Source organism: Schistocerca gregaria, chromosome 2 (genome assembly GCF_023897955.1).
Source record: "Schistocerca gregaria isolate iqSchGreg1 chromosome 2, iqSchGreg1.2, whole genome shotgun sequence".
NCBI lineage: Eukaryota > Metazoa > Arthropoda > Insecta > Orthoptera > Acrididae > Schistocerca > Schistocerca gregaria.
Window position 1 is genome coordinate 963,903,927 of NC_064921.1, and position 72,089 is coordinate 963,976,015.

Sequence of the window (72,089 nt, forward strand, 5' to 3'; positions counted from 1 at the left end):
ATTGAAGCAAAAACGGTTCAAACCCGTCTCCGCTTACCCTGATTTAGGTTTTCCGTGATTTCCCTGAGTTGTTTTAGGCAAATGCCGGGATGGTTCCTTTGAAAGAGCACGGCCGATTTCCTTCCCAATCCTTCCCTAAACCGAGCTCGTGCTCTGTCTCTAACGATCTCGTTGCCGACGGGACGTTAATCACTAATCCTCATGTGTTGCTTTGCTTCGAAGGTAGCAGAATTCCTTCATTTGCTCTACCTTCAGGGTCCCAAGGGTTGATGTTAAATTAATTGTTGTTCTCCTTTCTGCTAATCATTGCTACTTTCGTCTTTCTTTGGTTTGCTCTCAACCCATAGAATGTGTTCATTAGATAGTTCATCCTATGCAACAGATCCTGGAATTCTTCATCATTTTCACTGAGGATTGCAAATCTCATCAAACAATTTTTTCATTGATGTACTTTGTCCTGAATTGTAATCCTACTACTGAATTTTTCTTTCATTTGTGTCATTGCTTCTTTGGTGTATACATTGAACACCTCTGTCTTGAAACATTTCTAATCCGAGCATATAGCTCTTTGTTTCTCATACTTACGTTTCTTTCTTGCTTCTTGTATTTACTGTTTATTACACGTGATTCTCTGCAGAATTTCGAATATCTTACACAATTTTACATTCTCGATCACTTTTTATAGTCAAAAGTTCTGTGAACTTGTCATGATTTCTCTTGAGTTTTGCTTTCATTATCAAGCGCCAGGTCAGAACTGCCGCTCTGGTGCCTTCATCTCTCCTACAGCCAATCGTATTGTCCTGCAAAAGATTCTCAATATCCTTTTCCATTCTTTTGTATAGCATTCTTGTGAGCAACATGGGTACATATGTTGTTAGGCTGGAATTACTATAGTTGCCGCACTGATTAGGTCTTGCTATCTTCGGAATTGAGTGGATGACACTTTTTGGAAGGTCTGCTGATATGCCCCAGACTTGTAGGTTCTACAGACCAACGAGAATATTTGTTTACATGATATTTGTTTATAGTTGCAAATATAAACCACCAGCTGTATAAGGGAAAGACGACAACGAAAATGTTTGACCGGATTTCTCGCTTTACGCGAGCGGTCATCTTGACCGCTTTGGCCATCCGTGCACAACTCAGCCAAACCCAGATTTCCATACGTCGTCCCTGCGCCACAACCTGTACTCGTACACACATTATGTAACTCATGTACAAGAGAGAACATTTTCATTGAAAGCACTGCCTGATATCGGCGGTCAAGTACAATACTGCAGTGCCTGTGTTGTTGACGAGAACGATGTAAAATTCTTTCGGACATACACGCATGCATGCATGCATGTTAGAAGGAACTTTGCATTTTTGTACTTAAAAAATCATGAACTACGGTTAAGCATTGTAGAATTAGGTCGCAAGTGGAAAAAGGTGTAACATCTGCAACACAATGTTTACTTTCGGTATACTAGGGGGGGGGGGGGGTGAATACAGAGGAGGCAGCTCGATAGATTTGACCTGTGTGTGGAGCGAGTGATTTGGGAAAAATACGGCAAAGGATATTCTTGTTTCAACAAAGATCATTCTGGCATAAATGATTTTCCACATTAAGGAAGTCTCGACTACTGATGTAAGTGTTGGTTACCATTTAACCATCATGCGACATTTGAATTCGACAGACAAGGTTCAGAGGACTGGTGTAGGAGTACAGCATGCTCTAACTGAAACAACAAAAATGAACGGAGTGATTATTATTGCACTTTTGCTTGAACATCATCAGTTCGCTCATTGAGCGTTCATATGCAATACTGTTGCTGGTGACGAGTTATGATGCCTTTATCGTTAACTTCCTAAGATGAAATGAAAGGCTGAGCCCTACCAAAAGACATAAACTCGAGCAAAGAGTAGTTTGAACATAATATTTTTCTATTCGATAGCTAAAAATGTGTGTTTTGCACTACGAATTCTTCCCCAAGGGTGCGTCCATCACGGCTGGAATTAGTGGCCAACACCTTCGGTCGAGGTGTAAGAAAATCGACCGACAAACCTACATCACGTGTCCTATTGCATGATAACGCAACCCGCTGATTTGAGAAAACTGTCCAGGAGTTTGATAGGGAAGTCAACTATCAGGCACTTGTATGGACTTCATCTTTCAGGCACTTGTCCCTCTGATCGTATACTCGTAAAATTTTACCTTTTCCGCTCTTGATCGATCAACCGTCAAGTCAATTCATTTCTAGACGAAAATGCTCTTCAAACTACTCTGGTTTGATGACATCGTTAAATCCAGCAGGTTCCTACAAGGGTAGAATTTGTGAACTACTGTAGCAATGTCAGATTGTTTTAGATGCTGTGAAAGAATATACTGTTGATCTTTAATTTCTCTTTAATGATTACTGTCGTGTTCAATAAACTAATGGGAAACGCAATTACAACATTCACTGTACTAATATAATTAAATTCAACTTACTACAGAAACATCACGACGGTCCAATGGCGCCGCGAGTTGTTTATGTTGGCTGAGCGTAGACACTGCAGCAGAAGCTTCGCCATGAATAGAAAGAAATCACCTTGGCTCTGACTGCAATGAGCGGACATCACTGCCTGCATGTACTCATATTAATCAAAGTGAGACTCTACTTGTAACAACAACAACGACGCTGTACAATTGTACATATAAGTAAATTTTTTTCCGTCTGATTTTTCGATAAACTAGTGTAATTGATGTTCTGATTTCATTCGTTTTTTGTTTTATGCCATTGTGTTAAGAAAACTGTAAACAAGTTTCAATGTGAAGGTTAATGTTTATGTCAAACGTCAAGAATATTGTAATAGAATAGAAATGTAACAAATGTTGAAACTGTTGTAAGATGTTTAAAATTGTAACTGTGCGTCTGGTCCATACGTAGGCAATGTGTTAGGATATGTAGAATGCAAAACCTCGGGTGAATACCCGGTCTGTAAGGGAGCGGTAAAAGGTGGATGGCGGGCGAGCGAGGGGAAAAGGCACACGGGCACTGCACGGCACAACGGGCTCAGCAGCAGTAGTTGGAGTCTGGCACTGGTCTGAGCAACACCTTCTGGAGCGAGGAGGCTCTCCTGGAAGACGTAGCTTCACTGAGGCTCGGGTATGCCGTTCCAACGCCCACACAGCATGGCAAAAGTCCATAGGCACTAAATAGAAAAGTATTGCGACGCTAAGAAGAATTAAAGTGCCGATACTTCAAGAGCCATAGCTGTGGTTGTATGTGTGCTCTGTACCTCGCCTTCTCGCCGCTCGCCAACCGCCGCATCGATACAAGCAGGTTGAAGCTTTTAGTACTGTATTTGTGAACTGTTCAATAATAACCTAAATTTTACCAGAACTTTCCCCTCGTTTAATTATCCTCACAACTAACCTAGACAGGGTCATTTCCAAATATTGTGCAATCCGAGTGTCCCGAAATGAAAAATTAAATTTTGTGTTAATAGTAATTACTTGCAGACCTAGTTATGTTAGAATAGTGTTTAAAGAACTGTTTTGTTAATGAACTAGTAAATGAATAACAAAGGTCTAATGAAGTTGAAAGATAACTTTAATATTGATATAGTAATGAAGTTTAATTATTTCTAGACAGATATAAAGGTATTTAAATGAGAAGCAAATAAGATGAAAAGAGTAGTAATTCATATACTGGAAATATTGAACGCATGATAATTTCAGTAATAAGTTTTTTTAATATAGTGATCGTAACAGTTTCAGGGTCCCGCCCCCCTTTTTTTTTCACTTGAATTCTGGAGTGTTCCACATTGGTTTGACCAGCAAAAGTTAAAGTCAATATATAATTCAAAATTTATCAGTGTTTTATCTTTATCAAAATTGACATTTTTTGTGTGGCTCCAATGAACTATTCCTAGGGTAACCTATGCACGATTTTAATCAGATTAATAGTACGAAGTTTTATAGTATACATTATAGTGTAGTGTTATGTATTCATCGTTTTTCCATATCAGTACAGAACGTGAAACTATCAGTTCAATAGATTTTCTGGTTCTAAAATTATACTATATCACGCAGTGTTACTACGTGTTGTTTTGCATGAATATACACCAATTTGTACAGGGAACAAACTCAGTTAATGCCTAATTAGGCTGGCGACCGTATTATTATCAAATTGGTAGCATCTTCAGTTTTGCTTTTTGTCCATCTTGACGTGTAATTGCATTTTGAACTTGCTTGACGGATCATTGTTATTACAGAGTGGATGTAAGTCTGATTTGCCACCATTCAGGTACACGCGGTCGATATCTATACGAAAATCCTTTCTCATAAGATGAACCCCGCTCACTTACCATAGGACAGGTTTTAATGAGTATTGTGTGCCCCACGCTCACGTTACACACTGACAGTTGCCATGGAGCAAATGGAATGGGTATAACGTCATTAGTCATCAGAACATTAACCAGTGATGAAATGTCCACTCTATTTGAATCCCAAGATAATAGGAACCTTCTCACAAAGTAATGTGAGGTGATATCAAAATCTATCCAACACACAAAAATTAACTGCAGAGCTTTCATGCAAGCAGTAATAGCACACAAGGGAATATTATGTTTTGGAAGGATACACTTCATTTCCCGCTGTCACATCAACATCCTTGTTTCAGTATGAAGAGAGAAAATAAACACAAAAAACTAAAGTTTCTGACAAGCACTTAAGTCATTTTCTGTTCTCATATCATAGCTTTGTGTTTTAGTATGAAGTGGAAAAATAAACAGTTCAGGGTCCTGAAGCATAATATCACTTCAGATTCTTATCGTAGGCCCTATCGGAAAAGCAAAAAGCAGGGAGCTCTCCATTCTTTTGTCCGTCAGTCTGTCTCCTTCCATGCGCTACTACGGCTCACAGATTCTTATTTAAGGACTTGCGGGCATCAAGTTCTTCAGCAAAATGAGCCTTATGTTATTGTGTTAATGACGGTATGGAAAAAGCGCAACAAAGACGAGTTCCCCTAGAGCAGTGATGATATTTGCACATGTCTGTATTCAGCAATGACGCCAGATGCCACAACACTTTACAGAATTCATGCGCCAGGCACCACAACTGTGGGTGCACTTCAGACTTCATTCAGTAAGTCGTCAGGAGACGTACGGAAACGTCAAAGTAACGTCGCTTTCCGAGTCATATTAAATCCAGAATGAGGTGTTATTAAGGCAGTTGATTGTTCTAGCAATTACACTTCCATAATTTACATCTGACTATTCCGATAGCCGAAAGAACCCATTAGCGTGAAGCCGTTAGGAACTACATTAATATCAAACTGCAAGAACTCGAGACAATACGTGGACTCTTTCCTTCGCTGAGTAACCCCTTACTGTTATTTAGGATTCTCTCTGTCCTAGGCGTAGTGAAAATGGAACTTCACATTCTAGAGTCGCTTTCCTCTATTCTTGGCGGCGCGGTGTAGCCGGGCCGTCTTAGGCGTCTTGTCACGGTCCGCGAGGCTCCCCCTGCGGGCATGGATGTGTGTGTGGTCCATAGCTCAAGTTAGTTTAAGTTAGATTAAGTAGTGTGTAAGCCTAGGGACCGATGACCTAAGCAGTTTGGTCCCATAATTTTTTTCCCCTCTTCTTGACAAACATCAGCAACTTGTAATCACTGCATGTAACAACTGTGTGATGATAATCGTACAGGTTGTCAGTGGATGTGGTGGTGTTATGCTGTCAAACTGCTTACAGTAACTGAGCCGTGCACGGATCGTGTTTATGTCATTTATTGTTTGTCATTTTCTATTACGGTACTGTCGTCTCGTTTTCTTATTCCATTTACTGGCGCCACCAACTTCCTGCCTTACTTGCCCGTGAGTGGCAGCAGCAGTGCGGATCGATAAGTGTAGTGTTGTACCATCTCTGGAGCGACCTATAGTATTTCCCAGTCGTCCTGTGTCTGGAAGTCAGTACGGACGGACCAGCAGTGCAGTCGAAGGCGCAGCAGCGGCCGGCGACGAAGGAGCGTTCGGCAGCGAGCACCAGTGAGGTGCGGACAGCCAGTACTTGCTGACCCCTGGCGACACACTTGCACTGTCCGACTGAAGTGGACTGGAGTGGGAAAGACCGTTGGTTGGTCGTTCGGTCGGTCGTCCCATCAGACGACGTCTATTTGGTCCTCTGACCATTTCCGGGTGTAGGCAGTCGGTCGGTTGGGGCAGAGATACGCATACCGATCGTTATCTTCATAAGGATTCGAACCATCATCCCAGACAGAAGAGAGGTATTATCAAGACATTGGTGGACAGGGCTAATAAAATCTGTGAGCCAGCTTATTTGCAAGAGGAACTAAACCACTTGCGAACCGCTTTTCAGAAAAATGGCTACGCTGGCAAGGAGATAGATCGAGCACTCCATCCCAGAAGAAAAATGTCCGAAAACGTGCAACAACAACAACCATCGGTGGGGAAAGTTTTTCTTCCATTCATCCACAATAATACGGACCGTATCGGGAAAGTGCTGGCCAAGTTCAGAGGTGAAACAATGTTCAGACCCACCAAGAAGATTAGTGAATGCTTAAGATCGGCGAAAGATGCACGACACCCTTTAGCTACTCCTGGTGTGTATAAAATTCCGTGTCGTTGTGGGAAGGTTTACATGGGAACCACAAAAAGAAGTATCAATATTCACCTAACTGAACACAAAAGGAACTGTCGACTGGGACACACGGACAAATCGGCTGTAGCAGAACATGTTTTTGAAACGGGTGACCATGAAATAAAATTTAGTGAGACGAGCGTGCTAGCTAAGACATCCCATTATTATGCACGTATGTATAGAGAGGCTGTAGAGATTTTTAAACACCACAATAATGTTAACAGGAAAGAAGAAGGCTTGAAGTTAGATAAGATATGGCGATCGACTTTGTACCAAAGATGTGACAATCGATTACCTTCGATCGAGAGTAATGACGCCAGCCAGAGATAGTTTTACTGTTGACAACACTTGACGAGTGGTGGCACCCTCTACGCGCTCTATATAAACAGGACCTCCACGGCATAGCAGCCAGTCGTAGACTTACCTCAGATAATGTTGTCCGCAGCTGGCAACGAAACGTCAGGGAGAAGTATTTCTACTATTGGACCACGGCCTCTTAGCCCGGAAGTTTTAATTACTGAAGACGCCGGCCGTGAAAGCCTACACGCTATGACTACTGTCAAGCCTCAATTGCTATCACATCTCTTCATTTCATCCTGGTTGTCACTTTCTGGGAGATTCCTGTGAGCAACAACGTGTGTGTAGTGAAGTCGGCTAGAGTTGCAGCAATTTTCCTGTGTGGTGTTTAACTTAATTCATTCATTCATTAATGAAGTGTACCAGCGGTATCTTCTGCCTCGTGGCCGTTGGCGTTCCAGTTACCTGCCCTGGACGTTGACGTAATTTTCGGCAGTGTATTTTCCTCGTCGTGTTGATCCTGTCCAGCACGGCGTGTAGTTCGACAGCTGAGGTGTGTTGGTAGTTTTGGGCGTTTATTCTGACTTGGATGGATTGGACATCAGAACTTTGTGCTATTGGCATCTTGTTCTCGTTTTGCCGGTCAGGTGGAGCAGAATTGATCTTGTTGGTTGGTTCGTCAACTGGCTTTCGGTTGGGTTGCCTTCCCATTAAGAGGTTGTCAGTCTGGCTGCCTGTCTCTCCTAAACCTGCATTAGTGTTACCTCCCCAGGCCGATCCTTGGAATCTTCTGAGCGCCGCTTCTAGGGTTTTACACAGTGATTTCCTTTTTGTCTTAAGTATTCTGTGTGGCCTTCAGCCGAGTTTTAGCGTATTAAAATTGGAAGGCTTCTTCTTAGGCCTTAAGCGGTAAGAAAAAAAATCGTTTCTTGTTTGGTATGTGGCCTTCAGCCGAGTCTTCAGCCTTTTCAAATCAAAAGTTTGAAAAGTTTTGTCTAGGCCTTAAGCCGTAAGAAATATGTTCTAGTTGTATGTGGCCTTCAGCCCAGTTTTCCAGCTTAAATTAAAAATTGGTAATTTCTTTGTCTGGGCTTTAAGCCGTGAGATTCTCTGGGTTTCATATGTGGCCGAGTTTTATGTGAAGCATTTTAGGATAAAGTCTTTAGACTATTTTAGTTGATAATTAGAAGCTCTTCCCTTTAGGCCGTAACCCGTAAAATTGTTTTCTGCATGGTGTGTGGCCTTCAGCCGAGTTTTAACCTCTCTTAAATTAAAAATTCAAAATCCTTGACTTGACATTAAGTCATAAGATTGTTATTCCTAAGTATGAGGCCTTCAGCCAAGTCTAACACGAAATATTTTAAGATAAGGCCTTCAGCCTTTTCAAATTGAAAGCTCTTCTTTCTAGGCCTGAAGCCGTTAAAATGTTTTGTTGACATGCGGCCTTCAACCGAGATTTCAGCGTATTGAGATTAAACATTGAAAATCTTTGTCTCGGCTTTAAGCCGTAACACTGTTCTTTATTAATGTGGCCTTCAGCCGAGTTCCATGGGGAAAAATTTAAGGCTATTTATATTGAAGATATAAAAATGTTTTTTTCTAAAGAAGTGAAATCTCCAGAAGAACAACTGTACCTCAATTCCTTGCTTAGGCTTGTGCCTTGGATTTTCGATGTGACCTTCAGCCGATCTAAATTAAATCAAAGGAGGTCTTTCGTTGAAACCCTGAGAGCTTTTGATTCTTGCTTGTGTGATTGAGTGTTTTAACAAATAAAATTTATATGTTGAGTGCAACTAACAGTAACTTATTGTGGCCCCTTCCCACAAATATAACCTCATACGCTATGTCCTGCAAGCCCAAGGATTTCAGTAAAGTTTATGGTGGCGCACATAATATAGCGCTGACTACCTAAGTAAAGACAGTGTGGCGGCGTCCCCGATTCTCTTTGTTTGGTATCAGCTTGAGTAATCTGATTTAACGAACATTGTACTCCATTGAATGAAATGGAAATGATCCTATGTCACTGTTGACCGGGAGGTCCCATTTGGGGGTGTTCGACCGCCGTATTGGAAGTCATTTTTAGGTGACGCCACATCGACGACTTGAGAGTCAATGATGATGAAGGACACACAACACCCAGTCCTCTGCCGGGAATCGAACCCGGGCTCCCCTGCGTGATAGGCGGTAACTCTGCGGGTGCGCTACGCAGGCGGACAGTACTCCAATCACGAGCTGCTAATGATACAGTACGGCTACAGAGATCATCGTGCTGGTATTACATTAATTACGCAGTGTATTGCTTAACAAGTATTACCTTCAGCTATTAATCTGAAATGACTCACTACACAGGTAGTCTATGTTGCACTTGGTTAAGTGATCAAGTCGTTGCAGTCATGATTCTACTGTTCGTAAATCCTTGAATACTGACCATTCGTTATTTGACTAAACATGTGCTACAATCTGATTTGCATGTATATGACGTGGGTTAGCGCAATCAGAAAGCAATGACTAAGGAATGGATGCCATTGAAGTCTCGTTACATTGATGGCGAGACAAATGTTTGCAAATCACCTGTATTGCCTCAAAAACATTCGCATCTCAAATATCGAAGCACAGACGTCCCCAGTGTCACAGGGGACCTATCTACACACGCTCCTCGTCAGCTGCAAATTCCCATCTTCGTCGCATACCACATACGCGTTACCACCGCCCCCCCCTCCCTCTCCCCCCTTGCGCGACTATTATGCCACTCGCTCGCAGCTACACGGTATTACCACGGCGGTTTGGGCGATGGTGTGTGTCTAGTACTGGAAACTTTCGATGGCCCATCGAGAGCTAAGTAATTATATAGGAGGTTTCAGGAGGAATAGTAAATATTGTAAGAGGTGGTAGTATAGACAAATTGCACAAAAAGGCCTTATAACATGTGCACAAGTTTTACTGAGTGCATACAGCTGGGTTCAATCCATTTTCGTTTGTTGGTCCTTACAGGACCCCGTTGTCTACACTTTCCTGAAAATGAGCTTCCAGCCTTATTGGAAGAGGTTCCTTTGGCTGCAAGAATGCGTATATTCCTCTAGTATGACGGGGCCCCTGCACATTCTAGTCGGTAGGTGACACATCATCCAAACCTAACATTTCCCGTACATATGGGCACTTTTCTTGGGCACCAAGGTCCCCGGACGTCATCTCTTTGAATTTTTGGCTATGGGGATGGTTGAAAGGCGAAATCAAGAAAGAAAAATAGACCCAAGAGCCGATTTGATCGTTCGGGTTATGAATAGTGCAGCTCTCATAAAACAACGCAAACACGACCTCAGAAGAGCTGCTTGTGGTGTTATCAAGAGAAGTCAAAAGTGCATTGAAGTTGGTGGTGGAATTTTTCAAAACTTGGTACGTCCTCGCTTACTTTTGCTTTGAGTTTGTTACGGTTACGTACTAACAGCTGTATCCTTGTACTCAATAATATATGGACACATTTATATGGAATTTTTGTATCCAATTCATCTATCCTACCACATGCTAAAATATCTACTATTCCTTCTGAAACATCCTGTATTTGCATGTATAAAAGGTGTCTGTTCTTTCGGATATGTCGGAAAGAGAAGACACCGCGAATCCGGGTTCTAACCTGGTGAGGCACAAATTTTCATCTGTGGTAGCAACATCTGCCCTTCGATATTTGATTGATTAACAAGGGTGTCTGTTTCGATTTGTAGTGTCTGTTCTTTCTTTCGGACACGTCCGAAAGAACATACTATTCGGAATATGGTTGGCAACTCAGTGATAGTGACGGATTGGAGCTGCGTTAACCTATTCATTTCACAAGATATAGTTGTAATTATCTGAACAACTCATGCTTTACAAGTGACAGCGATTTGGAAAATTTACGTTCGCGAGATGGTTACTTTATGCATTAACTACAGTGTCTCTCGTCGATTGCCTTGTGGGAAACCTGCTTTTTCTGCGCTAGGGTTTACTACAGCAGTGAGTAAATGCTAACATTATTGATACCTCACTGGATGTGCTACTGCTACAGTAACCAAAGATTCAAGTCCCACTGGAAAACTATGTTTCAAGTCAAATGATTTTGTTCCTCCTCAAATGTCATTGAAAACGATCACAACGAAATTAAGTATAGGAATTCTACCAAACCATTGAGTTCATACATCGGTGCTGTGCAGATGAAAAAAGTAGTTTTTCACAATTGTCAGGTGACAGATGGAATTCATCAGATTCCACTAATTATGACTGCATTATTAATTGTTGGTTCACAGGCGCTCTTCTTCCGCTTATTGTAACTATTTTTGGAATGTTTGAGCCGGAAGAATAGAAACATCAGATTTTCGCCATATGGAATATTCGAATTCACCTTAAGTCTTCACATTTCGAGCAACGGCAGAATACCCGTTAGAAAAGCTGAGAACAAGAATCCAGCTCATGCCTGTCTTCTGGCAGGCGTGCCAATGATAGTGATCTCAATTACAATGTTGTATGGCAAAGATACGTTGCCAACTCAAACACTGGGGAAGCCCCTAAGTTGTGAATCGCGTGTGGTGATCACGCTTTAAAGGTTTCGCTCCGATTAAGACAGTAAAACACCAATAATTTATGACGCTTCGTTTGCACTCAGTGCATCGATGTACACTCCTGGAAATTGAAATAAGAACACCGTGAATTCATAGTCCCAGGAAGGGGAAACTTTATTGACGCATTCCTGTGGTCAGATACATCACATGATCACACTGATAGAACCACAGGCACATAGACACAGGCAACAGAGCATGTACAATGTCGGCCTAGTACAGTGTATATCCACCTTTCGCAGCAATGCAGGCTGCTATTCTCCCATGGAGACGATCGTAGAGATGCTGGATGTAGTCCTGTGGAACGGCTTGCCATGCCATTTCCACCTGGCGCCTCAGTTGGACCAGCGTTCGTGCTGGACGTGCAGACCGCGTGAGACGACGCTTAATCCAGTCCCAAACATGCTCAATGGGGGACAGATCCGGAGATCTTGCTGGCCAGGGTAGTTGACTTACACCTTCTAGAGCACGTTGGGTGGCACGGGATACATGCGGACGTGCATTGTCCTGTTGGAACAGCAAGTTCCCTTGCCGGTCTAGGAATGGTAGAACGATGGGTTCGATGACGGTTTGGATGTACCGTGCACTATTCAGTGTCCCCTCGACGATCACCAGAGGTGTACGGCCAGTGTAGGAGATCGCTCCCCACACTATGATGCCGGGTGTTGGCCCTGTGTGCCTCGGTCGTATGCAGTCCTGATTGTGGCGCTCACCTGCACGGAGCCAGACACGCATACGACCATCATTGGCACCAAGGCAGAAGCGACTCTCATCGCTGAAGACACGTCTCCATTCGTCCCTCCATTCACGCCTGTCGCGACACCACTGGAGGCGGGCTGCACGATGTTGGGGCGTGAGCGGAAGACGGCCTAACGGTGTGCGGGACCGTAGCACAGCTTCATGGAGACGGTTGCGAATGGTCCTCGCCGATACCCTAGGAGCAACAGTGTCCCTAATTTGCCAGGAAGTGGCGGTGTGTTCCCCTACGGCACTGCGTAGGATCCTACGATCTTGGCGTGCATCCGTGCGTCGCTGCGGTCCCGTCCCAGGTCGATGGGCACGTGCACCTTCCGCCGACCGCTGGCGGCAACATCGATGTACTGTGGAGACCTCACGCCCCACGTGTTGAGCAATTCGGCGGTACGTCCACCCGGCCTCCCGCATGCCCACTATACGCCGTCGCTCAAAGTCCGTCAACTGCACATACGGTTCACGTCCACCCTGTCGCGGCATGCTACCAGTGTTAAAGACTGCGATGGTCTTCCGTATGCCACGGCAAACTGGCTGACACTGACGGCGGCGGTGCACAAATGCTGCGCAGCTAGCGCCATTCGACGGCCAACACCGCGGTTCCTGGTGTGTCCGCTGTGCCGTGCGTGTGATCATTGCTTGTACAGTCCTCTCGCAGTGTCCGGAGCAAGTATGGTGGGTCTGACACACCGGTGTCAATGTGTTCTTTTTTCCATTTCCAGGAGTGTATTACACGTAAAACACTCTAGCCCCTAAACCTAGTTACAGAAATGTGAATACGATTCACGGATATACAGTGATGATATTCCGGCCCTTGCCATCCACAACTTTGAGACGAAGCTGTAGTCATTTCCGAGGACATTCAAAAAACACATCAGCTAGTACCCTTCCATGTAATATAACAGAAACTTGGCAGCAGCGCAGAATAAGTTTGGCTACTCTTTGATCGACGACATACTTCCTTGATGCCACAGAACTGTCCTGCTAAATTCACTTGATATTATCGTGTCATTTCAGTAGAATAATGTGACAGATTTTCTCTTGAGATCTGATGTAAAGATATCAGTTAATGTTTTTAGTCCACGAAAGTCGATAAGCAAGGCAAATACATGTACTCTTATTTCTTATGTTGTGATTTATCTGTTATAGCCGCTACTGGGAGAATAACTAAGACATATATGCCGCATTTCTTCGCTGTCTCCGAGGAGACATGCTTGCCTGTCAGGTACAAGCTGCTTTCATTCGCATTTCGAGACTCGCTGAAAGCCAGATTTTTAATTATTTTGTAACACAGCTACAGACAGGTAGATACAAACTCAATAAGGGAATCGTGAGACAACTCTCGAGCAAAATTCGTCTTGTTGCTTTTAGTGCCCCTTAGCATCAGAGCGAAAATTTTATGGTACTGCAAAATTCATAATGCCACTTTTGTTTTCTGCTGACATATTTTTTGTTGTTGTGAATACATAATTTTATTTATAAACTCCCCGTTTTCATAATAAATGAAGTAAATACAGACCTTTTCGAAGTCAAAAGTCGGTAATATCCAACTAATTCGTGTTAAAATAGGCACAATCGTCTTACAGACACTTAATGCTTTATTAAGGTAGACCGCCGTCGTGATGTTTCTGTTGTAAGTTGAATTTAATTTGTATTACTACAGTGAATGTTTTAAATTGGTTTTCCATTAGTTTATTGATCACAACAGTAATCATCAAAGAGAAATTAAAGAGCAATGGTATATTCTTTCACAATATCTAAAACAATCTGACAGTGCTAAAGTAGTTTACAAATTCTACTCCTGTAGAAAACTGCTGTATCTAACGATGTCATTACACCAGTGTAGTTTGAAGAGCTTTTTCGTCTAGAAATGAATTGCCTTGACGGTTGATCGATCATGAGCGGAAAATGTAAAATTTTACGAGTTTACGATCAGAGTGACATGTGGCTGAAGGATGACTTCCTTATGAATACAAGTTCCTGAGAGATGACTTCTCTATAAGTCTTCAGGATAGTTCTGTTTTCTCAAATCAACAGGTTGTGTTATCATGCAATAGCATACGTGATGTAGGTTTGTCACTCAATTTTCTTATACTTCGACCGAAAGGTGTCTCAACTGTTGGCAACAAATTCCAGCTGTGATTGACGCACCCTTGGGGAAGAATTCGTAGTGGAAAACGGAAACTTCCTTTTGGTTTGAACATTTCTTCGGCAGCATTCATTCGCGGGCTAAATTCCATATTACCTGATTTCTTAAAACGTCACATCATCTTATATGTGGATGATATTCCAATAGCAGAAGCCTCATGGGAACAACATTATCGCATCCTCAACAGTTTGTTACGTATTTTCGCAGAATCTGGAATTACAGTTAACTTGGAAAAGTCTGAATTCGGTAGGACAAAGGTGAAGTTTTTGGGACATATTATTTCTTCTGAAGGCATTCAGCCGGATCCTGAAAAGTTAGAAGCAATCAGAGCCATTCCAGTTCCATCCACAAAAAAACAAGTCCGCAGTTTTCTAGGCCTCGTAAATTTTTACCGTCGTTTTCTGAATATGCAAATTCTAGTTACACCAAAACTTTGTTCTCTCACTGGAAAAAATACTATTTGGAACTGGGACGAACAAGCACAGTTGAAATTCAATTCTTTGAAAGAATCGCTACTTAACGCTCCAAAACTAGCTCATCCAGATCTCTCACAAGAGTTTTGCCTTAGCACGGATTCTTCTAAAGTCGGTCTTGGTGCCGATTTATTTCAAGAAGCCACAGAAAATGACATTACTGTTCATAAAACCATTGCTTTTGCTAGCCGAGTGCTAACAAAATCTGAAAAAAATTATTCCGTTACGGAATTAGAAGCTTTAGCTATCGTTTGGGCATTTAACAAATTCCGATTCTTTCTTTTTGGTAAGCACGTAAAAGTATACAGTGATCATCGTGCATTACAATTTCTTATGTCTTCAAAATTAAATCATGACAGGTTAAAACGTTGGTCATTGTTTCTGCAAGAATTCCACTTCACAATAGTCTACATTCCCGGCAAGGAGAACTTTGTTGCGGACGCACTGTCACGCGCACTGGCTGGACTTGAGAAAAGTAACACAGAAGGCAATCTCGAGAAAAATTTCAGTATTCTTTACATTCAGAAAGTCGCCTTTGAAAACTTCATCACCACATCTTTAAAGGACATTGCTCACGAACAGGATAAAGATCGGATTTGGAAAGACATCAAAAGTAAATGGCATGAAAAGCCGCACACTCAGATTCGGCATTATTATCTGCTTAGAAACAACATACTCTTCAAACGCTGCACTGTTGATGACAAGCTATGGGTACTTTGCATTCCAGACGATTTTGTTAATAAGCTCATTTGGTACATTCATTTCAGCTACGCATATTTTGGTCCACGAAAATGTTATCATATTCTTCGAACGACTTGTTATTTTAACAATATGGAAAAGAGAATTCGAAGAGTCTTGTCTATTTGTAAACTTTGTCAAAAGGCGAAACCATCTACTAACTCACATCGTGCTCCGTTGTTTCCTATCATTCCTTCTAAATTAAAAGAATTTGCTGCTGTTGATCTCTTAGGACCCCTTGTCAGAACATCGAATGGATTTTCGTACGGTCTTGTCGCTGTTGAACTTCCTTCAAAATTTGTTTCTTTCACTCCATTACGTAAAGCCACTGGAAGGTCTGTATCCAATGCCTTTGTTAAAAATTTCTTACGTGAAGTTTGGCACGTTAGTAAAGTCATTTCAGACAACAGACCGCAATTCAGATCTGATGTTTGGTCACGCATGCTCCGGAACCATAAAATGAAACCTGTTTTTATTTCTTTGTACTCACCACATTGTAACCCGTCTGAACGGATTATGAAAGAAATCAATAAGCTTCCCAGACTTTATTGTCACAGAAAGCATCAGCATTGGGACAGATATTTACACTTATTTCAAAACGTGCTGAATGAAATGCCTCATGACTCCACTGCTTTACCACCTATTCTTGTACTGAAGAATAAAGAACCACCGAACAGAATCAGAGAGCTTGTACCTTTTCCGAATACAAGTAAACTTCAACACAAAGACATAATTGATTTGGCTATTAAAAATATAAATTCTGCGGCACACAAAAGGAGAAGACTACACGGTAAAGCAAATGCAAAGAAATTATATATTGGTCAGAAAGTTCTCATTAAAGCTCATTCATTGTCGCATAAGAAGAAACACTTGAGTCACAAATTCTTTCTGATTTACAATGGACCTTACAGAATCCGACGTATACCACATGATAATTGCGTTGAAGTTGAAACTCTGCGTACTAGGAAGAGTAAAGGTTTACACCACATTTCACATGTAAAACCGTTTATTGAAAGATAATCTGCTTTTTAACTTTGTCTTTGCCATATAACTTTTCACTTTACATTACTAGTATGCTTTGTCAGACTTAAGAAATTGTTAACATGCAACAATGTTTGAAGTTAAATATCCAGTCAAGAACCAAGAGAACGTATTTAAACATAAATTACGAATGCATTGTTATTGTGAACAGACGACACAGTGTCATTGTGTGTGTGTACATTCTTGCTTGTTAGTGGCACGATTACGTAACGACCATAAGGCTCGCATGCTTAGAACATTTACCAGTACTGCTAATGAGATTTTAATGCAACATTTTGGTTTACTTGAAAATACATTCTGGATTTTAAGTACTTCCTGTGAGATAACAGATGACACAAGGTTTAGTATACGTGACAGCTACACGATTATATTACGACGCTACTAATGAGTGACAATTTACAATGTTGCTTTTGCGGTGTATCTGTTTTATATCTGCACAGTTTTTCTGAATTATTCTGGAAAGTAAAACATGTTTTAGTAGTAACTTTTGTGGTATCGCTACAATGGGACAGCCTTTTCCATAGTACAACAATACGTTACACCACAGCACTTCCTTCATCACGGCAATAAGCGTAATAACTAAGATATCTATACGCAAAGCAATTCACTTCGTTTATTACAAGGGAAGTACATTGACTTCAGCAGAACTTTGCTTACAGAGGACGATAACTACGACACTTCCACAGAGATTATCTTACAACAAACGCACAGTTTAGCGCTACAGTACACGTATTTGAGTGATTAGTTTTGTACCTAAAACATTTATTTTTAAAGATATTTGAAGTACAATGATACAAAGGTTTTCCGTGATACATTTCACTCCATTGCTGTGATCTGTAACACCTGAGGAGATAATTACATTAATCCTCAGGGGGGTACACGCTTACTTTGTGTACCATGTGTGTGGCAAGCACAAGGAGCCCTAGCTAATATGGTATTTGCTTATACAACTTTACACATCGGTACCATATTTCTCTAACACACAAATTACATAGCTACCTCATAATTTAACTGAGAGACAAACATTTTTTTTTTACTACATCAGTGACACATGTTTTCACAATTACACAGTTGGATAACTTGACACTTATGAAACTGTATTTTGTCTGTACTGTGTGAATTGTTCATATTTTTTCGGAACCATTGTGATACTATAAGAGCTTTGAATGATCTATTTGGTGTGGGATCATGATTTTTAAAGTACGTTTGAGGTAGATGATAATATTTAAATGAGCAGAGAATTTTTTAGGTTTTGAAACTATTGCAGAAAGCTACGACGTTTTTGAGATTTGGCTGAGGTTTTATAATGTTATAACGACGATATGTATTACGCTGTTGCGGTATGATTATGATCAATAGGCTGATGCTATGTGAGGAATTTGATTATGCTATGTATTTATTATGATGAAATATTGAAGAAGTGTATACGAATATGTATATGTATAATAAGGTAAGGAATAATGAGTAGTGGTTAGGGACTCTGATTTGTGGAAAAGGTTGTTGGAAACCAAGAATCGTACTTTAAGAGTTAGGAACTGTATGTAAATGCGTGAATGTATTACAATGCCGACGAAAATATTTGGACACTCTTATATCAATAGGATTTTGTTTCTACAGATGTGTAACGCAAATTCTTGACCTGTGAAATACACTCCTGGAAATTGAAATAAGAACACCGTGAATTCTTGTCCCAGGAAGGGTAAACTTTATTGACACATTCCTGGGGTCAGATACATCACATGATCACACTGACAGAACCACAGGCACATAGACACAGGCAACAGAGCATGCACAATGTCGGCACTAGAACAGTGTATATCCACCTTTCGCAGCAATGCAGGCTGCTATTCTCCCATGGAGACGATCGTAGAGATGCTGGATGTAGTCCTGTGGAACGGCTTGCCATGCCATTTCCACCTGGCGCCTCAGTTGGACCAGCGTTCGTGCTGGACGTGCAGACCGCGTGAGACGACGCTTAATCCAGTCCCAAACATGCTCAATGGGGGACAGATCCGGAGATCTTGCTGGCCAGGGTAGTTGACTTACACCTTCTAGAGCACGTTGGGTGGCACGGGATACATGCGGACGTGCATTGTCCTGTTGGAACAGCAAGTTCCCTTGCCGGTCTAGGAATGGTAGAACGATGGGTTCGATGACGGTTTGGATGTACCGTGCACTATTCAGTGTCCCCTCGACGATCACCAGAGGTGTACGGCCAGTGTAGGAGATCGCTCCCCACACCATGATGCCGGGTGTTGGCCCTGTGTGCCTCGGTCGTATGCAGTCCTGATGGTGGCGCTCACCTTCACGGAGCCAAACACGCATACGGCCATCATTGGCACCAGGGCAGAAGCGACTCTCATCGCTGAAGACACGTCTCCATTCGTCCCTCCATTCACGCCTGTCGCGACACCACTGGAGGCGGGCTGCACGATGTTGGGGCGTGAGCGGAAGACGGCCTAACGGTGTGCGGGACCGTAGCCCAGCTTCATGGAGACGGTTGCGAATGGTCCTCGCCGATACCCCAGGAGCAACAGTGTCCCTAATTTGCTGGGAAGTGGCGGTGCGGTCCCCTACGGCACTGCGTAGGATCCTACGATCTTGGCGTGCATCTGTGCGTCGCTGCGGTCCGGTCCCAGGTCGATGGGCACGTGCACCTTCCGCCGACCACTGGCGACAACATCGATGTACTGTGGAGACCTCACTCCCCACGTGTTGAGCAATTCGGCGGTACGTCCACCCGGCCTCCTGCGTGCCCACTATACGCCGTCGCTCAAAGTCCGTCAACTGCACATACGGTTCACGTCCACCCTGTCGCGGCATGCTACCAGTGTTAAAGACTGCGATGGAGCTCCGTATGCCACGGCAAACTGGCTGACACTGACGGCGGCGGTGCACAAATGATGCGCAGCTAGCGCCATTCGAAGGCCAACACCGCGGTTCCTGGTGTGTCCGCTGTGCCGTGGGTGTGATCATTGCTTGTACAGCCCTCTCGCAGTGTACGGAGCAAGTATGGTGGGTCTGACACACCGGTGTCAATGTGTTCTTTTTTCCATTTCCAGGAGTGTATTTTTATATGAGACTGCCACTGTAGCGGAAACTGGTGTCGTAAAATTTTCGTTAAGAAAGTTAAGTGACCACGTGCACGTAATGCTTCGTGGGTACCCAGCTGCGCGACAGCCACCTGGAAACAAGACATTAGTGTGTGCCTTTCAGAGGCACAATGAAAAAAAAAAAGATGCCATTATCCTCGCTATTGACATTCCTTTGTAGAAAGGATCGCAAAAACGACACGCTCATTACTTGGAAAGATACATATTTACATCTGCATACCTGATAATGACAAGCGTATTTCTACGAGAGATGAGAGAATTTGTACTAACTTATGAAATGTCACACGACTATTGAATGATAATTTTATTCTTTGCCTTTCATAGTTGCTTATTTCATTTGATATCTGGTTTCCACCTGTGTTGCAGCATTGGTTTTATAAAATAAAATTAAATGCATTTACTAATGTGAACACTTTCTGTCAACAGATCTATTAAATAATCATTTTATGATCCACGTTCTTCGAAAAAGGAGCACTTCGAAAGGAAAGAACAATAAGAAGGGATTAATAACAGACACTACATACTTAATTTTCTTTTCAACTACTTGGTAATTTATTGTAGAATTAGCTTTTGTAGTGCACCACTTTAATGACACAGACATTAAGATGTGAATATACATTTCCCTTATCTGCATTGTTGTCTTTACTGTAATATTTTTTCTGTTTGAGCTTTGTCATATTTAGATAGAAGTTATTGCATTTCCTGCTGCTGTTTGCCAGGCATAGTGCTACGAAATTTCACTTTGTATTACTCTGTTAAGCTAGTTTTACTACTGATTTATTTTTCTTGTTTGCTGCTCATTGCCTTATATTAGTTGTAATATTGCTGCTTGCTTCGACAATTTCCATTTTTTTCATTGCTGTTTGTATTACATGTTTTGTGCTGCTGCATTGCGTCGTCCCTTAGTTTAGCATCTGAGCTCAGTAGGTTTAAGTTAGCTTAGGAGGGTGTAGACTATATAAGAAACTAACTATGATGAATTGGAAGAAAAGCATTGAGAAGCTATAAGAAAATGGTTTGGCCAAAAAAGTAGTTTACAGTGGAGAAAATCTATTTTTGAAAGAGGGTGTGAACAGAATACAGAAAGCATGCTTGGATAGGATTTGTTTTGGCTGCAGCAAATGTTGAAATAAGAGGGACAAGCTATGGAATGAAGTTTTCAAAAATGGTTCAAATGGCTCTGAGCACTATGGGACTCAACTGCTGTGGTCATCAGTCCCCTAGAACTTAGAACTACTTAAACCTAACTAACCTAAGGACATCACACACACACCCATGCCCGAGGCAGGATTCGAACCTGCGACCGTGGCAGTCGCACGGTTCCGGACTGCGCGCCTAGAACCGCGAGACCAATGAAGTTTTGGGTTGGACTGCAGTACCAAATGTTACCCTGAAAACAAACCCTGTCCTTTCCTTTTGTGTTATCCCACTAAGTGTTTGCGTACCCTTGTGTATTTGTTTTCTTCCTGCCCTGCCTCTGTGTACTATTTCATAGAATTTTTTCTCTTCTAATACTAAGCTACATTCACTATGATGAGGAATAATGTTATCCTCAAATATAATTTGCATTTAATAACATGTTATTTACTTGGTAAAGATGTTTACACATTATTTATTCTGTTTTTTTCTAATGCTCATGTGTGAAGTTGATGTTTCAAAAGTTATTCTGATCTTTTATGTATGTACTTATTGTGGTGTCACAGCCAGAAACCACACTTGCTAGGTGGTAGCCTTTAAATCGGCCCCGGTCCGGTAGTATAGGTCGGACCCGCGTGTCGCCACTATCAGTGATTACAGACTGAGCGCCGCCACACGGCAGGTCTAGAGACACTTCCTAGCACTCGTCCCAGTTGTACAGCCGACTGTGCTAGCGATGATTCACTGACAAATTACGCTCTCATTTGCCAAGACGATAGTTAGCATAGCCTTCAGCTACGTTATTTGCAACGCCCTAGCAAGGCGCCATGATCAGTTTCTATTGATATTGTAAATCATGTAATGTCAAGAGCGACGTTCGTCATTAATGGATTAAAGTTAAGTATTCCACCGGCTACGTCCGTTTTTCACAATTCTAATTCCCTTATTATGTTCCAGACCTCACACCAGCCTGCGTGAGCTGAGACGCGTGCATTTCGGCCTCCTTTAGTCATACGGTTGGCTCTCCTGCCAACCACAACACTTATGTCGTAATTTTTGTAACACTGATGTATTTGTTATTTCGATTCTTTTGTAAAGCCTGTATTACAGCAAATGTTGTCTGTACTATTATGTTCTTTAATGATATATTTTGTACCTTTGTAATTGTATTCTCATGTTATAAAATTGTAATCGACACCAGTTCATCAAATTAAGTAACTTGTAAAGTACATTTCACTGCACACATTTCTGTTGGTCATAGTATATGGACAATATGTGAGAAGTGGGGACTGATAGTGTTTGCACGTGTCTTAATAATTCAGCAAGGCACTGGATAACAGCATTGCTGGTTCCAAAGACATTTCAAACAAATTCTTTGTGAGTGGACAAATGGTGGTTCATGGACTTGCTATATTGTCAACAAGACTCTTCGATGGTGATTGTGCACCTGTACAGTCGCAACAGTTGGCTGCTAGCCATCTCTACATGGACTACAGTGGGTCTGCATCTTTGATGGCCCACCAATACCATTATTTCTACATTGGACTACAGTCGGTCTGCACCTCTGGTGGCCCACCAATACCATAATCTCTACCAGGACTACAAAGAGTCTGCTCTGTGATGACCTACCTACCAATATTCTTCAAAACTTCGACTGACTCTGCTGTAGGTTTGCTCTGTTGTGGCCCATTACCTGTCTGCATGTCAAGAGTTCCGTTGGAAGGACAACACTACTTCTTCAGGACTGTATGGAAATCCACTACTTCCGTGTGCATTCTCTTTTACTGCTCGGACTTTGAGAAAAACACTGCAATTTTACTGTGATGAGTGATCAGGACTGTCTTTATGGACTGTGAAAAACTTTTAGCTTTTGACCAACATTGTATCGATAAGTGTGTGCATTTCATTTCTTTGTTATTGTAATTATGAAAATTTTTTTCATCTGTATTGGTCAGTGCCCATAACAATTTGTAAAATTTTTTGTGGGGAGCGTGGGGGCTATGTAAGTAGGCTGTTTAGGTTTTCTTATTTGTAACACCAGCTCTGTATGAAAATCACTGGCTGTGCTGTGTGCAGTCTGTGGCTGGTTGGCATTGTTGTAATACTCACCATTGTAGCGTTGGGCAGTTGGCTGTTAGCGGAGCGTAGCGTTGCGCAGTTGGAGGTGAGCCGCCAGCAGTGGTGGACGTGGGGAGAGAGATGGCGGAGTTTTGAAATTTGTAAGACTGGATGTCATGAACTGCTATATACATCATGACTTTTGAACACTATTGAGGTAAATACATTGTTTGTTCTCTATCAATATCTTTTATTTGCTAACTATGCCTATCAGTAGTTAGTGCCTTCAGTAGTTTGCATCTTTTATTTAGCTGGCAATAGTGGCGCTCGCTGTACTGCAGTAGTTGGAGTAACCAAGATTTTTGTGAGGTAAGTGATTTGTGAAACGTATAGGTTAATGTTAGTCAGGGCCATCCTTTGTAGGGATTTTTGAAAGTCAGATTGCGTTGCGCTAAGATTATTGTGTGTCAGTTTGAGCACAGTCATGTATAATTGTTCAAAGAGGACGTTTCAATTCCTCCTTAGGAAGTTAACGATAAAGGCATCATAATTCGTCACCAGTAACAGTATTACATAGGAATGCGCAATGATTGACCTGATGATGTTCAAGCAAAAGTGCAATAATAGTAATTCCGTTGATTTTTGTTGTTTCTGTTAGAGCATGCGGTACTCCTACACCAGACTTCTGAACCTTGCCTCTCGAATGCAAATGTCGCATGATGATTAAATGGTAATTCATCACTTATATCAGTAGTCGCGACTTCCATAAGGTGGAAAATTATTTGTACCAGAAAGATCTTTGTTGAAACAAGAATATCTTTTTTTGGCGTATTTTTCCCAAAAGCACTGGCTGCAAACACAGATCAAATGTTTCGAGCTGCCTCCTCTACATTCATCCCACTGTTATACCAAAAGTAATTATTGCGTTGTAGATGTTACACTTTTTCCACTTGCGACCCAATTTTACATCTCTTAACCGATTTTCAGATATGCAAAATCCACTGCTTAACCGCAAGATGATAACTAGAACTCGAAATTGGAAAATGTTTTGAATGGGTGAGGGATCTGGGGAACGTGCTGCCCAGAGCAACAGTCCAACACCGTCTGTATCGAGTAAGATTATGCGTTATATTAATCAAAGATAATTTCACGGAGGCTTGATGATAGTTCAATGCCAGTGGACCAATTTGTTTTACCTATCGGTCTTGTGGCTGGTTGATGCGGCCTTCATCTCAGAGTAGTCTTCGCACACTTACTCCTTAATTATTTATTGATGTATTGCAATTTCTGTGTTCCCTTGCAGTTTACTCTTTACAGTCCCTTCTAGTATCACAGAGGTTATTCCATGGTGCCTTGACCCTTATGCTATTATCCTGTCCCCTCTTCTTGTCAGTATTTTCCGTATGTTCCTCTCTCTGAAGATTTTGCACAGAACTTCTGCATTCATTATCTTATCAGTCCACTTGATTTTCATCATTCTTCTGTAGCACCACATCTCAAATGTTTCGTTTTCTCATTGTGCGTGATTCGATATGATTGAATGCTATGTTCCAAATGTACATTCTCAGAAATTTCTTCCCCAAATGAAGGCCAATGTTGCACTTCTCTTGGCCAGGAACGCCCTTCTTACTTCGTCCGTTATGGGTAATTTTGCTTCTACGGTAGCAGACTACCTTAATACAAAATTGTTAAGGCTTTCGTGGTCACTTGTTGACAAACTGCCTATTGGCTTCTGTCTCGGGTTCTTCGGCCGACGTTCATCTAATGATTTTTCGCCAGCACGAGTGGCTGGCATTGTCAAAGCTTCACCACCGGCAATGGAGGGTGAAGCTTTGACAATGCGAGCCACTCGTGCTGGCGAAACGTCAGAAAAATCATTAGATGAACGTCGGCCGAAGAACCCGAGACAGAAGCCAATAGGCAGTTTGTCAGACTACCTTAACTTCGTCTACTTCGCGATCCCAATTCGCATTTCATTACACCTCATTACCTGTGAGGTTTACTCTCAACCCATATTTTGTGTTCATTATATTTTTCATTACACCCAACAGATCCTGTAGTACGTCTTCACATTCAATGTCGTCAGCAAATCTTTTCATTAATATCCTTACACCCTGTATTTTTATCCCTATGTTGAAGTTTTCCTTCGATGTATAGATTGAACAGCAGGGGCGAAAGACTGCATCCCTTCTTACTTTTATTCAGAGTACTTGTTTCTTGGTTCTCCAGTCTTATTGTTCCCTCTTTGTTTTTATTTATTTTATTTAACTGTCAAGTTCCGTAGGATCAAATTGAGGAGCAAATCTCCAAGGTCATGGAACATGTCAGTACATGAACTTACAACATAAAAAGTAATAACACATAAAAATAAATGTTCATGAACCGGAAAGAAAATCAGTCTATAAGTTTAAGCAAACGTTATCAGCAATACAATGAGAAGCATCTTAATTTTTCAAGGAACTCCTCGACAGAATTGAAGGAGTGACCCATGAGGAAACTCTTCAGTTTCAATTTGAAAGCAGGTGGATTACTGCTAAGATTTTTGAATTCGAGTGGCAGATTATTGAAAATGGATGCAGCAGTATACTGCACACCTTTTTGCACAAGAGTTAAGGAAGTCCGATCCAAATGGAGGTTTGATTTCTGCTGAGTATTAACCGAGTGAAAGCTGCATATTGTTGGAAATAAACTAATATTGGTAACAAGAAACGACATTAAGGAATATACATATTGAGAGGCCAATGTCAAAATACCCAGACCCGTGAAAAGAGGTCGACAAGAGGTTCGTGAACTCACACCACTTGTTGCCCGAACCGCCCGTTCCTGGACCAAAAATATTCTTCTAGAATGGGAAGAGTTACCCCAAAACATAACACCATACGACATAAGTGAATGAAAATAAGCAAAGTAGACTAATTTATGTGTCGAAATATCACTAACTTTCGATACCGTTCGAATAGTGAAAATGGCAGTATTAAGTCTTTGAACAAGATCCTGAACGTGGGCTTTCCACGACAGCTTACTATCTATCTGAACACCTAGGAATTTGGACTCTTCAGTTTCACTAATCATATGCCCGTTCTATGAGATTAAAACGTCAGGCTTTGTTGAATTGTGTGTTAGGAACTGTAAAAACTGAGTCTTACTGTGATTTAACGTTAGTTTATTTTCTACAAGCCATGAACTGAGGTCATGTGCTGCTCTACTTGAAACCGAGTCAATGTGGCACACATCATCCTTTACTACCAAGCTAGTGTCATCAGCAAACAGAAATATTTTAGAGTTACCCATAATACTAGAGGGCATATCATTTATATAAATAAGGAACAGGAGCGGCCCCAGCACTGATCCCTGGGGCACCCCCCACTTGACAGTACCCCACTCTGATCCCACATCACAGCAGTTATCAACAGTGTGAATAATGACCTTTTGCTGCCTGTTGCTAAAGTAAGAGGTGAACCAATTGTGTGCTACTCCCCTTATTCCGTAATAGTCCAACTTCTGGAGCAATATTGTGTGATCAACAAAGTCAAATGCCTTTGTTAAGTCAAAAAATACGCCAAGCGTTTGAAACTTTTTGTTTAGCCCATCTGGTACCTCACAGAGAAAAGAGAATATAGCGTTTTCAATTGTCAAACGACTTCTAAAGCCGAACTGTACATTTGATAGCAAATCGTGTGATATAAAATGATCAATTAACCTTACATACACAGCCTTTTCGATGACTTTTGCAAACACTGTTGGCATAGAAATAGGTCTAAAATTATCTACATTATCCCTTTCTCCCTTTTTATAAAGTGGCTTTACTACTGAGTACTTTAATCGCTCAGGAAACTGACCATTCCTAAAGGAAAAATTACAAATATGGCTAAATACAGGGCTAACATGTGCAGCACAGTACTTTAATATTCTACTAGACACTCCATAATAGCCATGAGACTCCTTAGTCTTCAGTGAATTGATTATTGTCTCAGTCTCCCTCTTGTCTGTATCACAGAGGAGTATTTCAGACGTCAGTCTCATAAAGGCATTTGCTTAGAAATTTATATGATTTCCTGTAGATACCAAATTTTTATTTAATTCACCAGCAATGCCCAGAAAATGGTTGTTAAATACTGTACATATATCTCGTTTATCAGTAACAGAAATATTATTACTGCAAACTGACTTTATATCGTCAACCTTGTGCTGCTACCCAGACACTTCCTTAACAACTGACCATATGGCTTTAATTTTATCCTGTGAATTAGCTATTCTATTTGCATAGCACATACTTTTTGCCTTGCTAATAACATTTTTAAGCACCTTACAATGCTGTTTGTAATGGGCTACTGTAGCTTGCTTGTGACTACTTCTAACATTTTGATATAATTCCCGCTTTGTTCTACATGATATCTTTATCCTACTAGTCAGCCAACCGGGCTGTCCATTACTGCTAGTACCCTGTTTAGAATGTTCTAATGGAAAGCAACTCTCAAAGAGCATGAGAAACGTGTTATGGAAAGCATTGTACTTATCATCTATATTATCGGCACTATAAACATCTTGAGTTGCTGTTGGGGTAACTTTCCTACGTAGTTTGTAATTAAATATGACATTGGTTTGAGTACAAAAACATTTTAGTGTTAAAATTTCTGCATCATGGTCTGAAAGGCCATTGTTCTTGTAGACATTTTGCCTATAATTTCTTCCTCTTTTCCTTAGAATTTCTAACATCTTGCACGATTTTACGTTATTGAATGCTACCTCTATGTCACATATCCAATGAAAGTGTCTTGAATTTTCTTCATACTTGCTTCCAGATGAAGCAAAGCAAGCGCTGTATCATGTATAAGATACAGAGGCGAGCGAGTGCACGGGACTTACCCTAGTTCACTGCTAGTAGCGTCACGTCATCGTAACGCGCCTGCATATAGCATTGCACCACATTTAACATAAAAGTAAAAATTAAGATTTGTGTGTAAAACTTTGTTAAAGTATAGTTCTATGTAATAATGTTTCAGGTAACAAATCTTAATGTTATAAAATTAGTAGTTTACGTAAAATTCACGTTTTGAAAGAAAAATAGGAGGCGCTAAATAATGACGCTAGGAAGCCAAAATTTGGTGAGAAGGTGCAGTAAGAAGTCATTAATGAGTGGTGCTGGTTTCCAAAACCATAAAACTAAAATTGACTCCAGAATCCGCGTTTTTCGGAAAAATCAGAGGCGCGAAATAATAGAGCTACAATATTGAAAATTGGTAGGATGCTTCAGTTCACCCTAATAATAATAATGGAAATACCACAATCAGTTACCTCTTCTAGTTTCTTAGTAATTTAGTAAAAACTACTTTTGTGAGTAAAATGTACATAAGCATTATAGATTAAGTACTTTAAATTTTAATGATAAAACAAATTCTTTAAGACCAATGATCAGATAGGACAATTAACAAAGCTACACCAAGTTTTAGTCTTGTAGCATAATTAACAGCTGATACAAGTCTTGATAAAGCTATGGTTCAGAGGTAACAATCTACCGTTAGTTCCATTGTAAAAATTCTAGAGAGTAAAGTTTTAATTTTAGCGGGCTGAGATTTTCTACGTGCTTCTGTACTGCTCAGATGTATGTATACAAAAATTGAGAAGTTTGTAAAGCTATTATTAAATGTGATATGTAAGATTATGTGCCTGAGATAGCGATCATTTGGAGGCTGCAGGCATCTGCATAGGAACGGAAAGAACAGATGCTCTCTTGGCGGTACGCGCCGGAGCTATATAAAAAGAGCGGCAGAGGCAGTAGGAAGCTCACTCCGCATTAGACCAACGCCTAGTCCACGCGAGCTTAACGTCCGATCGCGCCTCGCCTCGGGTGACGTCATAGCGGGCTGTGACATGCGCGTACTTAGCAATGTAAACGGACATTGAAAATCGCGAGGACTGTACACCGTCCTGGATCGTTTAGACTTCGGTAACAAACTGTTATTGTGCCGTCCGTGTGAAGTATAATTCCGCGTGGCAAGTGGTGACTAACTCCACTTTTAAGGCGAGCATTAATCTTTTTTTTTTAACATTATTGCGAACTATTAATAGAGCACCGTTAGTTAGAGTAATGAACTATTCGGGAGGAACTTGCTGTAGAAGTCGCCTCTGAACTATTAAACGATTGGCTGAATTAACAATATTTAATGTCTTTAGCATTTTCAGAAGTTTCGAGTAATTTGTGTGAGCCTTTAAGATAATAAAATCTTGTTTGGAACTTTAAATTTTATTGAAGCAGCCCTAATCCCGTGAAGAACTATGGATATTTTTCGTTTAGCTGGGCTGTACAGGAATGTGGCCGTGCAGACTGGGAACTAAGGTCAGTAAGTTTCCCTTCGCTTTCTGACTGGCCACCAAATTAGTTGCCAGGCTCGCGTGATTTAAGGTGGCAATGTTCAACTTTCATTCAACATTAAACAACGACTTCTTCGCCGTCCCACATATGTTGCATCGGCAATAGTCTGTTACGTGAAATGAACATTCAAACAACTCATTCGACAACTTCTTCGCCGCCCCACACAGTGTCAAGCGCAACGTCAGAACAGCCTCTCTGGTGCCTTTACTTTTTCTACATCCAAACCGATCGTCTCCTGACACATCCTTCACTTTTATTTCCATTTTTCTTTGTATTATGCATGTCTGCAGCTTGGATGGATGTACTGTTAATTGTGCGATAGTACGTGTACGTGTTGCCCACTGTGGGTAATATTCCGAAAATCTGATCGTACGTCGTCAGTTTCATGGATTCTACACACCAACTGAATAGTCGTTTGGCTGTCTTTGCTACCGCCTCCCTATCCCCCCCCCCCCTTCATTTTATACAAAAAAGGCCGTTGGATTCTATCCCTTCTACGTATTTGATCTCAAGTCTCTCACAACTCTTTTGAATTTAAACTCTGACTCTACTACTGGATGCCCTGTATCATCCCTATCGACTCCAGTTTCCTATTCTAATACGCCATCAGAACTCCAGCTCATAGAGGGCTTCAGTGTACTGTTTCCACTTATCCGCTCTCTTTTCTGCGTTTAATAGTGGAATTTCCATTGCACTCTTACTTACCAGAGTTGTTTTTAATTTCACCGAAGGTTTTATCGACTTTATGTATGCTGTATCAGTCCTCTCTTCGATCGTTTCTGTTTCCATTTTTGCAGATCTTTCCTGTACACATTTCGCCTTGACTGCCCTGCTTTTACTTCTTATTTCGATCGTAAAAGATTTATACTGCTGTATTCCTGTCTTTCCTAGAACGTATTTGTCCTTCCTTCTTTAATCGCTCATTTAAAGCATTCCATGCGTAGCTCAAGGTTTCTTCGTACTTACCTTCCTTGAACCTACGTTTATTTGTAGTATTCACATTCTTAGCGAACTTCAAACTGGTCTCGTCATTTCTCCTCACCCACATTTTTCCGCACTGATTCTTTCAGATGCTTCTCATAAAATTTAGTAAGTCTTCTCTTCATCATTACTAATTTGTGATCTGAGTCTACATATGTTCCACGTACGCCTTACAATCCAGTATGTGATTTTGGAATCTCTGCCTGTAATCTTCCTGTATATCAGGGCGTTCTCCAAATGTACCTCCTCCTCTTGTGATTGCTGGAAATAGTATTCTCTATTACCATCTGAAATTTATTGAAAAACCCAATTTAGTCTTTCTTATTTGTCATTCCTCCCGCCAAGCTAATATTCCGCCGTAAGCATTCCTTTTGTTCCTTTCCCTACAATCGCGCTCCAATTTCCCATGACTTTTAGATCTCGATCTACCTTTACACCAGACTTAACACGTAAAAATGTAATGCCTGCAGTGAAAATTGCCGGTTATACAAACGACATGTGGTCATATTGCGTACCCAATGGCTCCTTATATCATGCTGGGTCTTTATCACGATGATGAGTTCCATCAGGCAACATTATTTCTTCTCGGAATTTCCACGCATGTTTAAGTCCATTGTGATGCTATACGTGGAGTCAGGTATTGTCTGAAAATACGATGAGTTGGCGTTCCTGTGTCTAGTGTTGTCCACCGAGTGAGGTGGCGCAGTGGTTAGACACTGGACTCTCACTCGGGAGGACGACGGTTCAATCCCGAGTCCGACCATCCTGATTTTGGCTTTCCGTGATATCCCTAAATCGCTCCAGGCAAATGCGGGATGGTTCATTTAAAAGGGCACGGCCGACTTCCCTTCCCATCCTTCCCTAATCCGATGAGACAGATGACCTCGCTGTCTGTTCTCCTTCCCCAAACATCCCAACCCAACCCCTCTAGTGTTGTCTTTGTTCGCACCGCGTCACACGCAAGGGAAGCCGCAGCAATGGTCACTGCGCTGACAAGCTGTGGCCCTCCACACATCATCACGCTGTGTGTATACTCAGCTTGTGACAAACTTGCCCATTTGCTGGCTCATGGTACGCGACGAGGCTGTAGAATCCTTCACGGGCGAGCGAACAATATTGTCGTATCCACAATGAAAAACCAAGTCCGAGAAACGTATTGGCCATAGCAGTAACAGCGACAGAACAGAGGAAGAGCACCGAGGAAGTCTCCATGGCGCGTAGTCCGGCTGGAGCCGCTGGCGGCGTGCAGTCGCGGTTGAAGTGTGGCGCTTCTTGCTAGGTTCAAATGGCTCTGAGCACTATGGGACTTAACTTCTGAGGTCATCAGTCCCCTATAACTTAGAACTACTTAAACCTAACTAACATAAGGACATCAAACACATCCATGCCCGAGGCAGGATTCGAACCTGCGACGTAGCGGTCGCACGGTGCCAGACTGTAGCGCCTAGAGCCGCTTGGCCACCCTCGCCGCCTAAATAAGTTGGGTGAGAATACTAGTGAGGGAGGATGCTTTGACGATAATGACGTAGGGGATATGATAGAATTAATGAAGCATTGTCCTAAAACAATAAAGAAGTAAGAATTGAGACACAGAATCTGCTGTGGCAGACTAAGACTGAGGCCTCTTGGAGAGGAATGTGATGAGAAGCCAATGAGAGGCTCAGGACGTATTTCGAGGCCATATGAGATCCCCTGGCCTAGAGGTAGTTTGATTAGTGATCAAAACGTCCTCGGTCCCGTTTAAGTTCTGAATAAAAATTACAGCAACGGCGGCCGAAGACTTCCGGCATAAGAATTCACCCTCGTTTTGCTAATGGTCTTGTCAGGTAAGGCGGAGGAGCAGACAGAGGTTCAGCGCACTCTCCTGCCTTTGTGGAGGGAAACTGCCCCTGAAGACAGAAGGATCAGCAATAATCAACGGTATTAGGATGAAGAAGGCACTGGAAACTGCGGTATCTGCCGTTACCCGGTCGATCGTATTGTCAAATATGCGCCCCGCTAGTTACGCCGCCGTGTTTCCTACAGCCGCCACCGTAGCACGAGGCCGCTGCCACGAACAGTTACGACGTTGACAATGAATGCAAGCATCCACTGTCAGGACATCCAGCTACGGGTGAAGTTAAGTTCGTACATACATGCCCTAGCCCTATTTCGTGTGTTTGCCTGTTGAAGAACATTTATAGATTTTCATAGCGGCCAGAGCTCGAGATCTTCTGAATAGACACAGCACAGAAGACTGACAGATTTATAAATCTTTTGTACCTGTATATATTTCTACACTCATCTGTACTGTTAGCAACTGACGTTGCTACTTCAGCAGCAAAGTTATCTATTTTATTAATTGATATTAGATGTAGAATTAGTTCATATCTGTATTGTCTGTTCATAAACCGCATCTGTTCCTCGCTCCTGCATCCACTAAAGAACCACACAGCGTGCAATGGTAGACAACAAAAACCACTGTATCACAAACATAGAATATGTATTCACAGGACATGTGGCCTGTAACTGAAAAAGTGTCATGATGATATCTCAATTGTCGAAAGATTCCGGAATAGTTCCCCATTCCGACGTCTGGGAGGGGACTGCCAAGGCGGAGGTAACCGTGGGAAAAAGATTGAATAACCAATGAAAGGATAATGTTGTACGAGTCGCGGCGTGGAATACCAGAAGTTTGAATGTGGTGGGGAAGCTAGAATATCTGAAAAGGGAAATGCAAAGACTCAATCCAGCTGTAGCAGGGGTCGGAGAAGTGAAATGGAAAGAAGCCAAGGATTCCTGGTCAGATGAGTGTAGGGTAATATCAACAGCAGCGGAAATGGCATAACGGGAACAGGATTCGTTATGAATAGGGTTGTAGTGCAGAGAGCGAGTTACTGTGAGCAGTTCAGTGGTGTGGTTGTTCTGATCAGAATCGACAGCAAACAAACACCGACAACAATAATTTAAGTATGCATGCCGACATAGCAGACTGTGGACGAAGTGACAGAGAAAGTATATGAGGATATTGAACGGATGATACTGTACGTAAAGGGCGATGACAATCTAATGGTCATTAGGGCCTGGAATGCCGTTTTAGGGGAAGAGTAGAAGAGAGAGTCACAGGAGAATATGGGCTTGGTACTCGGAATGATAGAGAAGAAAAACCAATTGATTATACAATGAATTTCAGCAAGAAATAGCGAATGCTCTATTCAAATACCACAAGAGGAGGAAGTATACTTGAAAAAGGCCGGAAGACACGGGTAAATTTCAGTTAGATTACATCATGGTCAGGCAGAGATTCCGTAATCAGATACTGGATTGTAAGGCGTATCCAGGAGCAGATATAACTCAGATCACAATGTAGTGGTGATGAAGAGTAGGCTGAAGTTTAAGAGACTAGTCAGGAAAAATCAATGGTCAAAGAAGTGGGATATGGAAGTACTAAGAAACGAAGGGATAAACTTGAAGGTTCCTAAGGCTATAAATACTGCAGTAAGGAATAGCTCAGTAGGCACATCGGTTGAAGAGGAATGGACATCCAGAATCGATGAGAATGGGGAGTCACAGAAGTTGGAGAGGAAACCATGGATACAAGGAAGGCAACTCCCTGCCGCCGTTGGATAAGCAGCTGCAGCAGCAAGTCGTATAACCCTAGCTTACTTATTTGTTAGATAGTTTAATTAATTTCTTTGCGTGTTTTTGGGTAATTGCATTGTTTAATTCATATATTTCGGGCGTATTATAGTATTTGAGGGTTGTAGCATCGCGCCTTAGTACCTGAATAGTGCAAATTTGCGTAGTCGTCTGTCTTCTGTTTTTGTTGTGAACGGCCAGTGTCGGTTGGCCAGTCAGTGTGCTCCCTGCCGCCGTTGGATAAGCAGCTGCAGCAGCAAGTCGTATAACCCTAGCTTACTTATTTGTTAGATAGTTTAATTAATTTCTTTGCGTGTTTTTGGGTAATTGCATTGTTTAATTCATATATTTCGGGCGTATTATAGTATTTGACAGTTGTAGCATCGCGCTTTAGTGTTTACTTCGTAGATTCTTATTTAAATTGCGTGTGAGTTTCGTATAGGAGGTGCAATTTCGAGTTTTAGTTACTGTAATCGTAAATTCAGCAGATTGTAGCGCAGTCGTTAGTCATTTGTACAGGTTAGTTGATACATTCTTTGCGTGTTCCGCTTGCGTTATCTAGGCACCGACTCGTGTTTCAGTAACTGTTGTTAAACATCGATTAGAATGGACAGGGACTGCGATTGCTGTGTTCGGATGAGGGCTGACTTGGCATCCCTTCGCTCACAGCTGCAATCGGCGCTGACTTCGGTCGCGCAGCTTGAGGCTGTTGCCAATGGGCACCACTGTGGGGAGCCGGGCTTGGGTATCACGGGGATGTCAACCTCGTCCCGTCTGTCCCCAGATCGGTCTGCCGCTGTGGTTGCCCCGGTTACTGCCCGCAGTGGGGCTGAGCCCTCGCCTGTGGTTGATTGGGAGGTCGTTCCAAGGCGTGGCAGGCAGCGAAAGGCGTCCCCAGAAGCTGATCAGAAAGCCTCCCCGGTGCGTCTGACAAACCGGTTTCAGGCATTGTCTCTGGCTGAGCCAGATGCAGCTGCCTGCCCTGTTTCAGAGGATCATTCTCAGCCTTCAAGGTCCGGGCAATCGCAGAGGTTGGGCTTACTGGTAGTTGGGAGCTCCAATGTTAGGCGCGTAATGGGGCCCCTTAGGGATATGGCGGCTAAGGAGGGGAAGAAATCCAGTGTGCACTCCGTGTGCATTCCGGGAGGAGTCATTCCTGATGTGGAAAGGGTCCTTCCGGATGCCATGAAGAGCACAGGGTGCAGCCAGCTGCAGGTAGTGGCACATGTCGGCACTAATGACGTGTGTCGGTTTGGATCTGAGGAAATTCTCTCTGGATTCCAGCGGCTATCTGATTTGGTGAAGGCTGCCGGTCTTGCTTACGAGATGAAGGCAGAGCTCACCATCTGCAGCATCGTTGACAGAACCGACTGCGGACCTTTGGTGCAGAGCCGGGTGGAGGGTCTGAATCAGAGGCTCAGACGGTTTTGCGACCGTATTGGCTGCAGATTCCTTGACTTGCGCCATAGGGTGGTGGGGTTTCGGGTTCCGCTGAATAGGTCAGGAGTTCACTACACTCAGCTGGCGGCTACACGGGTAGCGGAGGCTGTGTGGCGTGGACTGGGCGGTTTTTTAGGTTAGAAGGCCTCGGGAAAGTGCGGGATGGGCTGCAATTTCAAAGGGTGCTTGGCAATTACAGGACGTGCTTGGATCAAGGAACAGTCGGAATTATAGTTGTAAACTGTTGTAGTTGCGCTGGAAAAGTCCCTGAGCTTCACGCGCTAATAGAAAGCACAGAAGCTGATATCGTTATAGGTACAGAAAGCTGGCTAAAGCCTGAAATAAGTTCTGCAGAAATTTTTACGAAGTCTCAGACGGTGTTCAGGAAAGATAGATTAGGCAGAATTGGTGGTGGAGTGTTGGTGTCTGTCAGTAGTGGTTTATCTTGTAGTGAAGTCGAAGTAGATACTCTGTGCGAATTGGTGTGGGTGGAGGTAAGTTAATAATTGGCTCCTTCTACCGACCCCCAGACTCCGATGATACAGTTGCGGAACAGTTCAGAGAAAGTTTGAGTCTCGTAACAAATAAATACCCCACTCATACGGTTATAGTTGGTGGGGACTTCAACCTACCCTCGGTATGTTGGCAAAAATACTTGTTCAAAACCGGTGGTAGGCAGAAAACGTCTTCCGAGATTGTCCTAAATGCATTCTCCGAAAATTATTTAGAGCAGTTAGTCCACGAACCCACGCGAATTGTAAATGGTTGCGAAAACACACTTGACCTCTTGGCCACAAACAATCCAGAGCTGATAGAGAGCATCATGACTGATACAGGGATTAGTGATCACAAGGTCATTGTAGCTAGGCTCAATACCATTTCTTCCAAATCCATCAGAAACAAACGCAAAATAATTTTATTTAAAAAAGCGGATAAAGTGCCACTAGAAGCCTTCCTAAAAGACAATTTCCATTCCTTCCGAACTGACTATGCGAATGTAGACGAGATGTGGCTCAAATTCAAAGATATAGTAGCAACAGCAATTGAGATATTCATACCTCATAAATTGGTAAGAGATGGAACGGATCCCCCGTGGTACACAAAAAAGGTCCGAACGCTGTTGCAGAGGCAACGGAAAAAGCATGCGAAGTTCAGAAGAACGCGAAATCCTGAAGATGGGCTAAAATTTACAGACGCGCGAAATTTGGCACGTACTTCGATGCGAGATGCCTTTAATAGGTTCCACAACGAAACATTGTCTCGAAATTTGGTAGAAAATCCGAAGAAATTCTGGTCGTATGTAAAGTACACAAGCGGCAAGACGCAGTCAATACCTTCGCTGCGCAGTGCCGATGGTACTGTTATCGACGACTGCGCCGCTAAAGCGGAGTTATTGAACGCAGTTTTCCGAAATTCCTTCACCAGGGAAGACGAATGGAATATTCCAGAATTTGAAACACGAACATCTGCTAGCATGAGTTTCTTAGAAGTAGATACCTTAGGGGTTGCGAAGCAACTCAAATCGCTTGATACGGGCAAGTCTTCAGGTCCAGATTGTATACCGATTAGGTTCCTTTCAGATTACGCTGATACTATAGCTCCCTACTTAGCACTCATATACAACCGCTCGCTCACCGATAGATCTGTACCTACAGATTGGAAAATTGCGCAGGTCGCACCAGTGTTCAAGAAGGGTAGTAGGAGTAATCCATTTAACTACAGACCTATATCATTGACGTCGGTTTGCAGTAGGGTTTTGGAGCATATACTGTATTCAAACATTATGAATCACCTCGAAGGGAACGATCTATTGACACGTAATCAGCATGGCTTCAGAAAACATCGCTCTTGTGCAACGCAGCTAGCTCTTTATTCGCACGAAGTAATGGCCGCTATCGACAGGGGATCTCAAGTTGATTCCGTATTTCTAGATTTCCGGAAAGCTTTTGACACCGTTCCTCACAAGCGACTTCTAATCAAGCTGCGGAGCTATGGGGTATCGTCTCAGTTGTGCGACTGGATTCGTGATTTCCTGTCAGGAAGGTCGCAGTTCGTAGTAATAGACGGCAAATCATCGAGTAAAACTGAAGTGATATCAGGTGTTCCCCAGGGAAGCGTCCTGGGACCTCTACTGTTCCTGATCTATATAAATGACCTGGGTGACAATCTGAGCAGTTCTCTTAGGTTGTTCGCAGATGATGCTGTAATTTACCGCCTAGTAAGGTCATCCGAAGACCAGTATCAGCTGCAAAGCGATTTAGAAAAGATTGCTGTATGGTGTGTCGGATGGCAGTTGATGCTAAATAACGAAAAGAGTGAGGTGATCCACATGAGTTCCAAAAGAAATCCGTTGGAATTCGATTACTCGATAAATAGTACAATTCTCAAGGCTGTCAACTCAACTAAGTACCTGGGTGTTAAAATTACAAACAACTTCAGTTGGAAGGACCACATAGACAATATTGTGGGGAAGGCGAGCCAAAGGTTGCGTTTCATTGGCAGGACACTTAGAAGATGCAATAAGTCCACTAAAGAGACAGCTTACACTACACTCGTTCGTCCTCTGTTAGAATATTGCTGCGCGGTGTGGGATCCTTACCAGGTGGGATTGACGGAGGACATCGAGAGGGTGCAAAGAAGGGCAGCTCGTTTTGTATTATCGCGTTATAGGGGAGAGAGTGTGGCAGATATGATACACGAGTTGGGATGGAAGTCATTACAGCATAGACGTTTTTTGTCGCGGCGAGACCTTTTTACGAAATTTCAGTCACCAACTTTCTCTTCCGAATGCGAAAATATTTTGTTGAGCCCAACCTACATAGGTAGGAATGATCATAAAAATAAAATAAGAGAAATCAGAGCTCGAACAGAAAGGTTTAGGTGTTCGTTTTTCCCGCTCGCTCTTCGGGAGTGGAATAGTAGAGAGATAGTATGATTGTGGTTCGATGAACCCTCTGCCAAGCACTTAAATGTGAATTGCAGAGTAGTCATGTAGATGTAGATGTAGATGGATAAGAGAAGAAATACATCAGCTGATCGATGAAAAAAAAAATAAGTACAAAAATGTTCAGGTAAATTCAGGAATAAAGAAATATGTCACTTAGGAACGAAATAAAGAAATACAACGTGCAGGGAGCCTAAGGCAAAACGACTGCATGAAAAACGTGAAGAAATCTAAAAAGGAATGAATTTTGGAAGGACTGACTCAGTATATAGAAAAGTCAAAACAACATACGGTAACATAAAGAGTGCAATGGGAATTCCACAGTTAAATGCAAAGAAGAGGGCAGGTAGGTGGAAAGAGAAGATTAAAGGCCTCTATAAGGGAGAAGAGTTGTCTGATGACGTAATAGAAAAAGAAACAGGAATCGATGTAGAACAGATAGAGGTCCAGTGTTAGATTCAGAATTTGAAAGAGCTTTGGAAGACTTAACTTCAAATAAGGCAGAAGGGGTACATAATATTCCATCTGAATTTCTAAAATTACTAGGGAAAATGGCACCGAAACTTCTATTAAAGTTCTTTGTGGAATGTATGAGACTGGAGATATGCCATTAGACTTTCAGAATAATATCATCCAGACAATTCCGAAGACTGCAAGAGCTGACAAGTGCGAGAACTATGGCACAATCAGCCTAACAGCTCATACATCCAAGTTACTGAGAAGAATAAAATACAGAAGAATGGCAAAGATAATTTAAAATATGTTTAATGACGACCAGTTTGGCTTTAGGAAAGGTAAAAGCACCGGAGAGGCAGTTCTGACTCTGCGGTCGATGATGGAAACAAGACTAAAGTAAAATGAAGACAGGTTCACAGAATCTGGAAGAAGACATCCGACAATGTAAAACGGTGCAAGACGCTCTAAATCCTGAGAAAAGGAGGGGTAAGCCATAAGGAAAGACGGTAATATTCATAGTATTCAACACCTACGAGATCCAAGAGGTAACAATGAGAGTGGAAGACCAAGAACGAAGTGCTCGGTCTAAACAGGGTGTAAGACAAGGATGTAGTCTTTCACTTCCAATGTTCAGTCTGCACATCGAAGAAGCAATGACGGAAATGAAAGAAAGGTTCAAAAGTGGGATTAAAATTCAGGGTGAAAGGATAATAATGATAAGATTCGCTGATGACATTGCTATCTTCGGTGTGAGTGAAGGAGAATTACGGGATCTGTGGGCTGAATGGAATGAAGAGTCAGTATAGAATATGAACGGAGATTAAATCGAAGAAAAATGAAAGTAATGAGGAATAGGAGAAATGAGAATAGCAGGAAACTTAACATCAGGACAGGTGCTCACGAAGTAGATAAAGTTAAGGAATTCTTCTGCCTTGGCAGCAAAGCAACCCCTCGCAGGTGGAGCAAGGAGGATATAAAAAAAAAAGACTAGAGTTAGCAGGAAGGGCTTTCCTGGCCAAGAGATTTCTGCCAATATCAAACATTTGAGGAGAAATTTCTAAGCGTGTATATTTCTAGCACAGAACTGTATGGTAGTCAAATATGGACTGTGGTAAAACCGTAACATAAGAGATTTTAAGCATCTGATGTTTGTTGTTACAGAAGAATGTGAAAATTAGGTGAACTGATAAAGTAAGGAATGAGGAGGTTCTCCGCTGCATTGACGAGGAAAAGAATATACGGAAAACACTTTCAAGAAAACGGGACACTACGGCAGGGCATCTGCTAAAACATCAGAGAATAACTTACATGGAACTAGAGAGAGCAGTAGAGGGTATAAAGTGGAGAGGAAGGCAGAGATTGGAATATATGAAGCAAATAATGGAGAACCTGAGTTCCAGATGTTACTCAGAGATGAAAAGGGTGTCACAGGAGACGAATTTGTGGCATACATCTTCATACCAGCCAAATGACTGACGGAAAAAAGAGAGAAAAAAAAGAAAGTAATGAATGCTTTCCTGTTCCCTCCACTTAAAATATATCTAAATAACGCACCCTGGTAACAAATAAGGTAATGAGAATCCTTAGACATTACTTCATGTCAGGGACAAGCGGGGTCGAAGGGGAAACCAAGAAAAAACTCTAGCACCGAATGCCCAGCGTATACAGTAACGGAGAACAGTCACAGACGGACACAGCTGCACTTATAGATATGGTCGAGCGATTGTAGGCGCTACAGTCTGGAACCACGAGACCGCTACGGTCGCAGGTTCGAATCCTGCCTCAGGCATGGGTATGTGTGATGTCCTTAGGTTGGTTAGGTTTAAGTAGTTCTAAGTTCTAGAGGACTGATGACCTCAGATGTTAAGTCTCATAGTGCTCAGAGCCATTTGCACTTATAGACAGGAACCGCTGGACGGGTGTTAGCTGCAGGCTGTACTGATCTTAAACTTTATTATGAGGTTTTTATTAAGCATACATAACTGTTATAAAGGGCTGCTGCCTCTGTGTAAGGACGTGGCTACTAATGTGGAGGTACATCAGCTAGGGAAGTCTTTTGTAATTGAGATTCACAATAAAACATTGAAGTTAATCGTATCCTTCGAAATGCTTATTTTCCACTTCATCATCCGATCCTATACATCCACCTAAACGCATTTTCGTCAGAGAACCAAGCCTTCTTCTAGGCATAAGACGCTCTCTTCACAAAGAAGTGGTATTCAAATGCAATTTTTGAATTAAGAACCCGCTGCTTCATCTTTCTTTATATACAGAGTGTAGATAGCATTAATTCTACCAGCTTTTTGCGGTTGCGCTTATATCTTAATCACTTTTATATCCAAGCACGCAGTATACTTCATGCCAATGGTTTTTGCATAGTGCCTTCAGTGATGTTGTTTTAATTGTCATCAAGCATTTGCTTCTATGGGACTTAGTTAATTCTTACTTTGGGGTAAGAAAACGATGGTAGTACGAAATTACATATTTAGCTCTACATATTTGAGGCCTATTTTTTTCTACCTCTTATCAGTCGTGAAATGGAAATTACAGTTTATTTGCAACGTTCAGCTACGCCTTCCAGCTACTTCTCTACATAGTTACGACTAAGACATAAGCCGTAGTGTGGTATCAACTTTCGAAGATCGTCGTCACATAACTCAGCCGCCTGTGATTTGTTCCAGTTCTCTACGATGGTCTGCAGCTCGCCAAAAGTTTGTCCTCAAAGCCAGCGGTCCATGTGAACGAAGGGATGAAAATCAGAAGAAGCCAAGTACGGGTTGTATGGTGGGTGCAGAAGTGTTTCGTTGCACCTGTAGTATGCGGCAGAGAATTGTCATGAAGAAGGAAATGCATAACTGTTATGTTATGTGTTCTGCATGAAATCAGACTTAGCGGGAGACACTGTTTTCTAGACACCTTTACAGGTTCCATGTGTGCTCAGAACTGGAATGTGTGTCGTGACACGATAGACGGGCATACTAGAGACACGACACGACATCTGCGTAGAGTTTCAGTGGATTTTCGCTGTGATTTCAATTTCGCCTATCGGAGGGTGAAGGCAAAAAAGAAGCCTCGTCCATATATATTTTACAAGCCACTATACATTCCTAGCTATTCCCTTTCCTTTTACAGTAGCAAATGTAGCGGTAGAAACTTTTCGTTGCGGACCTTATGCAAGATTAACGCTGGAGGGAGTAAAATCGTTCTGTTATCTGTCGCAAATGCTGGTTCTCCCAACCTCTTCAGCAGTGCTTATCTAAAAAGATTCCCGTCAAAGTTCATGAAACATTTACGTGCTGACAGAGCCTAAACGCATCAAATCTAGCAGAATGACTCTGAATTGCTTTCATGTCTTCCTTTAATCTAGTTGATGGGGCTATCAAGCACTCGAGCAGTGCTCTAGATTAGTTGCACAAGCATTCTGTAACGTTTATCTTTATAGGTGCAGCACAGTTTCTCGGAACTCTGACAACAAAGGATAGTCATCGAAAAAATAACTTCATGCACTCGTCCATTTCAGGTCGTTTCGAAACGCTGATTCATAATCGATGTGAATCGGTCAAGCAGCATACTATTAATACTGAGCTACAACACTACGTAATGTTTCACGGACCAAATTACATTGACTTACATTTTCCAAAATAGAAATAATGCTCAAGTTATCCTGAATCCTTCGACAGTTAATAATGTTTCTTCGCCGTACACAGCAGCGTCATCACCGGACAGTCTCACATTGCTGCCCACCCACAGATCGTGTAACATCTCGTATGCCTTCCGCCTTGCATCGTGGGTAGAAATTATGGCGTAAACGTCAAATCAAATGTTAGAGTAGTAAGACAATCAGTAACTTCAGTCTGACATTACGTTGAATCACAGATAAGGATCAAATGACGTCTCTCACTAACTTCATATGTTTTTTCTTTCTGTCTTTAAGACAATATGTGTCCGTTTTTAGAGAGAGAGTTCGAGTCCACGATCGAAGAAAAGAGCATGCAAATGTTCTATAGTTGTCATTTCCTAACTAACAGTCGAACTAAACTTCAACAATTTATGTTAACTGAAAAAGGTTAACTTCTCAAGTGTTAAAACATTAGATGTAGCATACGCAAGGAAGTAAAGCTGTGAGTACCGAGCGTGAGTCGTGCTTCGGTAGCTCAGATGGTAGAGCACTTGCCCGCGAAAAGCAACGGTCCCGAGTTCGAGTCTCGGTCGGGCACACAGTTTTAATCTGCCAGGTTTTTGTTTTCTGCTTGTTTTTTCGAGGTTCACGTCCGGGTCCATATCAGACTTCTGTTTATTGAACCCGCTTCTGCCTCCAGGCAGAAAAGTTGTGTGTGCACTCCTATAAAAGAACTGAATTTGTTTCTTTATTTAATGCATCAGTGTGAGTGTTATTTGCTGTACGGCGTCGGATTTGTGACGGCTCGCATTTATACATTAAGTGGGTTCATTTCACGTGGCATGTCCTGCATGTATTATTACTGGATCTCACAATTTTATCTGTTGTCTTATTGGATGTTTACACTACCAAGTCTGACTTCTTTTATTTTATTGTTTGTAAGGATGGGGCCTCTTAATCTTAATTATTAAGTCTCTCTTTGGGGGACTTTATTATGTGTTTATTTCTACTACCTTGCACGTGACTGCAATGTTATTCAGAAGGTAATATTGTATCTGCTGTTAGTAAGGGGTTCCTTAGCCAAGCGAATGGGTTAGGTTGTGGTTTAATGTTCCGATCCTCATGCCGGTTACTTCATTACCCGTCGCCAATGTGGCCCAAGTTCGCTACAATTTATGGTTGACAGTTGAATTTCCTGGTCGGTAACTGTATTAGGACCTGCGCTTAGATTTTGGCCGCCGTACAAGTTTCATTGAGTTCACTCCGATAGGTTATTGAAAAATTACTTACTTTTTTTCTTGGTGCTGTAATTTTGACTCTCTTGCGGCGGCATTCGGTCTATAGTAGAGGCCTGGCGCAATTTCTCTACTAAAATATGTATTTATCTGTTAATTAGGCTAAAATCTGTATTTTTGTTGGTGGGACTTGGGTGGAGTCTGTCAGAATGATATAGCAGGTGCAGCCTACGAAAGCGGAACCAAGACCGCCCCCAACTGAACGACCAGCTGATTGCAGGTGGTCCTGTACCAGCCCACTACGCCTTGACAAGACAGGGTTGTAAAGCACGACGATGTATTTATTTGTGTGTTAATGATTGCGCGCTTACTGGAGCTCTCCTTTTAAATTTTTTATTTCTGTCGTTTGTAAATTCTCGAAGTGTTAGCTGGCTAATTTCACAATTGAATAATTATTAGATTTATTTACTGAAATGTTTTTATGCAAGTGTTGCTCGGCCAACTTAATATTTGTATGCACTGTTGATTTTTGAGCTGGCCAAACACTAGGAGAACTAAGATCCGTTAATTTCATGAAGGTTCTTACTATCTGTGGGATTCAAGAGACAAAAGTTAACACAAGTTTAGTCTGGATATTTCTCTTGAGTGCCTTGTGCACCTCTTCTATCCGACTGTATAATAATTTTCTTATATGGTGTTTTTTTACGGAGAATACTTCTATTTTGGACTGTAAATCTTAAAGTGTCTTTCGAGAAGAATGTTTAGCTCTTTTATTGTACTACCACAGTTTTATTGTTGTAATTAATTGGTTTGCTATTAAACAATCTGGTACAGTTTTATGACTATCAATTATTTTGTTGGTTAGTATTCAGTGCTACTGGAAGTGTTTTTCCAATAGACGTTTAATAAATCTAACATAGTGTGTTCTGTTAAAATAAAGAGGAAGTTCACAACACGAATTATGTTCGGTCTCATTTTAACCCTGTCCTCCCTACCACAGACAACCAGATGAGGATATTGCTTACCATAGCAGAAATGTAAACAGCGAGAAAATAAACATCAGAATTGGAGATCAAGAGGTACACGAAGTTAAGGAATTCTGATACCTCGTCAGAAAAATAACACATGATGAGACGATCAAGCAGGACATAAAAAGCCGACTAGCACAGACTGAATGGTCATTCCTTGCCAAGAGAACTCTACTGGTATCAAACATAGGCCTTAAAGCGAGAAAAAAATTTGTGAGAACGTACGTTTGGAGCACAGTATTGTATGGCAGAGAAATATGGACTTTAGGATAACCGGTAAAGAGGAGAATCGGAGCATTTGAGATGTGGTGCTGCAGAAGATAGTTAAAAATTAGGTATACTGATAAGGTAAGGAATGAGGAGGTTCTCTGCAGAGTATATGGAAAACACTAAAAAGAAGAACGATCAGTCTGACGGGACATCTGTTAAGGTGTCATGAAATAACTTCCATAATACTAGAGAGAGCTGTAGAGGTAAAACTTGTATAGGAAGACAGAGACTGAGACGCATCCAGCAAATGATTGAGGACGTAGGTTGACTTTGCTACGCTGACACGAAAAGGCTGACACAAGAGAGGAATTCGTGGCGGACCTTGTCAGAGTTCAGTCAGATGACTGAAAAAAAAGGGAATTCACGCAAGGGATACAACACTGTCCTTTGAGTTACTCCAAGATGGCGGGCCACGTGCCTGGTCCCAGACTCGTGTAGAAACTGCTGCTCCGGAAGTCGTGTGCGAATATCCTACGGTCACCCAGTTTGGTCATCATTACATAACAGTTAACAATAACACCCCATACGTTCACAACGAACTTGTGTTCACCGGATCGACACACAAGTACCTATGGATTTCTTCATGCCATAAATAGCTATTACCGTCAATGTCCATGCCCTCTGTTGTAATCACCGCCTCGTGTGTAAACAACACGAAAGCAAGGAAATTGGAAATCTAGAAATATGTAATCCAATTGAGACCCCCTATCCAGAGCACTCATTAATTCGTGAGAATAACGCATCTTATTATGACTGATACAATTTTTTCGATCGGATCTTGAGTGGTCTCTAGCCTTTGAACTGTTTCTTATATTATTACTGGATCTTTGAAAAATCCATTAACACCACCGTAATATGGTACAACGTAATTAATTATAAAACTGAGTATAGCGCTGTATTTATTTCATTCTGGATGTTATGTAACTGTATGATACTCTACTACTATAAATTTTCTTTTAGGTCAAAATTTAAATTTATTTCAAAGTCTCGAAAATTATGAAAGGAACTACACCAAATCCTATACGTAATATTTTTATGTCAATATAGAGCCGTGCGTGGCTCGTGTTCCCGCCATCATGTATTTTACACCCTGTATTTAACGTACTTCCAGCTCACTACGTTAATTTAAATTACTACTGTCACGGAGTTGGCGCTTTGCCTGACCGTGAGCGGCGTTAGTAGAACGTATCGATATATTCTCTGTCGTAGTATCTTTGCTTGACTGTTATTACTTCCTGGTCGTGGTCTGTCGTGGGGCAGTTCATGGGGAGTTCTGGTCCGCCAGTCAGAGGGTTGTAATGCGGCACTAGTGCAGTCGGGTGGGGCGGCATTGATGTCTACGTCGACGTGGCTCCCCCGCCCATTGCCGCCGTGCATCACTTGAGCCGGGTCACTATCTTGGTGGATCGTCGCTCGGTTGTCCTACCGGACGACGCGTTTGGGCTCGCCGATGGTTCATGGGTCGGCTATGCGTGTGCGTGTGTGTGCGCATCTACCCCTAATTTGTCTTTGTGCGTGCCTAGATACTGTTGTGTATTGTTCAGGTCTTCGTGCAAGTGTTTGTCACTTTGTGTGTGTAGTGGCGTTATTTCCACTGACGACGATGTTAGATGTTGCCAGCATTCTGAGAAGAGTCGCTGTGCGCTAAGTCCGCCGCTGGCGCGCTGCCAAGATTGCGTAAGCTGTTCGGCGGGTTGCGTCAGCCGCCTTTGTAGGCGTAACATGCTGTTGCATCCTTGAGCCCCCGGTTCTAGATGTACCCTTGTCCGATTCTCAGCTACGCTAAAGATCAGTTTGCATAGAAACAATTTATTTATGAAAATATACAGTACAATCACCAACAAACTTTGCATATTCACATACACCTTTACCTTTTACCCAAATGAATACAGACTCATTTAGAGATATTTTCCTCCTATTACGTGTATACAAAGACAAAGCAGAGGTTGACATATAAGCAGATTTAGCAAAGTCTTTATTAGCAAGTTCAGCCATATGGTAGGTACGAAATGCAATAATGTCTCTGTCAACAAAACGTTCAAGTCCGGGAACATTGGGTACTCATGTACCTCCACGTACAATTGCTATGGTAAACCATCCATTACCATGACCAAAAGAATCATTAATATCTAAACTAAAATTGAGACGACAACCGCAGAAAACAGAAGGTCCGTCCAACAAGGCTTGAGCAGCGACAGACTTGACTGGTATACGATTCTTCTTGTCTCCAGATGTTGTATCAAATTCGATGTCGTACAGAAGATATCGCCGTCGTTCTAAACAGACAGTCTATAAGACAATCGAGAACATCGAATTTGCTACAACAGCTGGAGACAAGAAGAATCGTATACCAGTCAAGTCTGTTTCTTTTCAAGCCTTGTTGGACGGACCTTCTGTTTTCTGTGGTTGTCGCCTCAATTTTAATTTAGATATTAATGATTCTTTTGGTCACGGTAATGGATGGTTTACCGTAGCAATTGTACGTGGAGGTACAGGAGTACCCAATGTTCCCGGACTTGAAAGTTTTGTTGACAGAGACATTATTGCATTTCGTACCTACCATATGGCTGAACTTGTTAATAAAGACTTTGGTAAATCTGCTTATATGTCAACCTCTGCTTTGTCTTTGTATACACGTAATAGGGGGCTCAAGGATGCAACAGCATGTTACGCCTACAAAGGCGGCTGACGCAACCCGCCGAACAGCTTACGCAATCTTGGCAGCGCGCCAGCGGCGGACTTAGCGCACAGCCGACGGGAGCACGTAGAAAATCTAATGCTCCCGTCCGGAATAACACGCCGCTGGCAGGCTGAAATATTCTAAGTCCGACTCAAGGTCACGCGTTCACGCGTTATCGGACTTCTATATAAGCGAGCGAGCGGCTCATTCGCGCTGCAACTGCTGCACATGCAACTGAATTGAACGCTGCCAAGATGCCGTACAGAAGATATCGCTGCTATTACTTCCTTCTCGTCGTCTGTCGTGGGGCAGTTCATCGGGATTTCTGGTCCGCCAGTCAGAGAGTTGTAATGCGGCACGATCTTGGTGGATCGTCGGTCGGTTGTCCTACCGGACGACGAGTTTGGGCTCGCCGATGGTTCATGGGTCGGATGTGCGTGTGTGTGCGCATCTACTCCTAATTTGTCTTTGTGCGTTCCTAGATACTGTTGTGTATTGTTCAGGTCTTCGTGCAAGTGTTTGTCACGTTGTGTGTGTAGTGGCGTTATTTCCACTGACGACGATGTTAGATGTTGCCAGCATTCTGAGAAGAGTCGGTCGGTTATTGCGGAAGAGGGAAGTTATCTTCGCGCGGTGCAGTCGGCTGGCAGCCACTGTGCAGTGTCGGAGCGTGTGTGGAGCTGTCCGATCGCTACGAGCATAGTGGTTCGCCGACCCAGGACGTCATGGTTGAGTAGTGGTTTCAACTACCCTAGTCACGTCTATTTGTGTTGTGGTGGTTCGCTTCGGTGGTTTGCTGTTTGGCAGGTTTTCTGGTAAGCAACACCGAGTGGCTCTACTGCTGAAATTTAGCCGCCATGCGGTGCATTTTGGTCGACTGCGATTTGAGTGCACCAGTGGAATTTTCTGTCTTGTGGCCGTTAGTGTTCTGGTCACTTGCCCTGGGTACTGACGTAAATTCAGTCAGTGTTCTTTTGAGCGAAGTTAACTATTACGGTGTTTCAAATTCAAGTGTACCAGCGGAGTTTTCTGCCCAGTGGCCGTTAGTGTTCCGGTTACCTGCCCTGGCCACTAACGTAATTTCAGGCAGCGTCCTTACCTCACCTGTTGTCGCTGTCCAACATGGTGTGTAATTTTGACAGCTAATACTTATTCCATTGTGGATTTTTACGTTTGTAGCATTTCCGGCTTGAGTTTTCATGTACTGATGGACTGGAAGCAAGTCGTTGTGTCGGTCGGACCGTGGCTGTCCCATGGTTGGGTTCAAACGGATCAAGTATAGTTGGGCTCACCACCTGTCTCACCTAAGTGAACGAGGGCAGACCGACCTCCCTGGAGGCTTTCTGAATGTCACCTGTGTTTAATTATCTGTTTTCAGCTATTTTAAATTTTAGTCTTATGGTTATTGTTTTGTTTCCTTAAAATTTTGCATAATTAATTTTTAAATTCATCTTTCAAGTTTAAACACTGCGGCCTTCTGCCTTTAAGATGGCGGTAATACATTTTTCAAATTTGGAAGTTTAATTGTGGCCCTCAGCCATTTGTGATGCACCTGGCATATGTTGCTTTTTGTGTTTTAAATTATTTTATTGCTATCGTAGCTGAATTTTTGATTTTTTAAGATTTCTTGTTGGCCTTCTGCCTTTAAAGGGCTATGGTAATATATTTTACAATTCTAGAATTTCATTGTGGCCAACAGCCATTCGTATGGCACCTTGCGTATGTTGTTTTTTGAATTATTTTATTGCCATCTTAATTGGATTTTCATCTTGTTAAGAGTTCTTGTAGGAGGTCTTCAGCTGTGAAAGAGTTGCATTCGGTAAAGATTCGGCTATGTGTCGCTTTGGTTGTAAAGGTTATTAGATTACAATAAATTAAAATTAGAAGCAGAAATTGACCTCAACCCTTGCCCTTTCCACAATCCTATTACCTGTTCTGCCCAGCGGGTTTGGAGGGACATATCAAATACACACATTCTCCAAACGTCAATAGTTTCTCTTTTTCCCTGCCGCCTGTAAACAATACTAAAAATCATCATTTTTTTGAAAATCGCTTATTTAATTTTTCTCAGATTTAATAAGTCTTACATCTACATAGTTCTACACTATTAATGGACAAATTAGTAAGTTCTAAAGATCCTTGTTTGTCTTACGTAGTTGTGCAACGCGTTGTCTGCCAGTACACACCCAGTATGCAGTCAGTGTGACCTTGAGCCAAGGTAGGTGAAATAGGGTAACTCCCTCTTTCTACTTCCCTCTAACTCAGGGGTAGTTAACCTTTATTACCTACGGCCGACTATTGTATTTCTGTCAACAGCAAAATTTTCGAACTGCCTACTGGTTCCACAGTAATGGTGATTTACAAATTTGGGAAGTAAATTTAGTTTACAAATTTTATAAAGCACAGTTAACGAAGTTAAAGTGTATAACACCATTCATATACCACATAAGTTACGTAAACTTTTTGAAACCTAGTGAAAATGTTTGTAAAACCGGTACCTCCTAATGTCCACCATGAAAGCTGGAAGGCCAATTAATACTGGCCTCGCTAGTCACTTGCGCCTACCCCGACTCGTCCCTCACCTCCCATGAAATTAATCTACATTTGTAGAAGCACATGCATTGACTGCGTTTTCCTATCTTTAAGCAATTACTTAATAGCGATTACCTGATGAGGTGATGTAAGTTGAAAAATCGATTGTACTGGAGAGAGGAACAAAAATTAGAGGCGGGAGAAATGGTCTGTCACTAATAAATAATTATCAAAAGAAGAATGCTAATGGCTCACGAGGCTTCATTCAACCAATTTAGAAACAAATTAATTGCTTACTAATTTATTATGCAAAGGGTGAGACGTTTCCATTCATATTAGTCGTGGGGAGGGGGGAGGAGACGGGGGGGGGGGGGGGGAAGATTGTGCTATAGAACACCCCTCAAGCAGGTAGCGGTTACGTGACATGGCAGACCAGCCATGCGTTCCAACAGTGAGTCTATTTATGGCTGCGTAACCCAATGACTTTTTCAGGTCACCATACGCTTTGTGAGTGGAAATGCCACAGATCATAGCTAGTATTTTAGTCATTATCCCCCTCCGCAATCAGCCTGTTGACCATGTAGTGATTTGGGAAAAGATTCAATAGTCGTGAAAGGGGTCTGAATATGCGGCATGGCAAAGTGTGTAGTTCATACAGGTCTGTTCCATTCAGATGTTATACCGATTCTCAACAATTCAGTAAGAAATTCTAATACACATTGCAGTTCACAGTTCACTTTGAAAGCCTGTTCGCAAGGTGCCACCACTCAGAACCGTTTCTGAAATCTCTTTGTGGCCTCTCCTGTGTCTTTCTCGCAAGTCCAGAACTTTGAGCGTGACTAGCGTGCTGAAGGCTACTACGAAACTTGCTGACTGCGTATCTGGGGCCGCCTGACGTTGCACAGAGACAAAGGCAAACGGTGTTGACGCCGTAGGAGTCGAGTCAGGTTGATATCTCCGTTCGACCATCCTTCTTTTAGGATGTTCAACAATATGCGCGAAAACATCCTTTTCACATGTGAAAGAAAGTTTTCTGGCTCTAGCTTTCTCCAGACTAACCGATTAACCAGCCCTTAAAATTTCCAGGAAACACACTAGCACAGATGTCAAAACGCACAACCCAACGTGCCATCCGAATTTGCATAAATTAACGGCTTACCACTCACTGATACAGCAAGTGTGCAACATTCCAATGAGTGATGCAATACACCGAACTGAAATGGAAACTATCAAAGCAGGTAGCCGTAGCCAGTGAATACCAGACTTCACTTAAAGACGAATTGTCCCACAAGATAAGAACAGTTGGAGGAAACAGACGTAAACATAATAATAAACAAAATAATGTTGCTATTGTACGTGTTCCATATTTAGAAAATATTTCTCAAGAAATTGCCAACACCTTAATGTCATATAGAATTTAACATGTAATTTTTCCTCCTATCTATGTAGTTCTCAATTCGTCCGAGCAATCAATCATTCATGATAGGAAACACAGTCATAGCTCAGTCATTCAAAATGAAATCAGGCGATGATTTTTCTTCTCTGCAGGCTCGTGCTTTGCGGCAGGGTGCTAATCTGTACAAATAAAATGCCTCGTAATTTTGGGAGCGTTGTATAATCAGTCGGGAAACCTCAGATCAAGCGGATATTCGGCTTTGATGAAGTTTAACCTTCCGAAGAAGTAATGGAGCTCTTGGATTATTAAATGCAGGTTCGTATCCAGTTTTCGGTAGTTCACTTCTGATTAACAACTACGCAATACATCGATAAATATCATTAATTATCTATTGTCAAATACACACCTTTTGTTTGAAGAAACAATATATATATTTCCCTTTTAATTGTACAATTTCGTACCAGTTATCTTCGGTCATAAATCTCAATAATCAGATTCTTCAAACAAAAAACTCCTGCTAATCGGCACGAAGACAATCTCGGAAGCTTTCTTGTTCTCTAACAACCACCAGAGAGAGTACTACAAAGAATAATTATGCGCTCATGGCATAGCTATGGTATGAAAATATTTTGCGCATGGATTCTGCGAGTATGAAGATAGAAAATTAGTAAACGTCATTCAAGGGTAGAATTCTATCAGAATAATTCATCGAATATAAAGAGATAGTACAAACACCTTTCTACACCAAAAGTCAGCTGAAAGAATCCCGACATTTACTCAAATGCTAGTATCCACAAAGCCGTTGTTTATTCTGAACGTCCTATTCAGTTTGAGGTAATAATAATGAGCGTATGGCGTTGGTGCGCCGGGAGACCCCTCGCCGGGCGTTTCGGCTGCCGCTCCACAAGTTGTTTAACGCCATTACGGCAACTTGTGAGTGAACGAGGATGAAATAATGATGAAAGACACACAACACCCAGTCATCTCTAGACAGGCAAAATCGTAGACCTCACCGGGAATCGAACGCGGGACCCAGAACGCGGGAAGCGAGAACGCTACCGCAAGATCACGAGCCGCGGACAGTTTCATGTGATGATAAAATATTATGCGACTTTCATGCCAGTTGACGTGCAACATTTGGTCTGTTCTTGAAAGAAAATAGCAAATAAATAAGTAAACGTGCAGCTCATAGCCAAAACTGGACTTAATTTTAATGTCCGTTTTACATAACGCATTGTTTCCCGATACAACACACCTGATAGATCATCGATAGCAACACACATCAAAGATACAGGAAATAAATTCGAAAACGTAAACAAAAACCTAAAAAAATAGCTAAGTCACAGGGATCATCAGGTGGACCAGTAAAGATAGACTGGACAATAAGCGGATTGAACAATAATTATTAAATGAAAATACCAAATCCAGTGCAATGAAGTTTTTCAAATATGTTAATGTGATACAAGAAAAGTTGATCTTGTAGCAAGGACTCTGTAATATTGTACATTTAAGTAATTCTTCCCATCTGATTATTTGATAAACTTGTGTAATTGATGTTCTGATTTCAATTTTTTTTGTTTCATGCCATTGTGTTAAGAAAACTGTAAACAAGTTTCAATGTGAATATTAATGTTTATGTCAAATGTCAAGTAATACTGTAATAGAATTGAAATGTAACAAATGTTGAAACTGTTGTAAGATGTTTAAAATTGTAATTGGCAATGCGTTTGGATATGTAGTATGCAAAACATCGGGTGAATACCCGGTCTGTCAGCGAGCGGTAAAAGGTGGATGGCAGGAAAATGCGCGAGTTCACTGCACGGCACAACGAGCACAGTAGTAGTTGGAGTTTGGAACTGGTTTGAGCAACAGCTCCTGGAGCGAGGAGGCTCTCCTGGAAGACATAGCTTCACTGAGCCTCGGGTATGCTGTTACAACGCCCACACAGAATGGCAAAATTCCATAGGCACTAAATGGAAAAGTATTGCGACGCTAAGAAGAATTAAAGTGCCGATACGTCAAGAGCCATAGCTGTGGCTGTGTGTATGCTCTGTGCCTCGCCATCTCGTCGCCCGCCAACCGCATCGTCGATACTAGCAGGTTGAAACTTTTAGTAGTGTATTCGTATGGACCACAGAGTGAACTGTGTTTGTTTGGTGCAATAATAACCTATATTTTACCAGAACTTTTCCATCATTTAATTATCCTTACAACTAACCAAGACAGGATCCTTTCCAAATGTTGTGCAATCCGAGTCTCCGAAATGAAAATTAGAATTTGTGTTAATAACAATTATTTGCAGAACTAGCTATATTATAATGGTGTTTAAAGAAATGTTTTGTTAATGAACCAGTAAATGAATAACGAAGGTATAACGAAGCTGAAAGATAACTTTAGTATAAAGGCATTTAAATGAGCAATAAATAAGTTGAAAAGAGTAGTAATATATATACTGAAAATCTTGAACGCATACTAAATTCAGTAATCATTTTTTTAAGTACAGCGAACATAACAGTTTCGGGGTCCCTCCTCATTCATTTGAATTCTGAAGTGTTCTAAATTGGTTTGAGCAGCAAAAGTTGAAGTCAATATAAAAATTTTGTGTGTGGCACGAAAGTGCAATTTCTAGGGTAACCTATACCCGATTTTAATCAGATTAATAGACAGTATAAAGTTCTGTAGTATACATTATAGCGTAGTGTTATGTATTCATGGTTTTCCATATCAGTACAGGACGTGAAACAATCAGTTCAATAGATTTTATGGTTCTAATATTCTACTATATTATGCAATGTTACAACTTGTTGTTTTGCCTGAATATATACCAACTTGTACAGGGAAAAACTCAGTTAATGCCTAATTAGGCTGGAGACCGTATTATTATCAAATTGGTAGCATCTTCTGGGTTGCTTTTGATCCATCCTGACGTGTAATTGCATTTCGAACTTTCTTGACGTATCATTGTTATAACAGAGTGGATGTAAGTCTGATTTGCCACCATTCAGGTACACACGGTCGATATCTATGCGAAAATCCTTTCTCATAAGGTGACTCCTGCTCACTTACCATAGCACAGGCTTTAACGAGTACTGTGTCACGCGGAGGTTACAGCCTCTGTTTGTAATTTTCACGAAATAATGTCAGTAAATAGATTAAGTACAGGACGGAACGATATAAATCTATCGAAATCAACAGATCGATATTACAGGTTATCAATATATTTTCATTTTTATATTAAAACGGTTAATTTTAGATGTTTGTGCTACTATGTAGAACTAAGAATCTATAATCTTAATGTAATTCCATACCTTTGAATCAAATCCTGTCATATGACCAGACTATTTGGGACAGCTAACGCCATCCCCGTTGCAAAGCTTGTAGTGACAAACACGTGAAGTTCGTTACGGTAGCATACAGCGAAACATTTTCACGCATATAAATGCAGAAAAATGTGTAACACTATTTCAGTGTTGTAAATAATGCAAACATTTCTTCACCAGTGCAATACCGCCCACAAACTCCTTGTCACAGTGGTCTGCCAAATAGGCAACACATGTGCATATCACAAAAAATTCGACAGTAGAGAAGTAAGGTAATACACACGATTATGGCACGACCGTCGTAATGCGTAGAAATTCTAAAATTAAAATAAAAGTGATGGAAGCAGTTTACCAATAATTGTTGGCTTCTAATCAGTCACAGCCCTTAACAAACACTTCATTATAGACGACATATTTGTTTATGTTGCTTCTGCGAAGACAGTATGGGCAAATGCTGAGATGGTTCTTACAAGAAGATCAAACCCATTTTCTTTCGTATCCACGTGCAACTGGTTTCTCTAATTTTCTTACAGATATAGTAGTAGTAGTAGTAGTAGTAGCAGCAGCTTTATTCATCCGTAGAACTCGTTTTAGAAGCATATAAGACATTTTAAAATACTTACGAGTTTAGACCAATTTAAAATAAACTAATTCATATACAAATATATTTACAGACTTCTACATAAACATAATCATTAGATTTACTCCAGTTATACAATACTTTTTTTACAAATAACTTATTAAATAATGTAATGCCACACCGTTCACTCATATCTCACTATCGGTCACTGCACACGCTATACACACATTGTTTCATAACATTTCCCTCACTACACACACACACACACACACACACGCACACACACACACACACACACACACACACACACACACACACACACACGCGCTGGTGATCTTTGGGCCATTTTCTGTATCGCATCTTACTATTTTCTATCCTGAAAAACTGAGTCAGTATCCCTCCATAACGAATGAGATGTTGAGCTCAGAAAGAGGAAGAGGTGTTAGTATTGTGCTATCAATAGCTTGGGGGTAAGTACTTCTAGAAAGGAAAAAAGAAGGAAAAAAAATTAATCGAAGGTGTTGTATGGCACGTTGGATGTTTCATAATGATCATCATCATCATTATTATTATTATTTATTTGTACAAAATTCTTTTGTCAAACCCCTACTCTGTTTTATCTAAGTAATCCTTCAATGTATAAAATGTATTGCATAGCAGGTACTTTTTAACTGCCTTTGAAACCTTCCCGTCTAATATTGGATGAACGTTTGCTTGCTGACTGAACGCTGCGTCTCTTAAAATCTTTTAACTGCTGCTCTGTCAAGACTACCTGCTGATTATTACGACGAAACATAAAATGTGTTGTCGCCGTGGCCCTCAGTCGTTACCTGAAATTATTAAGACTGATTCTTACCTTTAATTATTTATACTGGATCGCCATCTGACTGCTACAGCAAACTGTGGAATGAATATACTTACTTCTCTTTAACATAATTATAAGCTGCTGGTGGAGTTTCATAATACTTTGTGACTGGAATTCTTTAAGTTGAAGTTAATTTAGATTTGATAAAAGCTGAAGCTCAGTTTAGACTTTTCTTTTAAGATAACAATAAATTCCGTAAAGCATTTACGTGAATGATTTTGGGATAGAAAATTCTTAATGCATTTAATCTGGTAGAAGTTAACTATATTGTGAGAACGATCTTGACAAACAATTACAAGGGGTATAGTTCTTTACAAAAATTCTTAAAAAGTAGCGTTGCGCTACATACCTAATTTTCCATCAAAATTACATAACTATATTCTGAGAACGATCTTGACAAACAATTACAAGGGGCATAGTTCTTTACAAAAATTCTTAAAAACTAGCATTGCGCTACATATAGCGAGTGGCTGGCGAGCACACCGCTTCTTTCAAAGTGTTAATTCATACCTCGCTTACAGCGACCTCCTCTCATGTCTCGCTAGCTACGACTGCCTCATCTCACATCTTACTCGCAACTGCTCGCTTCCAACGCTCAATGCTACAAAAGTGCGGTCTCGCCGCCAACAATGGTTTTTGGTGCAGACAATCCCTGCTACCATTACAGATGTATTACTGCGCGCTGTTTCCCGCTCTTTCTCAAAATGTATCTATGCGCGGTTTCCCGCTCTTTCTCAATAATACACAATGCAATTTAATTAACAAAACAATTTAAATAAGAAACAGTTCAGATAATTACATGCTAAAACAGTTTAAATACGCCTATTACATAATTACATATGCCGCTACTTGGCTTTCTTAAAATTTTACTACGTTGTTGAGTCATATGGACTCAACATAAGTATAAAATTTGATTATAGAAAATAGTTTGAACAAAGTGTATACACAGATGCTGTCATACGAAATGATTTGTCTATCTCTAATAAAGAGAATATGTAAATAGAAAGGGTTTTAGTAGGAATTGTACATCAAGTAAAATTTGGTTCCCTTAAATTTAACAACAAGAATAAGAGTAAATGTGAAAATCAATATACAGATCATATGAAGCAATTGAAAGTTTACATTATGAAACATTTAATTCAAATTGGCATCTCTTAGTACCACAATTAAGGAAGGTACAAAAGGAATTGGATAGCATGGTCAAAGCACTGGCAACTGTCTGTGAATGCACTCAAAAGTCTGTTCCTTTCCCTCACATAGCACAACACCAGGTTTCGCCATGTGGTTCCATCATCGCCTTGCTCCATAGTTTTAGTGTACCCAAACACTAAGTACGTCGTCGAATAGCCTGAGTTGCCGCAGCCACATCAGGATTAAGTTCCATCTCCAATGGTCCATTAAGGTTGGTGGTGTGCATCTTGGTATGCAAACACCTATTGTCGTACATCATACTGTGGTGTGTATCTAGGTATGCAGGCACCAATTGACATACATCGGGCTGTGGTGTGCATCTAGGTATGCAAACACCTCGTCGAGAACATCATTGGTTGAAGTCACATGTTTCACAATTCACTGATTCTGTGCTCAATAACCATGGGGATGCACAGGAATTAAGGTACGGGTAAAATTGTTTTGGCAATGGGTTCACGGACATTGTTGGTACCATCATTTGACTACCAAATAATTTTCCCTATGACAAAATATGTTGTGTCGTAATTTGTAACAATATGTAGTTTTAATTTAAGAATTCTTCCAGAAAATTATTCCCATATATAAAAGACATAAAAGTTCCTACTTATTCAGTATTTGATAGTATACAGATTTGTTATAGACAAGTACATTATTACTTATTCTGTATTTACATATCTTAGTTTCTTACATAATTAATTATAAATTTTGTTGACAATGCATTTCTTGACTTACTGTCCTAAAATTTTATCTTCCATTCAGGGGTGTAGTCGTCAGTTATGAGTCGTCAAATGTCAGGTCATAATATACAATAAAATTACTGTCATAAAATTATTTAAAGTATTCTTTTGCAGCTGAAAATTAAGGTAAACATTATTCTGGTTAGACATTGTAATGTGTGGTCCCCATCCATAGTGTTGCAATGTGTCACATGCTAGCAAAATTATTTCTTAACATTATACATTTCTTATATACTAACACAACATACACATTCTTCTTCTGCATCTGTGTCAACTCTCTGCATAACCTGTTATAAACATTCAGCATTAATTAACGTCAGCGCACGGCATGACTTATTATAAAACATTCAGTATTAATTATCGTCAGTGCACGGCATGACTTCAATAAACATATTCTGGTACTTCTCGTCCGCTCCTGGTATGACCTATAAAACACTTTATCATAATATTAACTGCTGCAAAATCACGTCAGCTCCCGGCATGATCTATAAAATTTCTGTAATGACAATTAGCGTGAGCTATCTGCGTGACCTAAAGATTCACATCCTTATTCTAACTAAAACTACGTTTCATTTTGATGACGTGTGACAACAATGCTGCATTCTGGAATAAAGAGTACATGTTAATGTTACCACTAAAATAATTGATTAATGAACGATCTATATTATCAGTTTAGCTATTGCAAAAATCGACATTTTCTTAAGTAATTATGTCACGTTATAAAAAAAAATTTCTTTCATTTATGAGCTCTCAGTGCACAAATTCATACGTCTTGTCGTTGTCTGCATGTTCTCTTTAAGTTAGGAAATGTTTCTCGTGTTTTTATTTGTCTTGGCTGGCGTAGCATCATTAAGTACTGCTGTGTTCTTTAAGGTACGGTGAAATATTAGCGGCCCGCTGCGTGTCGCGGCTTTGTTTGTTACTGAAGCGCGCTGAAACTACCATTGTTGCATACTTACGTGTCAAGTGAAACCTTCCCGTCTAATATTGGATGAACGTTTGCTTGCTGACTGAACGCTGCGTCTCTTAAAATCTTTTAACTGCTGCTCTGTCAAGACTACCTGCTGATTATTACGACGAAACATAAAATGTGTTGTCGCCGTGGCCCTCAGTCGTTACCTGAAATTATTAAGACTGATTCTTACCTTTAATTATTTATACTGGATCGCCATCTGACTGCTACAGCAAACTGTGGAATGAGTATACTTACTTCTCTTTAACATAATTATAAGCTGCTGGTGGAGTTTCATAATACTTTGTGACTGGAATTCTTTAAGTTGAAGTTAATTTAGATTTGATAAAAGCTGAAGCTCAGTTTAGACTTTTCTTTTAAGATAACAATAAATTCCGTAAAGCATTTACGTGAATGATTTTGGGATAGAAAATTCTTAATGCATTTAATCTGGTAGAAGTTAACTATATTCTGAGAACGATCTTGACAAACAATTACAAGGGGTATAGTTCTTTACAAAAATTCTTAAAAAGTAGCGTTGCGCTACATACCTAATTTTCCATCAAAATTACATAACTATATTCTGAGAACGATCTTGACAAACAATTACAAGGGGCATAGTTCTTTACAAAAATTCTTAAAAACTAGCATTGCGCTACATATAGCGAGTGGCTGGCGAGCACACCGCTTCTTTCAAAGTGTTAATTCATACCTCGCTTACAGCGACCTCCTCTCATGTCTCGCTAGCTACGACTGCCTCGTCTCACATCTTACTCGCAACTGCTCGCTTCCAACGCTCAATGCTACAAAAGTGCGGTCTCGCCGCCAACAATGGTTTTTGGTGCAGACAATCCCTGAAACCATTACAGATGTATTACTGCGCGCTGTTTCCCGCTCTTTCTCAAAATGTATCTATGCGCGGTTTCCCGCTCTTTCTCAATAATACACAATGCAATTTAATTAACAAAACAATTTAAATAAGAAACAATTCAGATAATTACATGCTAAAACAGTTTAAATACGCCTATTACATAATTACACCTTTTTAAAAAAAGTGTATTTTTGCAATTTCTTTAATCTCTTTTGGTAATTTATTGTGCAGTTTTATTCCTTGGTAGAAAATTCTGTTTTAAGTTTTATGTTTATTTTTTATTGGTAAATGTAAGTTGAGTCTATCTCTTGAGCATGGCCATGGACAGACCTGTTTGAACAGTAATTCTCAATGTTATTTTTGATGTGTATAACTGACTGGTAAATGTATTCACATGGAGCAGTTAAAATCCCCAGTGTTTTGAACAGATCTTTACAATGACCTCGACTAGTGTGCTTGGTTGTTATTCTTATGGCTGTTTTCTGGAGTTTGACGATTGGCTTCATATTTTGTGCCTTTGTTTCCCAAAAAAGAATGCCATAGATAAGAACTGAGTGTACATATTGATAATATATAACTAAAAGATACTGCATGTTACACACTGATGATAGGATTCTAAGGGCATAACATGCTGATGACATTCTGTTTGCAAGTGTCTTTGCATGTTCACACCACTTCAACTGAGAGTTCCCCAGAAATTTTGCATTTGCTACACAGTCTATAAACGTGCCATCTACATTTAATTAAACATTGTCATTTTTCCTCTTCAAACTGAAAGTCATGACATTAGTTTTCTTTATGTTCAATGTCACTTTATTGCTTATTGACCAATAATAAACTTCCTTGAGAGTTTTATTTGCTTTCTCAGCAAGGGGTTCTCTTGTTTTCTCAGTGACTATAATATTGCTGTAATCAGCGAAGAGAATTTGTTCACCATGGGTCACAGTAGTGCGGAAGTTCAAAAATGTCTCTGATCATTATGCGACTTAACTTCTGAGGTCATCAGTCTGCTAGAACATAGAACTAATTAAACCTAACTAACCTAAGGACATCACACACATCCATGCCCGAGGCAGGATTCGAACTTGCGACCGTAGCGGTCGCTCGGTTCCAGGCTGTAGCGCCTAGAACCGCACGGCCACTCCGGTCGACAGTGCGAAAGTCATTGCGGAATCCCTATATTAATGTATTTTGGTTCTGATAAGTGTTTTCTAAGTGTTTCGATCTATTTGAAGTATGCGTTATCTCTACTCTTTGTACCCTGTCTGCTAGGTACGATCGAAACGAGTCATTAGCTACCCCTCTTATTCCTAATGCTTCTAATTTATTTAATAGTCTTGTGGTCGACTGTATCAAATGCCTTAGAAAGATCCAAAATTATGCCTGTGACATACTCACCTTTATGAAGAGCATCAAGTACAACTTTTGTGAATTCTACTATGGCTGACTCCGTATTTTTGCCACTTCGGAAACCAAACTGTGATTCGCTTAAAAGATTCTATTTATTCAGGCAATTCATTAATCTGCCTTTCATAAATGCTTCTATTATTTTGGAGAATGCTGACAGCAGGGAAATGGGCAGGTAATTTTCTATGGCTTATTCCTTACCTTTCTTAAGCAAAGGTACAACTCTTGTTTGTTTTAACTGCTCTGGAAATGTCCCTGATGTGAAGGATTCATTTATTATATTCGTTAAGGGGCCTTGTATAATCCCTATGCATTGTTTCAGTACACACATTGGTGCTTCATCTACGACTATTGACTTTTTATTTTTTTATTTTTTGGACAGTTTTATTGACTTCATTCTCTGTGGTCGGAAGTTACAGAATTGTATTTAGTGCAACACTATTTACAGCTGTTATATTTGTGATTCTTAAGTTTCTCCCGGCGTATTTGATAATCAAAATATCCACGGGTGTACTGCCGGTCTATAGTGTCCAACGGGCACAATATTTCGGCGATCAAACATGTAGCCATCATCAGGTGAACTGACGGACTGAGCTCCTGTGAACGTGCCGGCACGGAGATCCGTCACACTGACGTCATCTCAGACGCCGTCGCAATCTGTTCCACCGCGCTACCGTGGCGCGGGGCGCGGACGGCGGAGGGAGCGCGCCGCGGGCGGAGGGTATTTAAATCGGCCGCCGCCGCGACCGAACCCAGTTCCCCCTGAGCAGCCATAGCGTACGGATCTCCGTGCCGGCACGTTCACAGGAGCTCAGTCCGTTAGTTCACCTGATGATGGCGACATGTTTGATCGCCGAAATATTGTGCCCGTTGGACACTATAGACCGGCAGTACACCCGTGGATATTTTGATTAGCTGTTATATTTGTTTTGGGTAATTTTATCTGTAACCTCTCTGCAGTAATCTATCCTACTGTCCCATAGCCATGCATGCTTTTACAACTTTGCATTCCTTGTCCCTTCCAGTCTTTCCTTGTTTGCCATTTTGCAATTTTTGTCAGCTTGATTTCTTAGTCGTTAACATTCCCTTTTGCTTCCTTCATTTCCAGCATTTTTGTGTTTTTTCATGTCATCCGTGAAATGTCGTAATTCTTATGTCACCCAAGGATTTCCACGAGGGCTTGTCTCTTTCTGTGTATTTGATCCTCTGTTGCATCTACTGGCCTTTCCGTATGTCAGTCATTCGTTGCCTAATGCTCCATTTTGTACATGGCAAGTATTGTCTCTCTTAAGTTGTCTAGCTGCCATCTCCTTAAGTTCCAACTTTTATGCAATTTATTAAGCCTTAATCTGCAATTCGTAACCAATAGACCGAGGACGGAACCCGCATCTACCACTGGAAATTTTTTTCTGTTTAAAAACTGGTTTGTGAATCTCTGTTCTACTATTGTGTAACACATCGGAAAACTTCTGGTGTCTGCTGGTCTTTTTTAGATATAAGCCCTTGTTTCATGATGTTTCGGCATAACAAGCGCCGGAACGACGATGAAGAACGGAAGAGCGGAGAGGGCTGTGAGACGAGGTCAGACAATAGTACCCTGAGTAGGGCGACACGAATACAGAAGTGGCATCTACAGGATGAGAATGTAATAGCCGCACCGCCTAGCCGCTGCCGGAGTGGAAGACGAGACATGAAAACGCTATAGTAGTGACTTATGAACTGTTGTGTTTTGTTTGCATTGAACTTGCATGTCACCATTTGCTTGCTTGCTTCCTTGCTTCCAACCGACCTGCAACGATCGTGCAGATTGTGCGCTACGCGTTTCTCATGTTTATGTTGCCATTCCGCGCCAACAGATTGCAGCACATGTTGTTTAAGTTGATCGAGATGTGAGCATTATGCTGGCGCCTGGTTAGTAGCTCATAATTAAGTTAAATTGAATTGTTTCGGCGAGTTTCTGGATCTGCTTGTTTGTAATCGTGTGTAAAACGTTGTGATATTGATAATTATTAGTAACTTCATATCTTTGCACAGTAATTGTGCGTTAAATTTGTACTAGCACGATTGTGCGGGTTAGGTGTTGTTGATTGTATCATGGGCCTCCCTATATTACTGCTCTTCATACAGTTTTGAATAGGAAAGTTTTTATGCACATACCCGTTATTGTATGCAGGTTTACCAGACAGTCAAATCCGTTCTCTATTAGACGATTCGGATATGTGTGGCATTTCGTCACATAAAGACGACGAGTTAGTTCCTTCTCCTTCAAATATTCAACAGGCAGACTACTCGTCTGATGATGATTTGAGTGTGAAGAAGTTCCTGAAGTTCCTGAAGAGCGCAGGAGTTCACACAGTGTCACAGAAGGTGTCAGACCACTGCTTTTTCGGAGATCTAATTTTGTTCAGAAGTTTCATCCACCAAACATTAATTACAGTGCTGTTGAGGTCAGTGACAAAGAGGTGTGATCTGAGTTACCCACTTCGTGTATCATTCTCATTTTCTTACTAAAATATCTTCTTTTTAATTCTAGAGTCCTTCACCAATTGCAACTCCTGCTGAATATTTCTGTGAATATTTCAGTGAAAAGTTTTTTGAAGAGGCAGCGAAATATACAAATATGTAAAGTGTTGCAAAGATAGGGAAATCCCTAGGGACTACAGCTCATGATCTGAAGGTGGTTTTTGGGATAAATTTAATGATAGAGTGCATAAGGTATCCAGGCTACCCATGTACTGGAAGGAATCTGTTTCTTTATCAGCTATTAGTGACATTGTGTGTAGAGACCGGTTCCTTGCACTCAGCAATAATGTGCACTTTGTTGATACTATAAAACCACCTGAAGAGGCTAAAACTAATAGACTGTGGAAAGTTCAGCCAGTAATACACACAGTAAGAAGAAGATGTCACCGTTTGCCTCGTAGCTTCAACTACTACGGTATTGCTGAGCAAATGATCCCTTTTTCTGGGCGTTGCAAACTGAAGCAATTTGTTAAAGGAAAACCAAGGCCTGTAGGTCTTAAAAACTTTATCATGACCTCAGCATCAGGTATAGTGTTGGATTTTGAAATTTATCAGGGGTCTACTACACCTCTGGGTGATAAGTCATTAGGATTAGGCCCTTCTGTTATTTTACGACTAACACAGACTCTCCCACAAGGAAGTTTTGTTTATTTTGATAGGTACTTTACCACAATTTCTTTCTTAGAAAAGCTTAAGGAGAAACGAATTGAGGCTACTGGCACAATAATGGTAAACAGAATTAAGAATCTTAATTTGAAAGAGCGAAGAATGAAAACGCGAGAGTTTCATTCATATGTTAAAGCAGATGAAGCTGTAGTAATTACTGAGTGGCAGGACAGTCAGAGGGTCGTGATAGCATCCACTTGTGCTGGCATTGAGCCAAAATTTAAAGTTCAAAGGTGGTGTAAGCAGAAAGGTCACTATCTTGATGTAGATTGCCCTTTTGTAATTCAGCAGTACAATGCCAATATGGATGGCGCAGACATTCATGACCAGCAGGTTGAGTGTTACCGAACGTGGTTCAGAACCAGAAAATGGACACTCAACTGCATGCTGCATTTCATAGACCTTTCAGTGGTCAACTGCTGGTTTGCCTACAGAGATCACTGTCGTGAAAACCAGACTGCCAGAAAGAACATTATGGATCTGTTGAAAATTGGAATGTCTCTAGTTGAGGCTCTTCTGTTACGTCCAGACCGAAAGAGGAGAGCTGAAGAGTTTGAAACACCGTTAGATAATACGTTAAGTATCTCCACAGAGCCAAAAGTATACAAACCCCACCCGAAACCAGGTTTCGACAAGCGACATGATGGGTATGATCACTGGCCGACAGTGGATAATATTTTGTCACCATGAACATGTCAGTATGAGAGCTGCAGCTCCAGAACCAAGACAAAGTGTATAAAATGCAATGAGTACTTTTGTCGTGCAAAAGGAAATATTGTTTCAAATTATTTCACGAAAAGTGAAGCAGTGTGAACCATGACTTTATGTTACAAAATAAATAAAAATTTATTATTAATTTTTTTGCCACAGGATGTGATTTGCAATCTATGTAACATTTTTTATAATAACCAATAAATAAAAGTAATGAAAGAATAATTTTTTATTCATATCTGTTCCTCAGGTAACTTAAATGTCAAACAAATAGCACGAAATCAGAGAATAATTGTGGTGAAATAAAACCTGACATTCACGATTGTGCTAGTTGTTTTCCCGCTACATTTTTTATGGAAGAGTTTTTTTTATTATTTTTCCACATTGTCTACTATGCCAATTCAACTTTATTCACCATTTTTTGAAAAAAATGTGTTCACGGTGGAAAGGGATATAGATGCAAAACCAGAGGATGCTGATATGTGGAAATATGGCTTCGTAAAGACTGATTTTAGAAGTGTGAAGATATTCAGGTAATGTTGTCCCTGCTTGCTTGCCCACGCGTAATTTATGATGCGTTTGAGAAAGGTAAATTTCCGGTGTGAGCTATCTTGATTGATTTGGGTGTGTTAGTTTGATTGGCGTGACGAAATTAAGCAACACTGTATGCTCACATTGCTTGGATTCAGAATTATTGACTGACCACGCCTTTCCATTTCATTAGCGAATTAAATGGCAGGGTTATATTTTTTTTTATAAGACGTGAAATTTATAAAGGTTGTTCTAACAGATAAAAGTGAGTTTCACGATACAGTTTTCAAAAGCTAGACGCTTTTATATCATTCAGTAAGTTTATTTTCTTTCACCATTACCTTACTAAAGTTGTATTTTACAATCGTGTCTTATCTCATTGCACTTGGCTCAACACAGTTACTTAAAGCTTAAAGTATGATGTGCTTAGCGTGGCTACTTTTCCATGCATTGCACTTCGTCAAGGTTTTTCTGCAGCTGGTCTGCTGAAGCGCCGCATTCTAACATTCACGACTTTCGAACAGTACTGAGTTTCCGTGCCTCAAGGTGAGTTACGAACGTTTGTTACCGCCAGGTTAACAACACTGTGACGACACAGTACGATTTGTTAAGTCAAGCATTGCATTACAAATTATCAGGGTCAGTTCAGTTAACGTTTAATTCAGATCTAACTTCTTTGTCGGACATTCTTACCCTTACAGCGCTGTTTTACATGTTCACGTGTGCGTCACTCAATGTTCGGAATTTTACTTAGTTTTCGTATGTAAATTTGCAGGACATTTTAACGGAAGCTTTCTGGCCATTTATTCTTTCAAAGTTCAGTCTGCAGTTATATGCAAGATTTTAATTCTGATATTTTTGTGTTTGGACGGCTAGACAGCTACTGTGACGTCACGCTTTATAGCACTGTTCACTGCATTGAACAATACAGAATTTCACGTGGTAATTTCTTTATTATACACTTTTAGTATTCTAATTATTTTTAGTAAAAGTTAACTGGCGTTCAGTTATTCTATTTCAGATGGATATGGTGACCCTTTTCGTCAGAGATTACGAAAGCACACAACTTGCAGCGTTCAGTTGACAGAACGTCAACACTGCAATATGTACGCACACGAAACGCATCCACTAAGCTGTTCACAGAAGCTCACGCGTACTATTTCCGTTTTATTAATTATTAGACCTAGTTCTGTATTGCTCCTATTTGATTTTGTGTTCATGACCTTGCACTTCTGCGACTAGATGTACTGTTGTTTCTGTCACTGAACATCACTTCACGCTATATACAGGGTGGTACAAAAAGGTACAGCTAAACTTTCAGGAAAAATTCCTCACACACAAAGAAAGAAAATATGTTATGTGAACATGTGTCCGGAAACGCTTGCTTTCCATGTTAGAGCTCATTTTATTACTTCTCTTCAAATCACATTAATCATGGAATGGAAACACATAGCAACAGAACGTACCAGCGTGACTTCAAACACTTTGTTACAGGAAATGTTCAAAATGTACTCCGTTAGCGAGGATACATGCATCCACCCTCCGTCGCATGGAATCCCTGATTCGCTGATGCAGCCCTGGAGAATGGGGTATTGTATCACAGCCGTCCATAAAACGAGAACGAAGAGTGTGTACATTTGGTACCGGGGTTGCGCAGACAAGAGGTTTCAAATGCCCCCATAAATGAAAGTCAAGAGGGTTGAGGTCAGGAGAGCGTGGAGGCCATGGAATTGGTCCGCCTCTACCAATCCATTGGTCACCGAATCTGTTGTTGAGAAGCGTACGAACACTTCGACTGAAATGTGCAGGAGCTCCATCGTGCATGAACCACATGTTGTGTCGTACTTGTAAAGGAACATGTTCTAGCAGCACAGGTAGAGTATCCAGAATGAAATCATGATAACGTGCTCCAATGAGCGTAGGTGGAAGAACATGGGGCCCAATCAAGACATCACCAACAATGCCTGCCCAAACGTTCACAGAAAATCTGTGTTGATGACATGATTACACAATTGCTGGTAAAATAACGTCGAAGAAGCAGTTAGGTTTACCATTGGAAATTTTATTCTACTCACAAAACATCGTTTATAAATTGCACTATTGATAAAAGGAAATGTTTTAATACAGGATGTTAAAAACCAACTGCGTTCACCAAAAATGTGAACGAATATTCCCTGAATGGGTTTCCAAGTTCTACAATCGATCGAAGGATGACCTATGCCATATCACATCTATAATCTCGTTTTAATTTAAGTTTCACAACGAGAAAACTATCAAAATGGTCTACAACTATCAAAATGGTCTACAGTGACCCTCAATTATCTTTAATTACTTATTTAACTTGTCGTAAATTACAGTGGCTGATGTGGCTTCTCAATAACTATATAAAAGAAAAATCATCGCGTTTCAGATCTGTTTTTCAAGTGGCAAATGTGAACACCATGAGTTTTAATTAACGATCGACACTAGTATTACGCAAAAAGGGGTGTAGCAGATGAGACTTCTGCAGTTCTGAGTGAAGCCTTATGCGCTCAAAAATGCGTTATCGCGTGCGTTCATTACCTTGTCGGTGTTTAGGCAGCGTCAGGGCGACAGCGGCCGGCGCACCAGCCATCCAGCTCGCCGTCTCGGAACTAACTCTACTCTCCTAACTTCTCCTTACTACAATTTACCGAAGTAGATTTTAAAAAAACTATCTGGCTGTGTTTTCATCTGACCAGTCAGGGTCTCAATGTTAACCTTAAGCTCAGCCTACAAAGTTTCTGTCTATCCAATGAGAAACGTTATACTTTTCGTGGTGGGGCAATGTTTTTAAAGTTTGCAACGTAACAGAGACGCTAAAAAGTCTCACGCTAAAACCTGCAGCTGGTTTGGTCCTTTTAGCGTTATCTTAAGATCTATACTGTTCTTCTGGAGAGCTCTATCTTTTAACATGGGCTGGGGGGTGGTCCTTGACGTACCAGAGACACGAAAAAGTCTCACGCTAAAACTTTCGGGTGGTAGTGGCCCTTTTTGTGTTATCGTAAGATTTATACTGTTTTTCTGGAGGGCTCTAGCTTTTAACATGGGCTGGTGGGTGGTCCTTGACGTAACAGGCACGTGAAAAAGTCTCACGCTAAAACGTGCGGGTGGTAGACTTAGATGCAGGCTGCCGACGTGGGTGTCCGTCCCTTATCGTAGGGCCTTCTAGCTTAACACGGTTCTGCTCTCGGCTTCTGTCCTCGTTTCTCCCCTCGGAACTGCGTCTGCCTCACGGTGGGAAGGTACGACATGCATTTAGGCATTCTTGTGTTAGTCTGTGGTATTCCATTTGCTCACTCGTTCCTCGTATTACTTCGGTTAATTTAATGTCACGATTTATTTGGAGCTATGTGACATACTACTGGATTTGCTTATCATGTCAGGGTTTTCATGGAAGGTGTTGGATTTTCCTGACACATTACAAATTGCCTCGTCCATTACAGGTGTTCTCGTCGTTCTAGGTGTTCCCCAGTTGCGAGTAGTAGGCCTGAATGTTCCGTACTCCCTAAGACGCCGATCAATTGCTTCGAACGCCTTCCTGTCGGGACGCCTTCGTTCTGGAAATCTGTCTCGGTACAAACGTACCGCGCCACGCCTATTGCCCTGTGCTAATCCATACATCAAATTGGCATCTGCCAACTCCGCATTTGTAAACATTGCACTGACTGCAAAACCACGTTCGTGATGAACACTAACCTGTTCATGCAACGTACTGATGTGCTTGATGCTAGTACTGTAGAGCAATGAGTCGCATGTCAACACAAGCACCTAAGTCAACATTACCTTCCTTCAACTGGGCCAACTGGCGGTGAATTGAGGAAGTACAGTACATACTGACGAAAGTAAAAAGAGCTCTAACACGGAAAGTAATCGTTTCCGGACACATGTCCACATAACATCTTTTATTTATTTGTGTGTGTGAGGAATGTTTCCTGAAAGTTTGGCCGTACCTTTTTGTAACACCCTCCATAACTTCGTTTATATTTAGTAAAAGTTGTCCAATGTTTCTATCATATACTACTATCTGTTTATATTGATTTATATCTCGCTTACCATTTCAAAGAAGGCACTCCTCTTCTGGGGTTTTTGTCGTGTACCGAAAGTACATGGCTTTCGCTTATTGGGTTGCCCTTCCGAACATTACCCAGAACAGGGTTAAGAGCTAACCCACCATGCTGCGTGGAAAAGCCTCGGAGCACAGAGCCCGCCTGTGTCTCTAGGCCGCATTTCACGCAGCAGGTGTGCGGTCTGCTCGCTAAGCCCTCTGCACAGAACCGTACCTTCTAATGCTTCTGTCGTTGTGACTATGGCCAGAGCAAATAAATGAAAGCCAAGGAAATAAAATATCATCTGTGACAGGTAAAATAACTATTTTAATAGTGGAAAAGCAATATTTGATTTGCTTCAGATAATTCTGGTAGTTTGTTATTAGGTTATCGACATGTAGTACACTAGCCTATCAGTCTTGTCAACTCTAACTCACTGAAGCTCATTAAAACCTGACTACGATCATTAAATTGCAGTAAATTAAAGTCTGTTGTATAGACCTGTTCAAGTTCCCACAGTGAACTGAGACGGAAGGAATTAAACAAATAAATTTTGTTTGATAGCAGTTTGTATTTGTGGACAGGCTGCTCGGCATCTCATACAATTAAGTATGTTCCACGTCACGGCAGCTGCTGTTCTTGTAATGCTGGAACTTGGAAAAGCACGCAGCTGAGCACTTCAGACAGATTGGAGACTATCATGGAATGTATCGCTCCCCATGGATTTGGGGTGACAGGCCGTCGCGCAGCTGTCATCGCGCGGTCAGCTGATCGCTTACGACATGTCAACGGAGTCTGTGCGCTGGCCGCTAGGAGCACTGACATGTGGTTAATGTGGTTACTACCTTCGCAGAGCGTGGATGTTCCGTGGTTTTCGAGTGTTGTATTTTAGGTTATTCCATTCTTCACTCCTTTCTGAGAATCTTGCTCTTAGCGTACGTCAACCAATTGTTTCCTCGAGTTACGTTAATTCTGTTTTCAAGTTTCTTGGTCCGCTGTAATTTGAAAGCACTCTTCGGAAATAAAGTGCGTTGAATGTAGGAGATGCCTTAACGCAATTCTGCCACAATAAGAGAAGCCACAAGCGTCGTGCACAGTAAAACTTGCAAGAAAGTAATGATCACTGGTCTGCATAAGGTGAAAATTTAATTTGATGTGACGACTTTAAAGGAGAAAATTCTTCCACATATAAAGCCGGATTGCAAGCAAGCTCGAACTCACAATCATTCCTCACGCATCCCAGCTGTCTGAATGCCATCTACGTGTAGCGGCAGTTTGCTAGCTAACACATGTATAACGACGTAGTCCAGTCCAGAGTAAATCTAAGATCATAAGTAATTCTTCTCGTTACATACAGTGAATCGGGGGTAACCTTGCATCACCGAGTAATGCAACACTAACATTCCTGACAAAATGTTTCAAATGGCTCTGAGCACTATGGGACTTACTATCTATGGTCATCAGTCCCCTAGAACTTAGAACTACTTAAAACTAACCAACCTAAAGACATCACACAACACCCAAATCAAAATCCCTGACCGCGCCGGGAATCGAACCCGGGAACCCGGGCGTGGGTAGCGAGAACGCTACCGTACGACCACGAGCTGCGGACCATTCGTGACTGTTTATGTGTTTTTATCGATGATTGTGACTATCTTGCAGTTCGAAAAAACTTTCAGTTACAACTGTTGTGCGAAAGACGCCGTAAATCACATTTAAATAAATTAACTCTGGTATTCGACCCGTATTGATACTATTTTATGTCAATACGTTTTAACTTACGGTAAATTATACACGCACGTCGCGTCATATTTGAATCATTATGTAGCACCTACAATTGCTTACCTCACAGGGTTGCTTTGCTTATGGGACGCACATAGCCGCTGTAGGCGAGGATACGGCTGCGTACTGCCGCTCACGATCGTAGGTTCGACGCTCATCCACATCCCCCTGCCAACCCTCGTCTACTGGATGTGAATCTGACTCACCATTATTCTTTACATGAGAAATACCTCAAGTTGTCCCGATCTGAACATAGCACTTCGCCACTAATAAACCTTTACAAGCGGAAGCCATTACATTTGGAGAGCTTAGTTCATAAAGGTGTAGCTTTATCAAATGGTTAAAATG